This window comes from Sinohyriopsis cumingii, chromosome 7 (genome assembly GCF_028554795.1).
Source record: "Sinohyriopsis cumingii isolate HCF-2022 chromosome 7, ASM2855479v2, whole genome shotgun sequence".
NCBI classification, from domain to species: Eukaryota; Metazoa; Mollusca; class Bivalvia; order Unionida; family Unionidae; genus Sinohyriopsis; species Sinohyriopsis cumingii.
Window position 1 is genome coordinate 49818551 of NC_142967.1, and position 72089 is coordinate 49890639.

At 40.1% G+C, this 72089-nt stretch overlaps 1 protein-coding gene and 1 long non-coding RNA gene across 3 annotated transcripts; one reads left to right on the plus strand and one right to left on the minus strand.

The window, feature by feature from the left end:
- Positions 1-15821: 15821 nt before the first annotated feature.
- LOC149795193 (caspase-3-like) lies at positions 15822-28918 on the plus strand. 2 transcript variants are annotated; one of them, XM_089964930.1, is made up of 4 exons: positions 15822-16007; positions 19964-20130; positions 24712-24862; positions 25574-28918. In XM_089964930.1, exons 3-4 carry the CDS (start codon positions 24752-24754, stop codon positions 26408-26410), a joined length of 948 nt encoding a protein of 315 aa, XP_089821056.1. In that variant the 5' UTR covers positions 15822-16007; positions 19964-20130; positions 24712-24751; the 3' UTR covers positions 26411-28918. The 2 variants fall into 2 exon arrangements, with proteins under 2 accessions (XP_089821056.1, XP_089821055.1); XM_089964929.1 differs by lacking the exon at positions 19964-20130.
- Positions 24876-32295, minus strand: LOC149795194 (uncharacterized). Its single transcript, XR_016422275.1, has 2 exons — positions 32067-32295; positions 24876-25126 (listed from the first exon to the last, which is right to left on the minus strand). It is a non-coding gene; the product is annotated as an uncharacterized LOC149795194 (long non-coding RNA).
- Positions 32296-72089: the final 39794 nt, after the last annotated feature.

Genomic DNA, 72089 nt, shown 5'->3' on the forward strand with positions numbered 1-72089 from the left:
TTGAAACAAATTTTGGGTGATGTAAACGACACTGGCATTACGGTGATGCCCTTTGCGCGTAAACCACAGTTTAATTTCTTCTTCGTCTTCTCCTAACATGTCGTCGAAAATGACCAAATGGGTTAGACGGGAGTCAGAGACGATGCCGTCGTCTTCTTTAGGAATGCCTTCCACAAACACGATGGAATCGCCTTGACTTTCTCGCAAGAGGCTGTACGCCGATTGCCACTCTTTGTAACACCACACGATCCGTTGAGGGGGCCGATCGATCAAATGATGTTTATGTTCGATCAAACGTTTGACGAATTCGGTTTTGCCAGAACCGCTAGGTCCAGCAATGAGCATGTTAAAGGGATGGCGAAGATACAAAGCCTCCCAACTGGCACGATCTAAGTGTTCGTCGATGACTTTGACAGTAGAGGAAGAGCGAGCAGAGACAGCAGAGGTAGCCATGGTGTGAGAAATGTCACTTGTGACACGAAAAACAAACAAGACAAGAGTTTATATACTTTTTTCAGAACACGTTTATTGAATGTTTCAAATATGAACACGAAAGACAAAAATACATACAACCCAAATAGTGATGTACAGGAATATAAAACACAGCAAAGCGATCAAAGTGGAATATAAACAAGTGTCTGTACAACATGTTTTGGGTAACGAAGATGTCCTAGGGACAGTGTGTAATGTTCTTACAGTCTCTACATGAGGTATTGTCACACAAGTGTCCTCCCGGAATGACCTTTCAGGCCTGTCCATGACAGTTCTGTCCTGAAGCGAGTGGTTGTTCTCGGTGACGGGTTCTTCTGGCACCGTCACTAACACAGGTTGAAAAGTAACTTTTTTCCTTGAACAACTCTTGTGCATACTGGGCCACTTCTTGGGTCCAAACCTCAAAACCCCCCTTTTTCCAGTCACGAACATCTGTCCAATGAGGGTGTAAGTCACAAGCTACACACACATCGTCATACACGTCTTGGGTAGCTAAAAGTTGACGAATCTTTTTTTCCTGTTGAGGTCGAGAAGTATCCAGATGAAACCGCAAGGCTTTGAGCAAAAGGAGTTTTTCGTGACCATTTAAGGCCATGGAGGTGGTAAGTACTGATCGTAAAGAGTCCACAAAGAATCGGCTGGTAAACGAAATCCCAGAAAACAAGTCACTAAGACACACACCACTTGTCGTCCAAAATTGAATGGATACAGTTCTTGTAATAATTGATGGTAATGATCCACGGTTTGAATATGGTCATTGAGTTCCTTCCACGGAATCTGTTGGATGACATGTGACATAAGTCGTGGCATGGCAGCCTGTTTTTATAGTCTCTTTGTTTCGGAAACAATACACGTACTTTCTAGCCAGAGATCTTCGTTCTCCAGTAGGGAATCTAAATCTTGCATACTGTAACCGAAACTTCAGAGTTCGTTTAGAAGTTTCCTCTTCCTCTAAGTAGATTCCACGTAAAATATGTTGATAATCCTTTAACTTGTCTTCCTCAATGTATTGCTGTAGGTGAATCTCGAAGTAACCAAAATAATGAACATTTCGATCATTCACTAACTCAAAGTGTTGAACAAGGTCTGACCACTGAAACAATTTCTGACGAATCAGTTCTCTTATACCATTCAGGTACCAGTGGTTAAAGATCTGGTGACGTAACGGATGCAATTGTTCTTTACGTTTCACTTGTATTTTCACCAGCTCTCGGTAAATGCGTTCTCTCAACTCCACAGGCAAAGCACGAATGTTCTCTAGCAAAGTATCCATGAATAGGTCATACTAAATCCTCTTTGGTCTGACACAAGAAATGTACTCTTTGCACAAACATGGTTTTACTTCAGTGTCGAATTTAAATCGTTGAGTCACTAATCTACACATTACAATTCGTTCAGAAGTTTCCTCTTTCACCAAGTTGACATTGTGTTCAAGATGTTGGTAATTCGTTAACTCTTCCTCTGGAATTCGATGCAGTACGTTTACAATGATGTAACTACAATCGTCCATACCAAACCAATCCTTTTAAAACTAGAGGATCGTTGATCAATGTCTGTCCGATAGAACACTTTCAATTGAATCAGTCCTTGTATAGCCTTCAGGTACCAGTGGTTCAAACACCGGTGACGTAACGGATGCAATTGTTCTTTACGTTTCACTTGTATTTTGACCAGCTCTCGATAAATGCGTTCTCTCAACTCCACAGGCAAAGCACGAATGTTCTCTTGTAAAGTATCCATGAACAAATGATTATGGTAAGAAGTTACTTCAATGTCTCGGTCCCACTAAAGGTAAGTAATGACAATTCGGTGACCATCGAGCATGTTCTACGTAGGCCGAATCTTGCGGTTCCCAGTGGTGAAGTGACACACCGCAACTGAAACACTTGACTTTATCTCCTTCGCCCAAGTAGAAAAATCCGGCTCTGGCTAATTCTTCGGGGGTCGGTCCTCCCAGATACTTTGGCCATTTTCCTTTGAACGATTGAAGACGATTTTCAAAGTCGCAGTATTCCGACAAACGCACAGGGAACGAATATTCGTCTTTCACAGGTTCGTTTCGATGAGGGTTGGGTGACAGGAACAGGAGTTTGCTCAGGGCTGGATGACATCCGTAGGGAGGTAAACGTGAAGGTGGACATTCCCCTTTAAAACGAAACCCAGTAAAATGTCTAAGAGGACGAGCGGCATCGCTTTCGCATCCCTCAGGTTTGACACGCACAGCATCACTTTCCATGACAGGGGCAGTGAGAACAAAGTTCCCATGATGCTTTACGGCATCGCTCAGGTCACAACGTACAGCATCGGTCCCATCGCAAGGCTCACAATCGCACTCGTCTGCAAACTCCGTTACGCAATTACAATGGTAACCACATGGACAATCGCAGTTTCCTTCCGGACATTTTCCGTCGCAATGCCTGGGTCTTATCCATCCAATATTAGTCACACTAGAGGAAGATACAACTTTTTTACAATCCCCAAACTGAAACGATGTCTTTTTCAAAGTATTCATCTTGTTCGCTCGGTCTTGGTAGTCACAATGAACTATCGATCTTGACCATAGCCCCCTTTTTATACTAGTCGCAATGCAGTCTCCAGCTTGTACATCTTTCCTTTTTTATGTTTTTTATGTCTTGTTTCGGAAGGTACCGTCTCTAAGGTACCGTCAACATTGTACCGTAGTGTGATGGGTGGAAAGGCCATAGAAAGGTAAGGGCAGTGCGGAGACCATCGAGTATGTTCCAGAATAGCTGAATCTTTATAGATACATAGATCCATTCGTAACTTCAGTCCGCAAGCAAAACACTGTACCTCGTATCCCAATCCTGACTCAGGTCCCAAGTAGACAAATCCTGTTCTAGCTAAAACATGCGAAGAAGGTAATCCTTCCCTATCCGTAGGCCATTTCTGAAACGTGTCCAATCGACGGGCACAATCACAATAGTCAGGTAAGAAGACTGGAAAATGGTAGGGTTTGAACTTGGAGTTCTCATCGGGTTTCTCACTCGATTCTTGCTGTGGCGAAGTCATCTTTCTGGTGGGGTAACTATCTTACAACCAATGTTTTATACCAACGTGTCCATACGGTAAGGTGAAATGATTGGGAAGTCGAACTCGCTTCTGGTACACGATTTGATAGACTTTTTCCAAGGGCCGACTGACGATGTGGTGAGTGGGTAAACGTACAATCTTGTTCGGTTGGTAAGTGGTCACTTTAAAGTTTCCATCCTCTCCCGATTGCAAGGCTTCTTTCAATACCCCAAAGTTGACCACACGACTGGTACGATAATTCAGAGTCAGTCCTTTCACTTTGCACGTCGTGTGCACTTCTCCTTGTTTGTCACGGTATTGGTAGCCGTAATTTTTGGGACCGCCACTGACAAAACTTAGAATCTTGTCGTCGGGATGCTCGTCTGTCCAGGCTCCTAAACGGTCTCCTTCGATGTTAGGGTGATGTTGAATCGGGTGATGGATGTAAATGCAACTGTCCGTGTCAAAGTACAGGACGCGTTCCCCTAACAGTTCTAAAGCTTCGTACAATTTTAAGCGAGCATGGGCTGTCACGTAGGCCGCAATGATGACATTTCCAAAAGGGTCGTCTTGCACAAAGTCCAGATCTTCTTCGTAATTGACCAAGATCAAATTCTCTCGAACGACGTCCACGTGTTTCATGTATTTGGTTTTGTCGTGAATCATCTGGAAGTAGCGGGAAGGTTCTGTCAAATATTCCGTCTTGGGTAAACACGGTCGTTGTGCCATTTTACCCCACAAGCAATTTAACATCACTTTGGCAAACGATCGCCTGCCTTCGTTTTTCTCGATGTGGTCTAAAGTGATGCCTTCTTGTTCGTAGTATTTCTCTTTGAATTGTATTTGGTCTTCGGGAGTGTGACACCAGGAAGGATAGCCGCTGGCTTCTTGCTTCAGTTTCAAAAAGGCATCCACGTAGTCTGCGAAAATGCCTTTCTGACTGGGATCACCCTTGCAATACTGTTGTGTCTTGGGAAAGTGGCAAATTTCGTACACTTCTAACAGTTGGTATCCCATGTCCAAAGCTTTGAACAATTCTACGCTGACCCAGGTTCCCGTCAAGGCCCGTTCTTCCTGGCTGTGCTGACAAGGTTGATCTTGGTTGCACGTTTCGGCACAAGTACGGCACAAGGGAAACATCAATTTGCCTTGACAATGGTGAGGTAAGACGGGGTGGTAGAGGTTCGTGGGAGGCAAAACTTTACACTTGATCAAGCCTTCGTATTGTCGAATGTTTTTCAGGTCGATGTGTTCCGTGAACAATTGCGGGTGCCCTACAGGAAAGCGACAATATTTGCACACGTAGGGATACAGCGAACACACGTCCAAGTATTTGATTTCTTCTCCTCTCTCTTCGTCGGCTTGGTACAGCAAACAGGTGGCATTGGTCCTTCCTCCGTACAAACTATCCCTCGGGTTCAGCGGGTCCATGAACTGGTAACTTTCCACGAGGCGTTTAAACTCGGGATCGGTTTTCATACGGTGATCGTACTCGTGTTCCCACATTTCCACCACTTGGTATCCTTCCTGTTCTAACTTTAGGCGTCGCTGACAAGTGTCCTGGTACAAGTCTTCCATGGTTCGTTGTAAAAACTGATTTTTAGTGCCACGGTCAGGGTAGCAGACGGGACATCCGTGAAATAAGCAACCGTTAAACTCGTACACGATCTTGGGGTTTTCTAAGTCCCAGCCATCGACCGAATACGTTCCGATGGTCTTTTCGCCCCCTCCGTTGCGGGCATGCTGAATCCACTTGTCTTCCTTGTCGCACAAGTAATGTAACCAACGTAGGGCTTTGACCGAGTATTGACATTTGACAAAGTGGGTCGTTTGAGGGCTGATGACAGCCACGGTGTTTTCAGGCATGAATCGTTGTCGATACACTAGGGAACACGCTTTGGCAATGGTGCAAGCTTCTTTCAAAGGATCCACCCCTCCGTATTCCATGAACAGTTCTCGAAATTTTCCACAGCAACGCCGTAAAATGTCCACGTCGGAACGACAATACTTTAGCATTTCTTCCTGAAAGTCGAAAGGGTCCGAGGCGTGAGCCTGGTACCAAGCGTAGAAAGCTTCTCGTTGTTCGGTACGCATGTTGTCGGGGTCGTAATAGTGAGCCTCAGGCAAATGGGGTAGAACGGCATGTTGATTGGCTTCCGTATTGAAAAAGTGTGGAAAGTACCCTTTAGCCATTTCTGTCATTCCAAACGTTTTAGGCATTCGACTCAAAGGCATGGCCAAGTAACTCATCGAATCTTTAAACTGTACTTGTCCCACTTGCATGAAAATGATTTTGGCTCCGTTCAAAGTCACTTTAGGACGCTCGGTGCCTTGTTCCGTATAGTATCTGAGAAGAAACTGTCCATCGTATCCGGAAAAATTGTGAGCCATCACCGTGGCATGACGATGACAATCTCCGTAACGTTCGATGTCCTCTTGGCTCCATGTCTTGTCGATGGGGTCTAAGACCCATTGGGCAAAATCGGCTAACGTGTTCGGTCCCCGAAAGATTTTTTCACGTCCTCCAGGAATCTTGCTGCAGTGAGGGCAATGACTGAAGATAGGTTCTTGAATGCACTTCTCGCACGCTCGATGAGCCACGCAGAAATTAGGGATGTGAATGCCAGTCTCTTGCATGCATTCGAAATCGAAAAAGATGAAATTGCCTTTCTTCTTGTGACAGTCCTCTTTCTCTGGTGGGGGTTGGTATTTTTGCACGTAACATTGGTGTTCCAAGTCCACGATGTGGTGACAAATGTGACATTTTTTCTTTCCTCGACATACGTGTGCCTTGGCATTGTTGGTAAGTATGCCTTGTCCACACGTAGAGCACAATCTCAGGAGTTGACAAGCACATTTCTTCTGTGAACCTTGTGTTTTCAAATGTTGTTGGTAACAGGTAGGGCTGACAAACGTACGCAGACAAGTGGAACAAGGCACTGGTTCTTCGCTCAGACAGGGTGGAGAGGCCAAACATCCTGGGCATTTCCATCCACAATGCTTGTGTTGCTCTCGATTGTTATAACCATAATCACATTTCTCACAATAATAACCGTATCCCAGGAATCCAGTGATACTGGTAATCGTATCGAAATGGTCATCGTGATGATAAACATGAATGTATTTTCCGTGCTTAAAGTCTTGGCCTCGAAACAATAGAGGTCCGCGCATTTCTTGAGGGTGCACTTTCAAGGTGTATCGTGGAGCTAGGACATCTTGCAATTTTTGCATCTCAGGAATGCCGCAGGGTGTGTCTTTGGGCAGTCCGGCTTGTTGTAACAGGAGTTCTGCTTCGTTTCGTTGTTTGGCTCGGTCGGAACGTTGAATAGTGTCCCAGGTTCTTTTCCATTCTACCGTGTCGTTCTTGTTGGCATAGGTTCGTCCCACCACGATGGCACGGGCTAAACACATCTGGTCTTGAGGGTTGTTAATTCGGACGAGACTTGTTTTGGTGTTGCGAAGGTCGTCTACCAATAACATCTTTTTGCGTCCAGTCCCTTGAGGAGGAGAGACGTGGGTCATGTCCAGTGTGGCTTTTCCATCGGTGATGTCAAACTGGTCATTAGATTGTTGCACGTGTTGAATCTTGTCCATGACTTTGGAAGCAGTCAATTCTGCAGGGGTGCTAAACTCGATCCAAACAGGGGATTTCAAACCGTCGTGTTGTATGGAAAGTCTCAAGCGATCGTCTTCTTTGGGTTGACATTGTCGCTTGAGTGCAGTGAGCAAAGAATCCCACACCCCAGTGATGAACACTTCTGCTTTCTCTAACGGTACTTCAGCCTTGAAATCTTTAAACTTCACCGTGTATTTGTAAGCCGTAGTTCTAAATTTTCTAGAGAAGCGCTTTTCCGTCTCTCGAATGGAATAGTACTTTTCAGGGTTGACTAAGGGTGGTGAACTTGGTTTAGAGGGTTCGGATTCTGGTTCACTCATGTCCTCTTCAAAATCACTGGCATGAATTTGTGCCAAAATTTCAGCCCTGGTACGAGGCGATAGATCACGTTTCTGCCTCTTACTTTCTTCTTCTTTCTTCTCGAATGAATGGGATCGTTTCATCTTGAAAGCAAAAAGTCAAATGACTCAAGTTCAAACACCATAAACTACTTTATAGTCATAGCAGACCAGCGTATATAAAAGGGTGTGTGTCTTGTCCTTTCACTATTCATTTCACTCTCAAGCCGAGCACAACGATGGAAGAGACTAACCAGATGGAACGTTTCGTCAGAGCTTTGCGAGGGGTCATTAGAAAATTCTCTTCAGACCAGCCTACGGACTACTCTCCTTCCTTTAGAGATAAAAGTCAAGATACTTGCTATATCTGTCAGAAGAAAGGGCATTGGTCTTCAGAGTGTCCAGACCGTGAAAAAAGAACAAAAACAGGGGATAAAAAAGACAAAAGTCAAGATACCTGTTATTATTGTAAAGAAAAAGGACATTGGTCTCCAGATTGCCCCAAAAAGAAACAAGAGGAGTCAGAAGAAAAGAGGGATTCTTCAGAGGAAGAGAGGGATTCTTCTGAGGAAGAAAGAAGACAGGTGAAGAAAAAGAAACAAGAGAAAAAAAGAAGAAGGGAAGAAAGCGAGGAGAAAGAAGAAGAAGAGGAAAAGAGTGTGACGGTGAAGAAATTCAAAAAACAGAGAGACTAAACAAGGAGACAGAAGAAATCAATGAACTTTTTATTAAAGTGTTGTGTTGTGAATTGGATTGTAAAAAATGGAGAAAAGAATAAATGAATGATATAAGGTAAGAGTCTTTGAGTTTTGATTTTAAAATAAGAAGCTACACTCACGCACTCATACACAGACACGTACTATAAGGGTAAAATGGGTGGGGTTTTTTTTGAGTTATTGGCAAATTGAAATTGTATTTCTTTTCGAGAAATGTGGGTGGCCCTGAAAAGGGCCTTTTTTTCTTTATGGTGCAGGGGTGAGTTTAACCAATCAATTTTAACTGCCTTATGCCTTTGCCACGGCCAAGGCCTACTTCTGGACTGCGTAATGATGATAATGATTGGGTTGAAATCACTAAGGGTGGTACGGTAGGCTTAGTCACAGGGTTGACGTGTTTGGCTCGGGAAGGTCGTATTCTCTTCGGTCGTAATAAAGAAGTCTGATACATTTGTTTCAGACTTCTTAACTCCGCTAAAATGTCCAACAGTACCGTGACCGTTTGATTTTCACCCTCTTGTTTCTTTGCTGCTACTACTTCTTCTTGCTGTTGCTGCTGTTGTTTTTTTCTTACCTCTTCTTCTTGCTGCTGTTGCTGTAGGAGAAAAACTTGTTCGGCTTCCTTTTGTCGTTGTATAAATTTCTCCAATTCTTCTTTCTGTCTCTGTCTAAAATTCTCCACTTGCGGTAATGAAGAAGGTAACGAAGGTTCCGGAACAAATTCTTGCGAGGAGAGAAAATCCACAAAATCCCAATTCACCTCTTCTGAAAGTAAGTCCGAGTTCCCTTGGGCGGTCTCCCCTGCTGGTGCACCCCAATGGATCGTTTTCTGAGTTTCCGTCATGTTGAATCACTGTCGCATAGATTGACTGCACACAAGCGCTAGCGAATCTATATTGACTACGTGACGTCACAGACTGCTCTCTTCGGATTGGATGCGGGCTGACTGAATTCTGTAACGCGTGTTTGGATTGGTGAATGAACTCAATCCGTTTCAATCCTTTCTGTCCCTATAAATAAGCGCCGTTCAATGCATTGATTCACCTGTTCTCGTCGCTTCAAGATGTGGACTACAGTTGAGTCATCCACCCTTGTGTCTTCCATGATGTTTCGGACAGACTTGCTCATGTATGTCCGATCCAAGTGGACCGTTGTCCACAGGACAAACACCAGCCTGTGGATACGTAGGATCTACGTCGAAAGACAAGGATGCCTGAAAAGAGTGCTGATGTACGGACCAACAGTAAGACGCAGCCTAAGGACAAGAAGAAGACCAATGCGGTGCCATTTATGTTAATGAATACATTAACATAAAACCCAAAGGCCCTTTTCAGGGCCAGCCATATTTCTCGAAAAGAGACAGTCTTTGAATTGCCTACCCCTTTTTTTAAAAAATTTTAAAAAAAAAAAATCCCATGTTAAATTCCCCTTGTCCGTAGATTGTCCCACGATTTATTCCCATGTTAAATTCCCCTTGTCCGTAGATTGTCCCACGATTTATTCCCATGTTAAATTCCCCTTGTCCGTAGATTGTCCCACGATTTTTCGCCATGTTAAATTTCCCTTGTCCGTAGAGTGTCCCAGGGGTGTTTTGACTGGAATTTCCATTGTCCGTAGGGTATCCCACTTCACTACTAATGTTCAACCGACGGTTTGAAATAAAATATGACAGTAACGTTGCCAACTTATTTTAAAATGTATATTTAACACAATTTGTCCTGTCTATAAATCTGTTTTGAATACTGGTGAAAATCTTAGTTAATGAAAGTACTTCAACAGTATAATTTTTAAACCAGTCATTTTTACAAGAGATCTGCATGCAAAAAGTAGTTAATTATTTATTTACTTGCTTGGAAGCTTGTCAATACATACTTTCTAATGTGCACAAATCCGGATCCTTTTTACCAAACTGTTATAACTTAGAAGCTGATTTGATATTTAATAGATATAAAACTGGGGGGAGGGGAGAAGAAAAAACGGTCATCTACTGTGAAGTTCGTTAAAGATTCCAGTTAACGAAATCAATATATGTAAACTGATCTTTCTAATATTTTGGATTCGCAACTGTGGCAACCATTTATGAAACAATTAAACGAGAAAGGCAAGTTAGTCATCAGCGGTGACAACGAGAATGACTAGCATTTGATATTAATTGACCAAATATATCTTATAAAGGTTTAATGTATTTGATCAGGTAGCGAATAAATGAATGCTGACTTAGTGTTAACTTCCAGGGTAATTAGATGAAGAACACCATCTGGGGAGAATACATAAAATCGCAGACATAGTTTCATATTTCCGTTCCATTATGTTGTGTTTGTCACGGATTCAGGGGTAAGCGTCATCTAGATTGTTAAACTGGTAACTGGCGTTTTTAAATTTTTATATCAAATGGTGATTTCTAATTATATTTTGTACTTTTATATCGAAAGGTGTATTAATTTTTAGGATTATTTTTATTTAATTCGTAATTTTGTAAACATCTCTTACATTTTTATTGTATAACATAGAGAATTACATTATTTGTTAAGTTTTACAAAACGTGTTGGTTTCGCATCTTTCTATTACTTAGTTTTAATAGCAAATAGTCCTAACAATACTGTTCGAATTTTGGGGGCGGGGGTGGAAGGATAATACTAATTCCCATATGGCCTCTCAAATTCACACAGGGATTAGTGGGCTGTCAAATTCCCATAGAGAGCTATACAACGCTAACAGCTCAAGCTTCGTACGTAATTTTAAATTCCAAAAGGGGTATATAAACCTCTAATGTTAAATTCCCATATGTGGTTGTAAATTGCTAAAATAATTCCTGTACTTCGCCATATGACCCATCCGCAGGTTAAATTCCCATGACAGGTCATAGTATCCCATTTCCATGTCAAACTCACATAGATGGCTACAGTCACCCATATTAAATCCCCATGCATTCCCACTGTGGCCCATCCATCTTAAATTAATATAGGTCGCCATAATACTTTTTAATATGTCTTTCCCATACCGATCCATCCACGTTAAATTCCTGTTGGGCCCCATAAAATCTCTACCAGTTATAACATGGATTTTTAGATGGCTATAGAAATCACCAAAACTATTTTCTGTATAAACACCAAGAATTGATTTCCTGATTTAACATTAGCATCAGAGCCTTACGATTTAAAACTTAAGAAACCTTAGTAATGAATCTCGATGCGGTTGATTTTAAAGTAGTAGTTTAAAACTTTATAACACAGATATTTAAGCAATACAATTAGACAATCTGCTTAAAAGAAGACCATCAAGTTTTTTTAAAACTCAACAAACAATTAATTATTAATGTTATAAAATGAAAATTTAAGAACTTACAGTATTCGGGACATAATCTAAAATATTCCTGAATATGTTATATAGAAGTCCAAAATAATTAAATGTTCTGTATAAAGTTCAGATTGTTACTGGTCCGCCATGAATCGTGACGTCGTCAAAATGGCGTTGTCCATAACTCCTTTGAAACAATTCGCAGTAGTTCCAAAATAATATTATGAGTACATTTTGTTTTCTCTGAGAAAAACCCCGCTTTTCCTTCCAAATACTATCTAAATATAACATAAAATAGTTTGCAAATTATTGTTAAAACAAGAACACAAGAATTAAAATCAATAAACCTGCCCAGTCTACGCTATTTATATAGAGACGGGAAGCTAAAACACGCATTTATCACTATTATTTACGTGACAAATCACAAATTTCCAACCCACGTGATTTAATCCATCCAGTGGGAACAAACCAAATTCTTCTAACATGCCAGCTGACCGATTTCTCCAATGGAAAAAATGCATGAAATTCGTAAATGTATTTATTGATAAAGTTATTATTAGTAACTTTCAGCATATACGGAAGCATATATTTGTTGATCCAATGCAATTATACGTCCTTTAATATTTTAAAATAGAATATATGCACGTTCGAATTTCAAATAGAGATAAACACTGAAATGTACAGTCATGAATAAAAATTTAAAAAATTGGATAAAATCATGTACCAGGAGTTCCAGAAAATATAGATATACAAAACAAATAATAATAATAATAATAATAATAATAATAATGTTACAACTATCTCTCATTTTGGAATGTCGGCCCCTTTGAAACTCTGCACCTTAAAAGTCCTATCCACCTCCTGTTATATGTAGTTCGCAGTGACCTGTGTAAAGATCTCATGGATGAGACACAACGAAATGGTCTTATCAAAATGCAAATAAAAGCACGTATATATTGTTGTGGTTGATTTGATTGATTGATTGGATTGGCTGACACCCTCGAACGAAATCATATGCGAGTCGCATTTGGACGGTTTTTTACCAGAGAATTATCCTAGGCTCGAGGATATGTCAGATGGTATGACGGCACAAATTGCACAAGTCCAGGTGATGGACATTAATGTGAAAGAAACAATGTATTCAGAAATAGACAACAAGAATTGTGATTTCTGTTTAAGCTTTTAAAAAAGTGGAGTCTCTTGGCAATATGTCAGATTATTCTCATTGGATCATATTTTGTACATTTCATGATATTTTTTTAATTTGATGACCATCATTGAATATTTATGTGTTGAGACTGGATAATTCCCATACTGTCTAGTTCCAGTAGAGTTATCTCTCTTGAATACACTGGGTTGCCTGGTTCTGTCCTCGTCAAAATGAAAATCTACCATTAGTCTCTGTGACAGTGTGTGACATGCTTGCTGAAGTGAGATAGAAAGGTATATTTATTTCACAAACGTTAACATTGAGATCTATGAAAGAACAATTGGTACCGTAATACCAAATGGAAGCACGAGAATGCTGGAAGGGGTGAAGACACATTTGTACATATTAAGCTAGTCCGATAAATCAACCCCAAAAATCTGTGTTGATACTGATGGACGATAATGTGGGTATGTTGTCACCTGTTCATTAAAACGTGCAATTTTGCTGCATGAAAATTATTCCGGAACAAACCCGCCTACACTTTTGACACATACCGGTAATTGGTAGCAGCCATATCAAGCGCGAAATTCAAAATGGCCACAGGATAGATGGTTGTGCTATTCCAGGAGGATTTACAAGTCACTAAACAAATGATTTGCTCAGAAAATATAATCTACATGTCACCAAAAGAACCCTTCAGCCGACGGTAGCTGCACAGCCACGAGAGATATCGGTAAGTGTATAAAATATACATCGATGTGTGCTGCCAAATTTGAATGCATATAATTGCAGCTTTTAATGAGTACGTGATATCAGCCCCTCGCCCGAAAATCAATATCATCACGGGGGAAGGGATGATTTATCGGTCTATTAGTAAGCTAGCAATGAAACCAGAGTGATTGCTGGTTATTAGGAAACGTTTAGAGCCGAGTATATCATCAAAACTGCATTGTGTACTTGAATAAATGTTGTTGCTTTTTGTTCCACAATTGTGGCAAGGTAAGGAATAATTAAGTGTATAAAGTAAAATATGAAAATATTTAATTTATTAGGGCATCTATTTGGAGTGGTCATACAATAGTGCCCATACATTTCGAATTTAAAACTGTTTCATAGCAAACATAATCAGGTCCCTCATCTTGCTATATTCATGATAATATAATTACATTTTCAATAGCCTGTAAAAAAAAAAAAAGAAAACTAATAATATTTACTGCGGATATTTTTGGTTTTTAATACTTGTATGCTACCTGATATATTTGGATTCATTGTCTTTTTACTGTGATAACAATATTGGTTTATCTAAACTATGGTATGTATTCCGTAACTTATCGCTAGCCTGTTGCAGACCGTGTAAAATCATGTCCAGTCAAAGGACAGACAGACCATCAATCTCACAGTATCACATGGATTGTACATAAGGACCCAGAACACAATTAATTTTATTATATATTCTCCACATTTGTTTCTCAGTACTGAACTCTCCACTGTGTAACAATCAATATAAATCATATGTAAATATAAAATACCTTCAAAGATGGCTTCACTGTGAAGTTCTTGTCATAGATTCACCGGCATTTTTTTGAGAGGCTGGACTGTAAACAAACCAGCTTGCAAAGGAACACAGGTTTCACTTCCGGATCATCTCCAAGACCTTATTACTTACTCAACACTGCGGCTGAAAGACACAAGGACAACCACACCATAAGCTCATAGCCTAAAGAATAAATAATTGGCTTTAAATCTTTACAAAAATGCCTAAATCAAACTCTTGTATCACCACCAAAGGGAGACAGGAAAAAAATGCTCTAAGAATAGACTGGGACTACACTCGTGGGTACTGAACCGGAACTATAAATTGTGGTCTGATTCTATAAGTATTTCTTGGGGGAGGGGTAATAATTTCAAAATCTTACTTTCGTAGTACGGACACTCGAGTAAAAGTGAATCCTAAATTGAAAAAAGGAAGACAGTGTAACAGTTTTGTCCTAGAGGAAATGTAAGTGAAGAAGGAAAATAACAAACTAACCCCATTTTACTTCCGTCTGTTGTGTAAACACACACACACACACACACACACACACACACACAAATTTCAGAAAATATAACGACTATAAAGAAAATGAAACCCATATGAAAATTTTTAATTTATAACACTTTGCATTTACTGCATAAATATTCCTTATGGATACACACGCAAGAAATGGTTCAGTGTATGTTGACCTAATTTAGGCTGGCAGCTAGAATAGAGGTGGAAAATAAAGGCAAGGGATGTGAGATGAGAAAAGGAATACATATTAATTAGACAGGAATTCATTTTCCAGATTAAGTGACCGGATATCATTGACAGCTAGTGCATGCAGTACATGATGTCCGATTGTTCATGGCATTCGACTTGGAAACAAGAGTGAAGAGTGTTGAATATATATATATATATATATATATATATATATATATATATATATATATATATATATATATATATATATATATTCAAAAAGTGCCTCTGAATAGAAATTACCAACTTTCGAGATAACTGATCTTAGGCGTTCGAGGTAGAAAATCCATGTACGGTAGTTTCTCAATTCTCATAGATATACAACACAATATAAGGTCGTGTTTACATGGAATCAATTATCATTATATACTTTGTATTATCATGTAGATGTTTTTCCATGCCCCAGGTGTAACACAGATTTTTATACTAGATATCATCAAGAAAATGTTTGTCTGTGTTTACAAATACACTTTCCGTGACCAACGTGTAACGCAGGTGTTTATACTAGGTATGATCAAGACAATTAGTAGGAAAATAGTATTGTCTTTGTATTTATTTTTAAATGTACACTGTCTTGTTAGTGAATCAAAATGTTTAATTTGATTAAAATCAGATCACCACTGCCTTTCAGTTAGGAATGTAGAACTCTGACTTTTATCAGATTGCTAAAATGTTCCAAGATAAAATCTTAAACACATAGCATTTTGTACATAACCTTTTATATAACTTATATTTAGAATCACAAAACTAATATATGGACTAACAACATTACAGTTTTTTATTATCTTTGAACTATCGAGTACAGAGGGTTGGAAGGGAGAAAACTCCATCAAGCTTGATGGAAAGTTATGGCGCGTCAGTGACTAAACTATTTATAGCAAATGACGCTATAACTGTAACAAAGCCATTTACGTACTGGCAGAAGTAACAGACGCGCACAAACGACTGTTGACTATATATCTATATACATGTGAAAACCTTGGAACATGTTATTCAATGGAAACTAACTGGCCCTAACAAAGAGAAAAACAACTTTTACCCAGCCTGCCAACAAGATCATTTTCTTCGAGGATAGCTTTATTCTAGCGAGGTAAATATTTACACATGAGACACGGGGTTAGCATAGTTCAGATTGACATCGATTGACATGTATGGATGTTTTTTTAGTAGTGACTGTGACTTGAATGCATGACCAACTTTCTCTCTCTCTTCGTATCAGTGTGTGTGTGTGTGTGTGTGAGAGAGAGAGAGAGAGAGAGAGAGAGAGAGAGAAGTAAATCATTGCGTTCATATTAGGACTAACTCACATTGATTTGCGGTGAGATTAGACCAGCAAGTTTTTTGTTGTTTATATTACTGGTCAGAAAAAAAATAAAACGTAGTGGAAAGCTACTTGTTTCTCTGATGAGATGTTATGCGAAAGAAAGAAAAAAAAAACGAGTTTACATCCAGCAGGTGTTCCGCGATACACGAAATATCGTCCCATGTGACGACGAAGATTACAAAAAAAGCCGCCCCCCCCCCATGACATAACTTTCACTCTGACGCCGATTTCGATTACTCAGTTTGATTGATTTTGCAGGCTATAAGGAAAATAATGTTGTTAGTAACATAATCACACCATAGCCATCATGTATGAATTAAATCCTGATTGATATTTATAACATATTTCTCGATACAAACTTGGATCGGACGATGCAAGATTTCAACAGATTTCATACTATATATAAGGGGCCCCGAGTGGCCGAGTGGTCTAAAGCGCTCTTCGTTACGGATCACTGCCATCTCACCTATGTCTGCGGCGGTTCGAGTCTAAGATTCAGCCAATGTGGGCATGTGAGAAAGCTTGCCAGTAGCTTCTCGTGGGTCGGTGGTTCTTTCCGGGGTTTTCCGGGTTCTTCCTCCACCATTAATACTGGCCGCCATGTATAGCCCTATCGTGCTGAAAAATGGCGTTAAACCCCACAACAACAACAACAACAACAACATACTATATATACAGCAGGTATGTGTTCCATGTAGCGGACCAGATATGTGGAGGGGGATTACCGCCATACTTATATGTGTGCATTTCCTAATCTACCTTGATGCATTCTTGTAAATGACTGCTTGCAAGTGCTACTTTCATAATTCTATCAATGCATATTGTATTTTCATTGATGCAAATTGTATGTGGCAGTTTGCAAGTGCTGCTTTCCTTCTGCATTATTGTAAATGACTGCTTGCAAGTGCTATATTCATAATTCTTGTCATTAATTTTTAATTTTTCATTGATCCAAGCTATAAATGGTTGCTTGCAAGTTATTCGATCTCCTTTCCTTCTGCCTCATTGTATCTTGCGGTTTGCCAACTACTGAATTGATTCTGTAGTTAATCGTATGACAAACTCTATTTACAAGTTTTATATATTCCGGTTATAAACTGTAAAATTACATCATTCCAACTGCTGTTTTCATACAGATTTGGCCTTGCAACAATGTAAATACTAAGTTTTATCAGTATCGTCTTTGTTGTCCAACCCGTGTCGCCATTTGTTGTCATAATAGAGATTAGCATGGCATTATAACAACAGACGGCGCTCTAAATTTCTAAAGTTTTTCCATTACCAGAAAAAATTAATGCTCCCCACGGAGCTTTACGGCATTCTTTTTTGTGTCGATAACTCTTTCAGTCCCTTTTTTAAGGTGGTGCACGTTAGCAACAAAAGTTTTAATCGTCTCTAAAACCACGTACTTTCTCGAAGATCTAAGTGATTTATAGCACCTTACGATAACAAAAACGCATACACTACAGAAGGGTGGTCCATCTTTTTCAACCCCAGATTTGACGCACTTAAGTATTTACCTTCACCGTTTAAGAAATCTATTTTAGTGATATCTCTCATTACTTTGGAAACATTAGTTATTTTAGTAAGGATCAGAAATGACAATGATATATTCCCTCGTACTATTCTTAACGAGCTTTCATCAGACGAACCCTGGTTGTAAGGATTGTATTGTAGGTCACTCAGTTTAACGCATCTCACAGACGTCTATCTTTTCCTGCTGTACATTTGTATATAAGCTCCCTCGAAAATAACATATTTCAGAGCAACATCAATGGCACATAAAAAAGTTTATAGGTAAAATGACATTAAAAAAATTAAGCATTCCTTAAAGGTTTTCGTATACTTATCACGATCTTCATTTTGGAACATATTTTGCCGCAAAAACCAAAATAATCAAACTGTGGAAAATCATGTTTGTATCATTATAGAAATGTTTACTTGCGATTAGATTTAGTGTGCGATTGTTTTCCAATACTTAATTTGCATTGTTAATGTACAGAACCTCATCCTTTGAATGTATTTATATTTTTATAAAAAACAACAAAAAACAGCTTTAAAACTGGTTTGCATCCTTTAAAACTCTAAAAGTGGAAATAATCTGAGACTAAAGATGTTGCCGGAGATTTTACTTTTATTTATTGTAATTCTTACCATTATCAAACCAATTAAAATAATAATTTGGTTCAAGAATTTTATAAATATAAATATAGTACCCTTAGGTTCAGCTGCTCTTTGTCACATTAAAGATTTAAAAAAGCTTTAAAGAAATTTTGAAATATGAATGTAGTGATGCATGATTCTGACTTGTTAATTGTGCTGCACTTTGCAATATGAAAGTAGTTTAATGAATTATCTATGATCAAAGAGAGAGAGAGATAATGCATCAAAACTGCATATTTCGTTAAGTTATTGTAATTGTATACATGTATCCTGGGTCAATGAGTGTGTTTTAGGACAGTCTTCAACAAGTATCAACAAAAGAATAAACTCTATTGATCTATACAAGGTAGAATTTTACAGATCACTGTCTTTTTATTTGGTTTTATTCTATTTAATTGCCTACATGTATCCTGGGTAGTTGAGGGTGTTTTGGGACAGTCTTTTGTTGTTTTAGGGTAGTGATGGGGTCTTTGATTTGGTGATAAATACCAATATGGGGAAGAAACCCTCTTCTGATCTTACTCAATAATTATACAATGCAGGATTTTACTGATCACTGTCCTTTTTAAGGTTTGATTCAATATAATGATATACATGTATCCTGGGTAGGTGAGAGTGTTTTCGGACAGTCTTGAGCTAGCCCCATTACTTTCAGGGTGACAGATTTGCTAGGGTCAGGCGAGTAGTCGTATTGTAAGAAATTGATGTGTCACAGTGCCCTCTGTTGTCATAATGAAGCATTATTTTATGCTAACTTCCTTGATTCTAACTTGCAACATGCTTGGTGCTACATTATAGTCATGATTTTGGAAGGTGCAATTTGTGGAACTTGTGATATAGCAAGTTTATAAATAGAATGTTAAAACTTTTAATAACTGACATAGCATTTGCCATACGACAAACTACAGAATCAATTCAGTAGTCAAATTGCAAGATACAATGACGCAGAAGGAATGTAGATCTAGACACTTTTAAGCAGCCATTCACAGCTTGCATCAATTAAGAATAGAAAATTCATAACAAGAACTATGAATGTAGTACTTGCAAGCAGCAAGCAGCCATTGTCAATAATGCAGAAGGAAAGTAGCACTTGCAGACTGCCACGTACAATCTGCATCAATGAAGAATACAGTATACATTGATAGAATTATAAAAGTAGCACTTGCAAGCAGCCATTTACAATAATGCATCAAGAAAGATTAGAAAATACATGCATAGAATTATGGCGGTAATCCCCCTCCATGCGGATAAGCTATGTTTAAGACTACATTCTATGATGTCAATAAGCGGATAAAACCAAGTGCAGCCGTAGGTTACACATGCCTGTTATACAGAAACAAATATAATGAGGGGCAGATGAGCTGCTTATGTATAACAGATATATATATATATATATATATATATATATATATATATATATATATATATATATATGGCTCATCTCCCCCCACGTCCGTTTAGCATTAGTTATCCAATATTGCAACGATGTTTAGAGATAAGTTGTTTATATGTGTGTGTGTGTGATTTTGATTTTTAACGTAGCTTTAACAATTTTTCAGTCATATCGCTAAGATGTCTGCAGTGTGGCCGTTTATGGTGATGTCTAGGAATGGGGCATCATGTTGCAGATATATAGCATGATGTCCCACCCAGTCACATTATCCTGACACCAGGCCGACCAGTCCTAACACTAACCTCTTAATGTTGAGCGCCTAGTGAGCCAACTGTTAGTACCATTTTTTTTTTAAGTCTTTGGTATGACTCGGCCGAGGTTCGAACCCGCAACCTTTGCATCCGAGGGTGGCGCTTTAACCACTAGGCCACAGGAGCGGTCGTTTATATTTTAGTAAGGGTTGCCATATTTCATGACAGACTTTTGTATCATGTGCAAAAATTGGAAATCCATTCATTCAATGTGATTTCTTTCAAATTCTGTAAAATTTTATTGAGTAAATCTTAAAAGAAAAACCAAAAAGGTTATTTGAAAGGTTTTCTGATTTCAGTAACAGAGTAATAAGGTGATCTTGCATTTCATTAGCTGAGCTTGTTACCTCACAGGAGGTCATGTTTCTTATCTGATTTTGATCAAGCTTAAAATGTTGGTTCATGTCATCTAAGTCTTGAAGGAGTTTGAAAATGTGCAAACTCCACGCATATTAATGACGTGATCCAGCATCAGACTGATTGAGCTTGTCAGTACTTTAGCTACTCTGTTCCTGAGTTTTATTCTGAGTAAGATCTGAGCATGTAGATGGGCACTTTTGCATCTGATTGGCTGAGTTCTTGCCACTTTGGAGACTTCAATTTAACCAAACTTAAGGCTAATAGGTTAATGCTATCTACACGTTGATGGGTCTTATGAGCGATACAGGCGCATATTCATGCGATCGTACATCTTTCGCTGACGGTTTTTAAGCACTCTAGATATTGTATTTTTGATAGGATTTTTATCAAACTTCTTCAAACTTTGCACATGGCTAATTTTGTCAAAACATATTTCTGTTTAATATGATTATATGAACACTATGATAACTGTTATCTCACTTTGATCAAAAGTTGTTAAATATTATTGTACTATCAGTCTGTGGATGAGTTTGATTGTGAGCAAAATATATGCATATTTATTAGTTAATCTTGAATCTGATTGGATGAGCTTCTCACCACTCGAATTTCGGCTGGAATTTGCTCCAGAATGGTAAATAATCTCATATCATCATTGGTTTAGACAGGATGTATGCTAACTGAGATCTGCACATCTTAATCCGATGCTATTTTATTTCACTGGCTGAACATGTTGCCATTATAGGTCCAGATACAAGGTTTCTCATTGATTTTTGATAAAACTTGGTATATCGGTGTATATCATTAATATTTTGGACGGATTCGATTATGAGAAAGAATCTACACTTTATAAATGGTAATCATGCGTTCATCTTTAGAAATAATGTTTAAATCAGACTGTAGTAAAATAGGTCTAAACGGCATGATGTAAAGATTGGAAAATAGTTTACACATGGTTCTATTCTTTCAGTGTTACATAAACCTGCTTAGCGACATTGTCACCTGTTATGTAAGACTGGTGAGTAATATCAGGCCCACTTGTGCCTCTTGTTTAAAGGAAGTTTCTTAATGGTTTTTCTAACCTTAGTAACGGCGGTAATATTTGGTGGATGATCTGCATTATTTGCACAGATGTGGAAGCCCCTTTTGCAAGAATGTGTTCTGCCAAATTTAGTCACATTCTGTTCAGCGAGCTTCGAGAAAAATCCGCTTTAAGGTTTTTCTATTTTCAGTAGGGGCCATACTTAACGACGAATCGGTATCAGTTGTACAAAATATTGATAGCCCTTTTACGCAAGACTATTGTCAGATCTGAAACAGTTCTGTTGAGCAGTCATTTATACATGTATCATGAAACCATTAAAAGATAGCTACGATGTCGTAGCCTCAACTTGATTTGTTGTGGTTGAGGCAACGAACTGATCCCATATCATGTAATGGAGCAAAAAAATTCGTCACTAAAGTCAGAAAAACAAACAGTGTAGAAATCAGATACATAAGTATATTCATATTGTGAAAGAAATTTGGCTTATTTTGAATTTATTAAGCCCTTACGCGATAAAATAAATTGGCATGGTTACTCTAACCTTATCCTATCCGCCATGACAGATAACGCGAGACTCTCGCCGTGACCCCTTTTCTACGTAAGTCTTGCGAGACCATATTTTGGATTTTCTACGCTATATAATTATCAATTAAGTGCGAATAATCGCTTCCTGGTGCAATTTCAAAGTTACCGATAAACCGTATTTACTTTTAATGCGCAGAATTTCTGACCCAAACGGCGCCAAAATTTTACTACGATTTGTTTACATTTCCCAAAAAGGCGCCAATGTCCTTATATGGCACACAAACAAACGAGGCTGAGAACGGAAGTAATCATTATTTGAAATAATATGGCGGACGATCTAAACGAAAATATCGGCTAAAAAAGGTAAACGAGATTTTACAACTATTTCTACAATGATTTTCGATACTTCTGGTATTAAATAAGAGGACTACCCAATTTATTGGATTACATACAAGGAATATGTTTAAAGTTTTATTATTAGGCTAAAGGAGCGCCGGGTGTGAATCACACCCGGCTTGCTCCATTAACACGTATATGCTCATGTTAGTACCCTGTCCACGAGGTACGAGTAAGGGTACTAATATTAGTACTAATTAAAAGAATGTTATACTTTTAGACATGGTGGCCATTTTTTATGGCGGATCAGTGTCATTTGTACAAATATGAAAGCTATTTGATCATAATGCTACTGTGTACCAAACTTGGTTAAATAAACATCATTTTAGAAAAAGTTTAAATACTTTTTATTTGTAGCAACGGCGGCTATATTTCACATCTAATTGGCAGTTATTTTATAAACATTAATTCCCATTATGCCAATATGCTTTTTTCACGATAAGTTTTATCAGATTCTGTGGAGCAGTTGTCGAGATGAAGTCATTTAAAGTTGTTTTTTTTTTTTTTAAAAATCCTTTTCGTGGTTACGGCGGGTATATTTGATGGCGGATTATCATCATTTGTTACAAACTATAACGGCATTTATGCTTGTATGCCACATTTGTTCAAGTTCTTTCGAGTGCTTGATGGGAAGAAGCCGTTTAATTTTTCTTTCTTTTTTTGTTAATGGGTACGATATTTGATGATTGATTAGCATCGTTTGAGAAAATCTGAAAGTTCTTCATGCCTGCCTGCTTATTTTTTAAAAATTAAAATAGAAATCAGATTCAAAAATGTTGTCAAGCGGATTTTGAGACGTTATTGTTTAAAGATTTTCATTATTTTTTTTATTTTCTTTTTTTTTGTTACGGCGGCCATATTTACTGACCGGCATTAATTAAACACATTTAAGAGGCTTTGATACCATAATGCTCCCAGTCATGTATTGTGCAAATTGGTCAAGGTACTTTAGAGAATAAGATTCAAATATTAATTGTAAACTGACGACACACGACAAAAAGGACCATATCATGAATTCACTTGCCATCGCTGGCAGGTGTCCTGTAAACCAAATTTCATTACAAGCTTATTTGATAAATTTGGAGTAAGGAATATTTTTAATGCCAGAAAAATGGAATTATTAGGTTCTTATTTATTTATTGTTTTATTGAATCCCACAAAAGTACAAAGTTTGAGGTTGTGCTTATGTGCTCGCGCACTTGAGTGTGTGTAGTAGAAAAGTCGAGTGTCATTTCAGGTGACATAGTTTAGTTTAGATAGCAGTATAGATTTTATTTTCTGAGGGTCATACATTTTTGTATTTTGTACATATTTGCAGGAAGCAAGCAAACTAAAAATCATTTTCGACGGGTTGCGTTTTTTTAAATTATTGCCTCCTGTCTTGCTTTTGTACATAAAGGAGTATGCCCTATGTAGGCATGTGCTTGATTTATGGGAAGCGTTTTAACTTGCCATGCCGTAGCTTTCAGTTGCATTGACCTGAATAGATGTTATCTGCACCAATAAATCTATTTTTCATCAATGCTTTCTTTATATAGTTCTTCAGCTGCGCTAAGGACCAATCAAAAATGTTTTGTTAATACTGTTTTTATTTAGTGATTTAATGACACTAGCAATATATTTAAGGCTTGTACGAGAAATGTTATAGTATGTGCTGCAACTGAGTTATTCGTTGTAAGATTATATAGGGCAAGAACGAAAGATTTTTATTTCAACAACACAATCGTCTTATGGATGGTTTTCATCCATTTGGAATTGAATTTCAGGATTTCTTACTTTAAACTGTATATTCGTTCAACACATGAAAGGTTTCGATGACCAGAACGTTTTACTAAATTTATTTACTTTGAATCGACCGGTCGGCTGCCTCAGTGTGCCCCAGGGAGAGGCACTGATCTCTCATTTTTCGACATAATATAGTCAATAATTTGTTGAAAATTGCGTTAAAAGGAACAATAAGAAACAAATTATGCCCACTCTACTTGCCTTGTGCATGCCTTACCGTCGATTATGATATTTTATAAAAACAAGTTTATCATACATAAGGCTTTAGCCAGCACACGGAGTTAAGGTAACTAGACTGTTTTCGTCTTGTATGGTGTGAGTGTTTTTCCACATTGTATAACTTTAATACCCGTTGTTGAATGGGTGACGTTCTGTATGAAACACCAGTTAATCAGCAGTCGTAGGTTGGCGCCCACAAGGCTAAAATGTGTTTTTTCTCATGCCTCATTCGGAGATCAGCAATAACAACAATAACGTTGTATTTACATTTGTCAGATTCAAAATAGAAACCTGCGAAGAAAAAAGTTGAAGAAAAATGTCTGCTCTAGAGGATAAGCTGGTGGATCAAGGGGAGGCAACTGTTGATGATCCAGATGCTCTTGGAGCTCCAAGTAAGAGGGTCAGGCCAATAGTAAATGAAAGAAACGTAAGCGAAGCTCTTTATTTTATTTTATTTTATTTATTTTATTTTATTTTATTTCTAATTGCAAAGTTGTTGTTAATTGTTTCCAATATGGCTAGATAATTATGATCACCTGCATCCCAAGCACCGATAATGTAGATCAGCAGATCTGTTTGTGCCCCATCATAGCTGTGCTAGGTTTTATAGTGTTAACTTTGTCCGTTTTTCCTTCGAACGTCCGGTTAAATTTTGCATTGATGACTCTTTTTCGGCAGTTTCATTGGGCACCTGTATTCGATAAACAATAGCAATTTGCTATTAGTGGTAAAACATAAATCGAATGCCATGATAAAAGTATATAAAACTCGCCGCATTTTAATTATAGATTTAAAATAAGCAAACATTTGAATCAAAGTTACATATATTGATAAGTTGGGAAAGAAAGCTTTTATTTAAAATATTTTTGCAAGTAACAAATTTCTTTGCTAAAACTGATGCAGCATCATAGTTAATTGTACATTTTATGATTCTAGCTTTTGACTAATTCTTAATTGATTTGACTAATTTCCATCTTTTTTATTTTACACGCACTTTTAATTCATTTACTTAAAATCATATTTATCGCTCATGGAATATGAAAATAAACAAAACTACTGTTAAATTTATTCCAGTTTTGTGTTTGAAATATTCCGTGTTTACAGCTTATCATATATTACATTTTGTTTTAAAACCCAGCTTGGCTCTTCGATTGGTAAAGGAGGTCAGACACTTGAAGAAGCTCTCTCAGACAGATATAAAATGGATTATGCAAAGAGGGGAAAGGCTATTATAATCAACAACAAGAATTTTAGTTTTGCTATGGAGGCAAAAGGATACAAAACAAGACAAGGAACTGACGAGGATGCTTGTGGTATGCTGGAACGGCTACAGTATCTAGGGTTCGATGTAGACATGCACAAAAACAAGACTTGTGCACAGATGATGGATATTTTAGTGCAAGCCGCGCAGTTTGATCATAGCGATGCTGATTGCTTTATATGCGTTCTGCTAAGTCACGGTGAGGAAGGAGTTATCTTCGGTGTTGATGGACCTCTGGAAATAAAAAATATCTTTAATCTCTTTAAAGGACAAAACTGTCGAACTTTGGCTGGCAAACCGAAACTATTCTTCATCCAGGCATGCAGAGGAAGTAATCTCGACGAAGGTGTTTATGTTAATGTTGCAGACGGAAACAAAAGACCGTTGGAGGAGGAGGAATTCCGAATCCCAAGTGAGGCCGATTTCCTGGTCGCTTATTCAACTGTACCAGGGTACTATTCGTGGCGAAATAGCCAGAAGGGTTCATGGTTCATGCAGGCTTTACAGCTTATGTTGCTGAAACATGGCACTTCCATGGAGATCATGAAACTAATGACAAAAGTCAACAAAATAGTGGTTCAAGATTTTGAATCGAACACATTTCCCAGTCAACCCTCCATGCATCAGATGAAGCAAACGGCGTGCATTTGCTCCATGCTAACAAAGGATCTATATTTCACTCCTAAAGAGTGCCCTATGGAAATTGACACCTAAATGCATTCTTGACAAATGACTCCTTGTGTTCTCTACTTTTTATCTCAAGTTCTGTTTAGAAATTAAACGGTTTTTTTTTATCATGAAATTCGCATGGAGATTAAATGAAGAAAGTGTTTTTTAAAACTTAAATTTACGTTGCATGGGTGGAAATTGCAAGTATTTATTGCTGGAAATGTAGGTTACACCGACTTCTATTACGCTTTAAGCTTGTCGTGATAGCAGAGCCAGTGACACAACTAATGGTTGTATATCCATAATGTGAGTAACAAAAACATCGTTGTCTAATTAGTTTCCCGTTTCTTTTTCTTTTTGTTTGAAAATTCATATGTTTTGTTAAAATGTCTGTTTTTATATTTTCATTCTCCAAAATAATCTGATCTTTGTTTCTCTTTCCACTGAGTATTTGTGTGTGTGTGTGTATATATATATATATATATATATATATATATATATATATATATATATATATATATATATATATATGCAGTACGGTTATGCATTTATTATCTCGTATCTTCTGCCTCTATGACGTTTATACATGCTGTATTTCTACCAGCATTAATAATTAGAAGTGGAAAGAAGGGCAAGTGACAATGTGTGCTACACCTTTTCATCGTTAAAATACAGATCGAAAATCGAGCACGTTACATATTCAGAAGAAAATTGCAATTTTCATTCCATCTTAGGCGAAATCCAACCACTATATTTATGTCTTACCGCCACCATCATTGAAATTAGGAGTGTAACCTGTTGAAAATTGTATTCTCGTAATTTGCAGTAAACGTTAACACATTAACTCCAGGAGGTTTTTGTCGTTTTGGTCTGAAATTCGAGTAGGAAACACATTTTGAAAGCTATTTTCGAACACATCCTAAAACACCAAATTGCAGGTGATCTTCCAATAACATAATGCCTAGTTGTGTTAGAAACATCGTTTTTCAACGGCTATTTGGCTCGGGCTTGAGCAGAAGGGTAAAAGTTGGATTTGTTGCTTTTTTGTTGTTGTTTTTTGTGCTTAACTGACCCATTATTTTCGTATTGAGACCACTCTTCATTCCAAGTGCCCATCTTACCATCTTATTCTACTTTTTGCAAAGGTTCATCTGTCTGGTTTGCATATTATATCGATCTGCCTTAGATCTGAGACCAAAAGGTCTAAAATCCGGACACAAAATCGGATTCCGACCACGGGCGAATTTTGGGTATAAAAATCGGGTCCATAAAATGAGTTTTTGCCCTCTATATTTTGTAGTACAACTAGAAATTCCAGATTATTTGGTATCATTTGTAGAATTACATCTGTCTACCTTTCTATAATACGACCCACTTTAGTTTATCATACATGACCTTGATGCTGCAGAGCTCGGCAGTAGGCTACTACCTCCTGCCACATAAACTCGTCACCAGGGGTTAATGTGTTAATGATGAAATGCATATTATTCTACTTTTTTCGTGAAAATGCCACTTTTAAAAACTTTTATCTTCCTAAAAATTGGTAATGTCATATTTTTTTGTGGGAAGTGTCCTCGGCTATGGGTCATATGAAGCATGCTTTTTCTGTCAATCAAGCGAAAATATATTAGATCCTCGTTCTTTCACCTATTGTCAAACATGTATTGTGGTCAGCTCTATATAACAATCACCTGTACAGGGAAGCCACATGGTTTATACTCCATATACAGAAGCCACCTGTTAAGAGAGGCCAGATGGTTTATACTTCTTTTATAACAGTCACATATATAGAGATCAATATAATTTTTGCTTCTATACAACAGCCACTTGTACAAAGAGGCCGCCTGGTTTATACACCCTATATAACAGCCACCTGTACATGGAAACCACGTGGTTTATACTCCCTGTATAACAGCCACATGTATTAAGATGCCAGATGGTTTATTCTCCTTATGTGAAAGCCACATGTAAAAAGAGGCCACCTGGTTTATACGCCCTATATAACAGTCATCTGTTTAGAAAGACTCGATGGCTTATACTCCATTGTACATCAGTTTCCAAGATATGAGCATGAATATTTAAGTTACCTGTTCATCAAGGCCAATTTTTCTAATCCACAAGGGTAAGCATTTAAAGAAAGGTTTGACTTTATTTCTTTCTTGATTTATTTATATCTTTATTTATTCAACATTTTGCAACGTCTTTTTGAGTGTATTTGTTACCTATAGTGGTTTAGGTAATAATGGAAAGCTGCACTTTAATCCGGATTGAGATAAAAAGAAACAAATTATTTAAGTAACGGATGAAATAATTTAATCAAATTATAATCCTTGACCTTAATTTCCTAATGCTGTGTTCATGTGTTAAATAGCTAATACAATGGCTATGGTCTTCATGTGTCCAATGTCTGTCAGAATTATAACACATCAAGGTACTAATTTTTCTGACACCAACACTACGTCAATCATATTGATGATGTGATAAACTGATTACACTTGTAAATGAGTACTCAGCTGGCAAAATAAAATGCTCACTATAGTTGATTAATAATAATTTATGTTTACAATCTTTTGCTGGTCTATACAAATATGTAATGAAATTTAAAAATCGAAATTGAGCTCGTTCAATTACAATACCTTGGCGAGTCCTAAAAATAGTTTCATCTCAGAAATATGTGACTCTCCTCTTCCTTCTCCTCGTACTACTTGACCATGCCCACCCATCTCCCACCCCCATCCCCAGTTGCTCATCATGTGCCACTACCTATGAAAACTAAGTAATCTGGGCAATCTATGATGATATAAACTTTTATGGGTTGTTTACAGCATGAAACTATCTGGTTTTTTTTTTTTTTTTTTTTTGGTTCTTTTATTTTTTTATCTTGAAGTTACTTCCTTCGTGGGGCCCCGAGTGGTCTAAAACGTTCACCGTTACGGATCACTGCCATCTCACCTCTGTCTGCGTGGGTTTGAGTCTCAGGCTCAGCTAACGTGGGTACGTGAGAAAGCCTGCCAGTAGCTTCTCGTGGGTTGGTGGTTCTTCCCGGGTTTTCCAGAGTTCTTCCTCCACCAGTTATACTGGCCACCATGTATGGCCTATCTTGTGCTGAAAAATGGCGTTAAACCCAACAACAACAACTTCCTTCATAACAGTGGTTCCTTCTCAGTTACATCATATCAAGGGGGTAGGTTCATTAAGCACCCAAATAGGGTCTAGTTACATGACATTTTTATATGCAGTGTTCAACCTTGAGTGCGAGATTGTGGGTTTGCCGCTAATATTTTGTCCTACGTTCCCCAAATATTGTGCCCCACCACCATCACTACCTCCTCCCAGGCGCGTTTTCTTCATCAGGATAATACATCGACAAATAAGCCTTAAACCTTTATTTAGTGTATGTCTATCCATGTCTATTTTGGTGCTAGCAATTGCCAAAACATGAACATGACCACAAATGTCCATCTTAAAATAATGTATATGTCAGTGAAAATAAGGTTGGTGGTTTTCGGCCGAGTTGTGATTTTAAAGTTTTTGACAGTCGCTACTGTAACATGTTTTCTAAGTTAAAGTCACAGCATCGGCCAAAATAAATTTAATTATTTTGAGATTGAATTAATGCCAAAGGGTCTAGATTTATGCAGGTACAACATTTACGATTGATGCTTTATTACGTAATGTGATGATGGGTATTTACACCGAAATTACCGAACCGGGTCAGCTCCTTTAATACCGCGGCCCTGAGTGTCCGAGTGGTCTAAAGCGCTCTCCGTTACGGATCACTGCCATCTCACCTCATTCTGCGTGGGTTCGAGTCTCGGATTCGGCCAATGTGGGTATGTGAGAAAGCTTGCCAGTAGCTTCTCGTGGGTCGGTGGCTCTTATCGAGGTTTCCCCGTTTTCTTCCTCCACCATTAATACTGGCCGCCATGTATAGCCTATTGTGTGCTGAAAACTGGCGTTAAACCATACAACAACAACAACAACAAATCCGTCTATACCCTATGACTTTACACTTTTTCCACACGCGAGTGTAGCGAAAATTTATTCTCGAGTAAGATCCGAACGCGGGAATGCTCGTGCATGCATTGACCCGCACACGCGAATGACCGCTCAGTCAAGAAGCAAATAGATAAATATGCGATAGCGCCAAGCGCGATCAGCAGGTCGTTTGCGAGTTAAATCGCGCGAGACGTCAAAGCGGCCTTTCTAGTTGGAATCTTCACTTTTTAACCGTTTATTTGATTTTTACTGCTTGCATCGCTTGCCTGTGTTTGGTTCTACATCCACGCTAGCGATCCTGTTTCGAATCTACGCACGGATTCGTCTTAAGTTTACCGTTTCTGCCAATACGGTTTTGAACACTGTCGTGATAATTGTTTTATCTTTAAAGACGATCGAATACATTTGGTAATTGTGCTGGTGTTGCTTTTTGTTACCGCGAAAATTTCCGAGTTGACAAGTATTCTTGATTGCAGCCGTAATGAAATTATTTATCAGTTGCGCCGGCCTCACTTTGCTATAAGGGGGCAGGGGCCAGTTTTTATGTGCAAATTAAATGTGCAATCAGCGACCTAGTATTAAAAAAATTCAAATATATATGTGAGGTCGAAAAGATCCCTATTGTTGGATACCTATATTAAAACAAAGCATAAGAATATTATCCACTTGACCAAAGAAGTCAATGGCAGTTCGTAGCAGAAGAAATTGAGCAACCCAATCCCCAATTTCTACCTGAAATTTTCATGTCCGATGCTCATTTTTGACACCATGAGATACTCACAATGCAAACGCAATCCGTTTTACTAGATGACAGTTCTGCAAAACAGTGTGTACTAAACAGGCTGATGCGATTGAAAATAGTTGCCATCCAAGCCGTTTTGGAGATATTCTTCATGCCCCAAACCCACGTGTTTACCGCAATGGGAGGCTAGCTGTTCTTCCTAGCCGACAATTGGTATTTCACTATCAACATACTGCAGAGTAACTATGGAAGGTGTACATGCCTGATATCAGTTTTAAAAAAAACACAAGCCCGAAACACCTAGTTCACAATTATATCCATATCTTTAATTAATAAACAATAATAGCTGGAAAAGTCACATCATAGCCTTAAATAAATATATCTCCGACAAGAAATCTGACTGGTATACAAATGATGATTGTGGTAGTTGTATTTCTAACAACACCCAGACTACCTGTGGTCTCAAAGGCAATTCCGCAAATAGCATCCGCGACAACGACAAACACAGACACATGCGCGCGCGTGTACACACAAAGGCAATATGGGCAGCTGCAGACTGAACCGTGATCAATAATTGTACTCGATTCCGGCCAGAGGCGCCAGTGGGTTTCGCGAGATCGAAGCACTCCACAGTTGTAAAGTCACTGGCGAGAAGAAGTTAACTGACAAGCGACCTGCTAATAGCAATTCCCACTAAAGCATATTTTAATGTTGCTTTTCAACTGAGCGGCCATTAGCGCGTGGGGGTCAATGGTGGCGTACAGACCCGTGTTGGCACCCCCCCATAATACATTAGCGAGAGCAGAAAGAGTAATGTCATGGGGTACAGAGACAATGACTAGTCTGACTCTACATTCCCGTTTGTTTGTACCCCCCTACCGATTTCAAAAATGAGAACGTTTAATGTGATAAAAAGTTACAGAACTAAATCAATTGAATCACTGATTTATAATTTCTAACCTGACTGTGACCAGATTGGCACTAATGCTGGCATATTCTGCACCATTTCATGCTTAACGGACTTCCCATCCTAACACGGCGCCATATTGCGTACACTATAGGCTAGTTTATTTCCATCAGACAACATAATGACGTAGTTCATCCTGTTCGGCAACTGCTGAATAATTGCGTAAATTACATAACGTTAAGAGTTTGGAATTATATCCCTCTGCATATATGAACATAGAAATTAAACCGCTTGTTAAATCCACATGAAAAACACATTTGTAGTTGTCATTATTTTCCTTTGCTTGATTCGACATTGTAAATATCAGAAGCAGACGACTTATGTATGTACATTTGTAATCGTGACACATCCCTTTGCTGAAAATGGACTTGTCCAGAAACTGGAAATGGACCCGAGCATGTCCGTCTGTTACACTGAAAACTTCCGTTAAGCATGAAACGCGCATAAGATGACGGTGTTAAGGCCATTATACTCAGAGTCAGGTTAGAAACTATAAATCAATGAATGAATTGACTAAGTTCCTTGCACTTGTTATCACATTAAAGGTTTTTATTATTTAAATTGGTAGGGGGATACAAAGAAACGGGTTTGTATTATCAGACTATAGAAGCAGTAAGCCTGGTCTAAAACGCTTATCTGCTATTTCTTAATTAGAAAAGTGTGTGTGTGTGTGTGTGTGTGTGTGATTTGGATTTTTAGCGCAGCTTTTACAATTTATCAGTCATCGCTACGATGTCCGCAGCATGGCAGTTTATAGTGATGTCTAGGACTGGGGCATCATGCCGTAGGCATGTAGCATTATGTCCTACCAGTCACATTATCCTGACACCAGGCCGACCAGTCCTAACACTAACCTCTTAATGCTGAGGTTTAAGTCTTTGGTATGACTCGGTCGGTGTTCAAATCCACAACATATCACATCCGAGGCGGACGCTTTAACCACTAGGCCACTGGAGCAGTAAATTAGAATAAAAGGTAATTAAGAAACGATTGACATTTAATATAATAAATGCTAGTGAGTGAGCACCAAAGTTAATTGAGAGCTAGATCCTGGACTGAAAATTACATACTGCAGCTCTTTTTAGGTTAACCAGATTTTCGAACATGTTTATTGCAATAATGTAAGTGAGCGATGAAAATATGATAACACAGTGCAGACGACAAGCCACTAGTGCATTATGTACCACAATTTTCGTTTGTCCCATTGAATTTGTTTGCCCCCACCCACCCAACAAAAAGAAAATTGAAAAGTGTAAACTGCCCTTGGAAACCTAGTTGTAACACTATGTGTAAATTGGGCACACTGTGCTTAATAGTAAAGATTTCGTGCCGATCTGATCATAGTGATGGGCGCAGCGATCTGCATCAAATTGGTATACATATTTGCAAGATATAAAGGCGTGCTACATACATACATACATGCATACATACATACATACATACATCGAACAAACATTGTCAAACGAAAGAGTGAAAACATCAAGCTTTGAAAAATTTAACAAATAATTAATTTCCCTGGAAGAATGCTGTAAAAGTAAAAAGAAAAGGACTTGCGGTTTTAAGGAGTCAAATCAAAACATAATCAAAGAATAATCCACGAATTAAATTTTGGAAGTCCTAATACCGAAATGTTCTAACGATTCCAAGTTCGATTCCCGACGAAGAATCCAAGATGGAAGGCGATGACGTATACTGTATCCTTTTGTGGTGTTGGAATGTCTACAGTTCTGTGTTATTCACAAACAATAATCGGGTGTTTGAATTTCCCAGTAAAATATAAATAAATGTCTTTGTCCAATAATTCTGTATGAGCACACTTATATTTCCAGGAAAAAGAATCAATCCTTTTGAATTCAGATAATTCGAATAAACATTAATATGTAATTCCCGAAACTGGTCGCAAGCCAACGAACACATCAAGTGTTTTAAGTCCAGACTGAGAAAAATCTCTATAAACAATAACTATACAGTAACTCAGACGCAAAACCAATTCCCGGATGAGGGTCAACTTTCCAGAACCTTCGAGAAGTATTTACGTATAAAAGTACGTAGTCCCAGTATGACATTGACGAAAACCAATCATTTTACTTAAAGAATAAGATTAAAATAAAAAAATTGTTTACTTCTCTCTGAATTTCTAAATCAAGGTCGGGAACTGGGTCAGCTTTAGTTGTTCACATCTAAGAGCCATGGTCACACTTTTTTCTGAACAAAAGTGAGTTCCTAGTAAACAAAACTACATTTTGACGTGTAATGAAATTAAAAATAAAAAGATTTTAAATCTTACAAACAATTAAATGAAATAAAATATAAATGAAATCAAATATACATAACATCAATTATGTATCCATTCACACACGCACGCACACACACTCATATATATATATATATATATATATATATATATATATATATATATATATATATATATATATATATGCATGCATGTATACATACATACATACATATATGATTTAGCGGCACGTCAGCACAATTATGGCTATATTGTGACTAGTAAAAGCTTCTGAAGGAGAAGAAAAATTATTTTAAGAAATAATTTGTCTCTGGTTTTCATCAACGCATTATTGTACCCTCTACTCGTGTAAATGAATGATCATTCTTATAACTTTACATATTATATCGTGTCACAGTGACCAATATTTCGTTGTCCGATCACTTTAGTCTGAATGTATTTTCTACATGATAATCATTGTTTACAGTGGCATCTGAAGACTACTTCAAGGTTCATAGACGTAAACAATGAAATAGTTGATTACACTTCCTAAATCCCTTGATAAATTTTCATCATATTTGGGGAATGAATCATGAAAATGTTAAGACAGTTATTTCCTTGGCACGCGCTCTTTTGCTTTGAATTTGAGGTCAAGGTAACATGCAGATAATATGCACTGAAGGTTTAGGTTAAACATTTTCATATTTTTATGTTTTCTAAACCCTTGGATGACTTTTCGTCATACTTTGGCTGAATCTTTATGACATTAAGATAAATTATTCAACGACGCTAGATTCTTTTACCTTGGGGTCATAACAAGTTTGCGTTAGGGTTTAATTTTAAAACTCCATGTGCTTATATGATCTAAATCCTTTCATTCTCTTATAGTTTAGAAGAATCATTATGAAGTTAAAACAATTGGTATATTCGCGGATCCCCGTTTGACCTTGACAGTCATAGTAAGCTTACGTTAATTTGGTTCAAGGTATTTATCTGAACCGGTCATAGAACAGAAGATCTGATGGGATGGTCTGTTGTCCGTCGTCCGTCTGTCCATTAGCTTATCTTTGTTATATTGATTCTTTCTAAACTACTCCGATGATTGTATTGAAACACTGCACACACACACACACACACACACACACACACACACACACACATTCATCCCATGGACTAGTTAGTCCTAAATGAAAATGATGCTGGTCAGACATCTAATATGACCACCATAGGGTTCATCTTCAAAATCTTTATATCGCTACTTCTCATATTAATATTGAGTTCTCACTAAAGGACTTTTTATGTCTTGTTGGTTCTAATGAAAATGGTGTCAATCTAACGTCTAATATGACCACCACTGCAGTCTCAGAAATGTTGTCACTACTCCCCCTGAATCGATCATTTTGACATGGGTTTTTCTTACCAAAAGACTTCTAATTATGTGTATTATGTTATAAATGAAAATGACGCAAACTAATATAATGTGTGTGTGTGTTTGTGTGTGTGTGTGTGTGTGTGTGTGTGTGTGTGAATTTGAAAATCTAGTTATCACTGAAGAATATCAGAGATGGTTTCGGCACTCGACAATTAAAAGAAAGAAATGGTCTTATCTTGAACTCATTGAAGTTAGTAAAGCAATCTAGGTTACGCGTTTTACATCACTGCTTTATCGTGGGCTCAGCATGTAGGTCCAGGCCTTCTTGTTTACTTCATTAGACATGTGAAAACTTTAATTTTCATTTAATTATAGACTAAATGGCTTCTGTAGTTCAAAGAGCAAATCTGCCCCTACTCTCACTCCCCGGGCATGTATCCACCTGCGTTCTCAACGTAGTTCTTGCGAATGTTTCATTATGTTGTTTAGTTAGTTCAACATCTACTGGCCATCCTTTAAAAATTAACCTTACATTTTGAATGTTTTCACGCCTTTATTAAATAAAGGTGTTGTCCTCCAACCCCACATTCTGGTTCCTCCATTTGATAGACTGGATCACATGCTAACTTTTTTATTTGTGCAAAATACACTGGTCTTTATAATTAAAAAAAAAGACGTCCTCCTGTTATGCCGATTTGCTGGTTTTTAAGGACCAAAATAGTTCCAGAGATTTATTGCAACTTAATGAGGGTTATGTTGATATTTTCACCATAATGGAGGATGTTATTTTCATCGTAATGCAGTATGACTTTATTTTGCCGATGTAATAATATTTCCTTACTAGAAAGAAAATAACGACATGTACGTATCCGAAAATAAATAAGGCTTTGATTACAACTGACTAATTTGTACATGTGCATCATAGTCAAGTATCTGCACGATACAGGAGTTATACAAACAGAAACTAAATCCTTTCAGGTGGTGTATTTATGAATCAAATATCGAAGTGACTGATCCGCGTACTTGGCTAACGCTTGAATCATTGTGCTCATGGATTATGAAACCCAAGTACTTGGGATTTTTTTTTTCAACAGTTCTAAGTATTATCCTTCGAAGTCTGTGTCAATTGTCTGAGTTTGGTTTCTTCCGAAGTGCACATACGTTGATTTGTTCTTGTTAATAGACCATCCCCAATGTTTACGCCACGCGTGTATAGTATTTAACATCGATTAAAGGTGTCTTTCAAATCTGAGACTAAATTATCAGTGTACAGAAGCAGTGATATATAAGTGTCACCCATTATGATTCTGATATCAAAGTCGTTGATCTTGATCTCTTGCACAAGGTCATTGATAACATAGAAGATTGCCGGAGATAGTTCACAGTCTTGCTTTACACGAGTTTTACAGTCGAACTATTCTCTAGTTTTGTCCTTTATCCGAATGATATAAACTGAACTTGGGTATATTTAACATCAGTATGACTCAGCATATAATAATAATAATAATAATGAGGACTTTGTATAGCGCCTAATCTTTAGAAGCTCTAAGCGCTTTACAACATTAGACAACACCTATCAGATAGAAAACATAATAATATTATTACAAAAACAAACAACATGAAATTAAAAAAAAACATTAAAAAATAAAAAAACACGTTGAGTATATTTCAGGTAGGAAACATTATTAGGTCTTTAAGTTTGTTCTTGCAGTTGAAATGAGTTTTGAAAGCCCTCTTGAATGTGATCACTGTGTCTTTGTGTCTAAGTTCAGTGGGCAATTCATTCCACGTTGCTGGGCCCTGGTATGCAAAAGAACGCTGTCCATATGACTTTGTTTTCATAGTGGGAATAATGAGTATACGATTGTCAGAAGAGGAGCTTAAGTATCTTGCTGGTGTGTACACATGGGTGAGGTCAAATAGGTATGTTGGACTAGAGTCCGACAGTGAAATGTAACACAGAGAACACATTTTGTGTTTGATTCTGGATCGAATAAATAGCCAGTGTAGGGTACAGAGCAGCGGGGAGGTGTGCTCTGATCGTGGTACTCTAAGTATGATCCGAGCAGCTGTGTTTTGAACTTTCTGAAGTTTCTGGAGTAAATATTGAGATGAACCAGACAGAATTGAGTTACAATAGTCCAGTCTTGAGAGTACTAATGAACACACAAGTGTTTTAGTGGCATCAACTGAAAGATATTTGCGAATGGAGCTGATGCGTCTCAGCTCAAGATATGCAGCCTTGCATATGTTCATGATATGTTGGTGCAATGTGAGAGTACTGTCCAGAGTAACACCTAGGTTTTGTACTGATTGTGTGAATTTAATGTTGGCGTTGCTGACATTTATTGTTTGAGGTAAAGGATGTGAATGAGAAAGTCTTTGTGTTGTGATCAGAATGGCCTCAGTTTTATCATCATTCATCTGCAGCTTGTTACATGTCATCCATGATTTCACATCAGAAATGCACCTCTCTACACCTTGGATGGTAGCATCAACTTCAGTTGGGTGGTTAGATTTGTATATTTGGGTGTCATCAGCGTACAATTGGTGAGACACTGGATGATGATCTTTGACACTTGAGAGCGACTGAGTGTACAGACCCCTGTGGAACACCACAACATAGATCAACTGGGCTGGAGTGTATTCCATTTGCACATACAATTTGTGTCCTGTTGACCAAGTAGGACTTGAACCATAGTAAGGCTGTATCATGAATGCCAAATACATGCTGGAGACGGTGAAGTGATATATCATGGTCTATTGTGTCAAATGCTGCAGACAAATCAAAGAGGGTGAGGACTGTAATCTTTCCGCTATCCAACGCAGAGAGAATGCCAGTAACTACTTTTAAAAGAGTAGTTTCAGTACTGTGGCAAGGGCGATATGCAGATTGTACATTGCTAAAATGACTGTTTGAATTTAGATGAGATACAAGATGGGATAGAAAAACCTTTTCTAAGATTTTTTATATGAATGGGAGATTAAAAACTGGGCGGTAGTTCTTTAAATCGTTATGGTCTAGTGTTGGTTTCTTCAGCAGAGGCTTTACAATGGCAGTTTTGAAAAATGATGGGAATTCCCTAGATGAGAGAGAGGTATTAATAACATCAGTTAGTGAAGGCAATACTGGATCTAAGCACTCAAGTAGCAGTGATGTTGGAATTGGATCAAGTTCACATGACTTTGGTGCACTCTTCATTACGATTGTACGTTCGAAATCCATAGAGACAGCTTCAAATGCTGCTAATGGTTGCCGCTCAGATTCTGTATCCCAACTGTATGGTGACGACGAGTCAGTTGAAATTGTGGTGTCAAGCTTATCTCTAATGGTTTGTACTTTGTCACGGAAGAAATTTGCAAACATGTCCGGAAGGTCGACTGGAGAGAAGGTAGTTGGAAGTGGTTTTGATTTGTTCCTTGACATTAGCTTGTTAGTAATCTTGAAGAGCTCTTTGCAGCTGGAACTTTCCATGATCTTAGTAGTATAGTGGGTTGATTTCGCTGCATGGACTAGATTATCGAGTGTTCTGCGGTAGGAGGTAAGCAAGTTGTTAGGTTAGCTTTGATGTCGTGCATTAGTTTGGTTCTATTTATCAGACGGAGGTTTCTCTTAGTAGCAGATAAAGGTGGAGGGTTAGGGACTGATACGTCAAGATGGCATATAATGCAGAGGTGATCTGATGCAAGGTCATGGGATACCAGGGAGGACCGTAGAATGTTATAATCAAGTCTATGAAGAATCCAGTGTAAAATGTGGCCATGTTTATGAGTGGGTTGGTTAACTGACTGTTTGAGGTTGAAAACATTAATGGAATCTATGAGTCTTGATGTATTTGAGTTTCCGGGACAGTCAAAGTGAAAGTTGAAATCTCCAAGAATAATCAGGTTGCCACCTATCGAATTTCCATAGTCCAGGAGATTTGGAAACTGCTCCAAAAAGAGAGAGTCAGCCAGCTTGTTTTTTTTTTCTACTAGGAGGAGGGCGGTATAGGCAGAAAAAATGGACTGACCTTTGCTCCAGTGTGAGTGTGGTTTGGACTAGTTCAAACGATGTGTGGTCGAAATTGAATTTGCATTACATTATGTGAGCACATGCAATAATTCATTTCTCACAGACATTAGTATTATTTTTTCTATGCTTTAGATACCAAGAGGTCCCTTTCCGTGTTAAGGAAACCCCATGTTAGATCTTTGATCGATTTTGAAAGGAAAACTTGTACCCAAGGCGGAGAGAGAGAGAGAGAGATCAACACGTAGTAAATGAAACTCTTGAGTAAATGTCTGGAAATTAAAGAAAACAGAAAATTAACCTTTTATATAGTTTTTATGCAATGTGAATATGTGGTCTCGTTTTATCCGGGTAGATGTTGTAATCATTTATCATATAGTTCCACTTTTGACAGTCGATAATTGTTAGTCAATCATTTATGTGCTAGAATTCACAACAGACCGTTTTTGTTGATATATTCTATTTATAGCGCTTCTGACACACTGTGTAACTCTAGTGACCTAATTGATTCGCGTGCTCGCGCATGTATATACTGTATACTTGCCATTTAGTCTGTACGGGCATGTACTGATGACTAGTTGATAAGAGTATATAGAGGTATCGGTCATGGTGTCGATAAGTGTGTTTCTCTTGTGGTATTTCTTCGGACGCGCTGGATGTCAGAGCTTGTTTGTATTATTGGCAGATACTTTTGATTGGCTTGCCGATATGTTTTGTTTACATGCGTCACTAATGGGCATTGCAGACTAGATTTTCTTTCATTGTTGAGCGTACAGAACCGGCATAGCTTCGCAAGTACCCTTATCACCAAGGTGCAATTCGTGAGCATTAAACTTCATTTCAGGTGTTTTACCGTTGGCTAGAGGAGTACACGTGTGTGTGTGTGTGTGTGTGTGTGTGTGATTTAGATTTTTAAAGTAACTTTTAAGAATTCTTCAGTCATATATATTGCTACGATGTCTGCAGTGTGGCAGTTTATACTGAATGTCTAGCACTGGGGCATCATGCGCAGACATGTAGATAATGTCCCACCCAGTCACATTATCCTGACACAGGCCGACCAGTCATAACACTTAATTCTAAATGCTTAGCATCAAGCGAGGCAGCTATCAGTACCATTTTTTGTGTATGTGGTATGATTCCTCAGCCGGGATTTGAATCCGCGTTGTTATGAGGAAAGCATTCACATTTTACTAGTATCTTATAACACATGGGTATAAGGGTTATGTCGTATGGTTCTAATATTAACACGCTGCCTTGGTAATAACCACGGGATAATGACTTGACATTTGTTTTCTAAGTACCGTATGATAGAGCTGCATTTCTCACCAAAATCAAACACAGCTAATACATTCTCTACATCGTTATTACCACTATGAATTACGATGATAGAATTTCGTGCCAGATCCATACTGGAACATTCGTCTTTTAAAGGTTCATTGGTGGCTCCTGACTCCGGGATCATGAAATAAACTTCGATACCTTCTTATCCGAGTCGGAATGCAATCTTCAGTTTCTGAATATTTTCTCAGCTGAGATTCTGTGCTTAAATTCGCGTAGGAAACTGTCCAGGCGAAATCTCTCTTAGGACTGACTCGGAGACAGAATTCTCGACCTTACAAGGTTATATGTAATTTATTTTTAACAATTACGGTAATCTTTCTAAGCTTTTAAGACCGAATATAAATATATTCTGTCAATATAACTAACTGTCAGCGAACCAAGAGGATGATGTATGATGTTGGATGAATTTAATTTAAGAGATTAGAAAAAGACAACTGGAGCTGTTACAATGAAATAATTCTTACAGACGAAATAGTATGAGGGCTGTTTTCTTTTAGAAAGATGCTTGGATGTATTACTACCACGGAGGCGAGTATCGGGAGTAGTGAAGTGGGGCACCCTAGCGTCAATGGGAATTAGCATTACAGAGACCCCTGGAACAATCTAGCGTCGATGGAAAATTAACATGGAGAAAAATCGTGGGTCAATCTAGCGTTAAGGGGAATTTAACATGGGAATAAATCGTGGGACAATCTAGCGTCAAGGGGAATTTAACATGGGAATAAATCGTGGGACTGTCTAGCGTCAAGGGGAATTGAATATGGAGAAAAATCGTGGGACTGTCTAGCGTCAAGCGAAATTGAATATGGGATTTTTTTTTTTTTTTAAAAATAAAATTTTTTTTTAAAAAAGGGGTAGGCAATTGAAAGTCATTCTCTTTTCGAGAAATGTGGGTGGCCCTGAAAAGGGCCTTTGGGTTTTTTCTTCTTCTTCTAACTCCTTAACTTCTTCCACCATCCTCTTATTTTTTCCATTATTCCTTTCTTCTTCTTCTTTTCTGTTTCCGGTATCCAGTCTGGGTGACCCATGGCTCGGAACTTCTGTTGGATTTTTATCCAGTTAGCGTTCAGTTTCTCTAGTTCTTCCTTTTTCTTTCTATTTTCTTCTTCTTTTCTATCTTTTGCCCACCTGTCCTTTATTTTCTCCACTTCTTCATCTATCACCTTTCTCATCTTTTCTTCCCCTTTTTTCAATCTTTCAACAGTCCTTTTGACAAAGGGCCACTCTGACCTTTTTTCTATCTCTTCCATAAACCTTCTTACTTCTTCTACCTTCTCCAGGGCCTCTTTTAATGTTCCCACTCTGACATAAGGGGGATTTATTAGCCCTCTCAGTCTCTTCACTTCTTCTTCAATTAATCCTTCTATCATCTCCCTGGCTAATTTTAGTTCGTTCACGTAGTGCACACTGGTTCTTAACCTCCAATCTCTTTCAATCCTTTCAACTCCATATTCACCATCCACCATCCAAAAATAAACATGCCTTAAATCATTGAACAGTTGGGACACTTCCATCTTCTTTTTTTATTCTTTGTAGAATGGTTTGAACGACGAATACTGTGGGTTCTTATAGTGAAAGCGCGGACGTGATGGAAAACATCCCCCTAAGACATAAAATTGATCTTACCTAGATCATGACCAAACAACGCGCGGACGTGAAGGAAAACATCCCCCTACTTTCTCATGTCATATAATATACTATCCACATACGTGAACCAGCAATAAACAAACCCCAAATCTACTTTTTACACACCAAAATCATTAAAACAAAATCCATAATCTACTATCCACACAATCTTTCATTAGCCTTTTCAAAACCCAAACTATACTCTTCACATACGCTAAGAAACAATTAACAAGCCCATAATCTACTATTCACACTAACTTACGTAAGCTGTTACAAACACAAACACAAACACATACCCTCACACTAAAAAAGAGTCAGTGTTTATATTCACACTACTCTACCTACACACATTGGCAAATTGATGGTTATTTCTTTTCTAGAGTATTGGGGTAGCCCTGAAAAGAGCTGGGTTTTTTTTGAACTTCATGGACACCTGGTTAATGATGGCACCTTCCAGGCCTGGCGCCACATACACATCTTGTTCTCCAGTTGCTTTTTACTTTTTTTGGGGAGAGAGCAGAGGGAGGATAAATAGCTTCAGAATCCCAATTTTCTGTCTCTGGGATTCTGAAATTTCTTCTTCTCTCCTTGTCCTCCTCTTCTTTCTTTCTTCTCTCCTCTTCCTCTTCTTTGTATCTTCTCTCCGCCTCTTCTTTGTATCTTCTCTCCTCCTCTTCTTTGTTTCTTCTCTCCTCCTCCTCTCTCATCCTTCCCTCTTCCACAATGGCTTCCGCGGCCAGTTCGTTCAACAGGCGCCTGGCATATTCCAGATGCACATGAAGTTCCAACAGTTTCGCTAGTCTGGTGTTCATTTTGGTGTTGATCAATCAACAAGGGTAGCTGGACTGCCGAACGAGTTTCAATTTATACTAAAAGTGCGGACGTGAAGGAAAACATCCCCCCTAAAAACAAAACAATTGATCTTACCTAGATCATGACCAAAAAAAAAAACAACGCGCGGACCTAAAAGAAACACTCACTTTTTGTATACTACCCATCACTATTCTAAAAAATTTTTTCATTAATCACTTCAATATACTATCCACATACGTAAAGCAATCCAGTCAAACCCCAAAATCTACTCTCCCCACACCTCAAACACCAAAAAAAACAACATCATCTTAATCTACTATCCACACCAAGGTACGTGAGCACTTACAAACACACAATCCTATACACAAACACATACCCTCACACTATAAAAAAGAGTTAGTGTTTATATTCACACTACTCTACCTACACACATTGGCAAATTGATGGTTATTTCTTTTCTAGAGTATTGGGGGAGCCCTGAAAAGGGCTGGTTTTTTTTGTTTGCTATGGCAATCTTTTTTAGTTTCTAAGAATGCGACGTCCTCTGAGGATAGACTTTCTGACGATAGGTCTGCTTCTTCGGAAAGAGAAGAAGAACTCTTTGGTGTCGATACGGCAATCGACAAAGCCTCTGTCAGGTTCAGGTTCCTGTTGCTGCTGCTGCTGTTGTTGTTGTTGTTGTTGCTGTTGCTGCTATCTCTGAAGTCTGTACTTCTCTGTCCATTCTTCTTTCTCCCTGTTCACTTCTTCTCTGAAGAGCTCTTCTATCAGGTCTTCAGTGACTTTTAGCATTCTCACATTCTCTATCTCTTCTGGCTTCGGTATCAGACTGTGTCTGACCCTATGCAAATTCACGTAGGCTTCGTTTAGCTTAGCTAGTTTGGAGCACATCTTCGTAGGAGGATGAGTCGACAATGGATGGTTAGACTGGAAACTACCCCGGTTCTTAAAGTCAAAGCGCGGACGTGAAGGAAAACATCCCTACACGGTTTTCGAGCCGCAACGTTCAATGAGTGACATGAGAGGGATAGTAAGAAATTAAAGAGCATCAATCAAACATTCTTATAGTCAAACAAAAGACAAAGGCATTTTTTTCAAAACACAACATTTTTTTATTCAAAAATCACTTAACACTAACCAACAACAACTCTAACATTTTTTAACAATAATCCAACATTATAACATCAAACATTTTTTCTTCAAATGACAAACATTTTTTTCAATTTACAGTCTACTTTAAACAGGGCTGACAACGTTGTGAATGAAATTGTGATTTCCACTGTTGGAAGTCATTAGGCCATTGATGGACACTACGTTTCCTAGCTTGAGACAAAAGATAAGCATAATGGTCACAAAACCATCGATCTACTTTCACATCGTTTCTAGAAGAAGAACGAGGATCAAAATGAGTCACTAAATGTTCTAAGGAATAGCCCAGGCTGCGATGATGCAGAAAATACACACAGTACTGTCCACACACCAAGGAATCTGTGCCTTGTAATTTCACATTATTGAATCGGGTGGTCTGAGCATTTCTTCTCATAAAGTCAATGATATCGTCTTCCAAAGGAGGCAATCCGTACGAATCGAAATATTCCACACATCTTTCTTGAAGAAAGTAAACGGCTACCCAGTGGGTTCCTGGGAGATGACTGTCGTCCGTGTTGATCACGTAAGCTAGATGGTCTTGAGGTTTGCGATGAGGGAGTTCATCTTTAGCACAGACGACAGGATTCCAAGAAGCCGTGTACGAACTGTGGTTCAAAAGGTAATAAAGTTCCCAGGTATCCATGTTTTGTGTGGTTTTTTCTTCTTCTTCTTCACAGGTAATAATAAGTCGTCAATTCGATCCTGATTTTTTGCTTGAAAATGTTTGACAAATAACCGTTTCTTCGTTTCGTCTCCTCACTCTGTTTCAGGAGAGCTTCGATACGATCGATCTCTTGAGTGGTTAATGGTGGACAAGAATGTTCACGCAAGTCTTTATACCACTGATGCAACACGTCTTCGTCCGAGATGAGACTCCAAGCTTCGTCCAGATACTCGTCCAATTTTTCTTCTTGACTCAACATCAGGCATTTATCGTGTTGAATTTGACTGGGATGATCGTTTTGACATCCATAACACTCTTTTTTGATCAATTCCGTCATTTTTCGACCAAGTGTTTGGCAAAACAGCAGACTAAATGGGCTTCTTGTTCTGGCCATCTTGACTTCATCATGATATCTTCTTCGTCTTTGTCTTGGGATTCTTCTTCCACAGTTTCCTCACATTCCATCTTTAAAGTTCCTCCACTAGGCAAAGAGGGATAACAGTCTTCCATGGCTTCTAATAATCTAGAATGACTTCTCTCAAACTGTTGATTTCTATGGTATTGTCAAATTCTGCATACAGGATGACGTTCACTGTGTTCCCTGCATCCAGTGCACTCGCAATCTGAATTTCCACACGAATTTGGCCGGATTTTATAGGGTGGAAATGTCCCTCGTCGCTGCCTTGGTCTGGAGTGAAATCGAAAGCCCACAAAGCATAGCCTCCTGCATAATCCTCGTACGTAATACCGTGACTGTTGTTGGTTCCTAACTGTCCGGTGGCTTCGTACAGGGACAAGTACGATCTCAAGTAATTCTTCGCGGCACCAAAGTTAGGCTCAAAAGGTCGGGTACACAAGGTCTTGCCGTCGCGACTGACTTCGATCTTGGACACATTGTAATGTTGAAACTCAAAAGGATTTTCGTTGTAGGCTCCGTTGAAGGCTGAATTCTTGACGATACCAAGGATTAAACGCTTGGGTAACTGTCCTTGAAAAAGATGATCTTCGATCATGGATCGCTGTCCAGCAGGAATGGTGAACGTTTCACTTCTACTCTTCGTATCGGATACTTGGCAGTCGTTCTGCTCAACGTCTGACTGACGTCATTTCCCACTTTAGGTAACACTTCCACACGACGCACGTAGAGTCTGGCTTCTTGAATGATGGTTTTGTAAGTGGCATCAGCAGCAGCCATCAAATGGAAAGCGGCACTGCCGCGATTCAGTCTCAAGCGGATATCCACCCCGTTCAGCAAATACTTTTCTTGCAACCACATGTCCAAATGCAAGCGATCCATCAGTTCTAAACTACGACTTCCAGCAATTTTTGTTCGTCGTTCTACAAATCCAGTTGTATTTTGAGCATCCCCAGCAACTGTAATGCTGTTGAACTTAGTCGCTTTGTCAGGTTTCCATACCACGCAGGCATCCAGATGAGTGTTCTTGGCTTCTTTTCCGTACGTCAAGAGATTTTCCAGGTAGGCACGGTAAGGATAAGTATCCATGCTGCTGCTGACAAGTTTGTGCAGGGCATTTATAGGTGTTTCTCGGCGGCCCAAAAGGTCTTTGCCCGTTTGTAACAAGACATTTTTGCCTGCCCTCATGAAGGCTTCTTTAGGGTTTTGTTTGTCGATGATGACATTTTGGAGAAATTCTTTGCCTTGCGTCAATGCCGCATCTTTCAAGGCGTGCAATCCGCGTGTCACCATCGGTTTCAACACCGGAGCCACCGAACGAAAGGCCGATTTTAACATATCTCCTAAACCGTGTCCTCGCTGTCGAGCAACCCCTCGGTACACTGGATACATGACTTACGAGTCGTGAGAGAACCGTTTTGGAAAATGGAGTTTCACCGTGACTTTTCCTTTCGTGAATGGAATATTTTGTCCCAGATCTACTTTTATAGCAATGTTGACCGTGTCCAAATACGACTTGCTGACGGGCAAATAGTGAGGATGTACAAATTCGCGGTGAACGTGGTAAGTGTTTCCACCTTCCTCGTCATTGGTCGTGGTACTATCCACTTTGAAAGGAATGACACGCAGTAACGGTACGGAGGTGTGTCCCACCACGTTGTACTCCACCACATCGGAGTACACAAACATCAAATTCAGTCCTTGGTTGAGTTCTACCGGGGAACGAAAATACTGGGCAAAAGACTCGTTGTCATAAATGACTGGTAATTCGTTTTTTTCTTTTTCTACTTTCTTCCTCAGCTCCATGTTCCCGCCCAACATGTCAAACAATTCAGGACAAAATACAATGGACACGATTTTACTCGGCTCAGATTTCATCAAGAAGCGACGAGCTGCTTTGTGGTACTCCATGGTGACATTTTTTTGGGCACTTTCCAAAGATTTCAGAAACACGACATTAAACCTAGAGACTATGGTGCTGACCAAATGTTGACCACTAAAATAATAGCCTGGGGGAATCAACAAGTTGTAGGTCCACGTTTGAGTTTTGTCATTATAGGTTTTGTTGTCATATTTGACATGGGCATTCAAGTACTTTTGCACTTGCTCGTCATGAACTTCCACCTTAAAAAAAATTTTGATTGTTAATGACATTGAAGACTTGGGTCGGGTGAATGATTTCCACTAAAGCCACTTCCCAATGGGCTTCGTGATCTAATGGGATGGCCTGAGGTAATTTGGCCGTGTAACAGCACAACGTGTTCTTGAGAAACACCTCCATGGAACTGTCACTGGGTAAGGTTAAGTAAAATTGGTTTTGGTGACTCATAATTCCAGAGTTCTGTGGCTGTCCGAGGGGTTACTGGACGTCAGAGGCGTGTCTTCGCCTAAAATGGGGTTGTTGTTGTGGTTGTTGTTGTTGTTGGAGTGGTGACTGGCACTGGCACTGGACACAAGGTTCCCGTGGTTCCCGTTGGAAGAGAATTTCAGGAAGGGATTGGGAAGCAGGTAACCGATGTAACTGCTCAATAAAATGGTCCACAATTGTTTGTCTCCTTGTTGCAAACTCAAATTGGCGATGCCTGCCCCGATGACACAATACACCACGAAGATTTGGCAGAAAAAGACGATTTGCGTTTTAGGCACACGTTCTCCACACCACACCCACAAGGGTTGTTTTTGTAAATCTTGCACAGAAGAACTGGGTGAAGGAGGAGTGGTCGACGTAGCTGCGTCTGTGTGAAAAGGCATGATGGTCACTTCTTTTTATAGTCGATGACTTGCGAAGCGTCGATCCAAGAATCAAAACTGGGTGGATGTCCTTTCCAACGTACTTTGACTTCTTTGACACGTCGTTTGCCCACTTTACGGGTTCTGCGTTCGAGAATGCTTTCGATGTCGTACACGTCGTCTTCTTTTTTGGTCACACGTTGTAACTCGGGCAAATAAAACGTTCCTTTGAGCACTTCTCCGTTCATGTCTTCCAATTTATAGACGGTAGGATGACGGCCATGCACTCGTCCAGTGACGCGAAACAATTCGGTCGTCCAGTTAGGTAAGTAACCTTTGTCGAAAGTGCGTTTGGTTTTGCCAATGCGCACCCAATCTCCTACGGCCAACTCTCCACTTTTCTTGGGGACAGCCCTCGTCGGGGACGTACCAAACAGGCGCTCAAACACGAGCATTTCGTTGTCGGGAGTCACGTCTTGCGGGGCACGTCCGATGCTTCGATGGTAAGATTGGTTGTACGCTTGCACCAGGTGCGGTAAGATGTCGATGTACTTCAGAGTGTGATGATGCGTAAAATATTTCCACATGCGTTCTTTCAAAGTGCGTTGAAAACGTTCCACGATGCTGGCTTTGGTTTCGGGATTCTCGGTGGTAAAAAAATGAATGTCACGTTTCTTTAATTCTTTTTGGAAAGCTTGGTTCAGAAATTCGGTGCCTTTGTCCGTTTGCCATCGAAGAGGGTGACGACCGCTTTGTTTCAACACCTGTTGCAGGGCTCGCACTAACTCGCTGCTCGATTTGGAAGTCAAGGGAACGACCCAGGCAAATTTGGAAAAGACGTCGATGACACAAAACAAATATTTGTAGCCACGATTGTAACTGGCCAAATGAGAGACATCGGCTAAATCGGCTTGCCATTGATGATCGATGCCTTCCACTCGGGTGAGACTTCTGGCAAACTTGCGTCGAATGGGTTCGTGTAAAGTGTAGGTAGCTTGTTCTTGTAACCATCGTTGCACTTGAGGTAAACGGAGACTTTTCAGTCGAGTTTTGGCAGCACGATACAATTTTTGAACTCCGGCGTAACCTGCAGGATGGGAGGGATTGTAGTAAATGCTGGCTAAGACTTTTTCCATTTTTATTTTTTTGTGTTTGTTGGTGTGTTAATAAGTCACCCACTCTTCGGTGATGATACTTTGGGTGGGTCGAAAGGGTGGTTTAGAAACGGATTTACGTGTCCGATGGGCTACGGGAGTAGAAGTCGAAGGTAGTGGTGGTGGAGGTGGCAATGGAATGGCTTTGGTTTTCTTTTCTTTTTTCACTTCTGGTTTGCCTTCTTTCTTTTTCACTTCTGTCGAAGGAGGAGTGGACATCATCTTTTTAACCCAAGCTTTCATTTCTTCTCCTTGGGGTGTGGGGGACTGGGTCAACAAGGATGCCGCAATCTTACTCGAAATGGGAGCTGCTGACGGTGTTTGAAACACTTCTCGCATCTCTTCTTCCTCAGGCCTTCGTGGGGTAGCATCTCTGGTGACCCCTGGGGATGGTAGTAGTGGTGGTGGTGGTGGTGGTGGTAATGATGATGGTGCTGGACTTTTCATCAAGGTCTTAAAATCTTTCAGAGTGGGTAGAGCTGTTTCGTCTAAAGGTTCCTGGTGAAAGAGTTGCAGTCGTTGCAAGAGTTGACCGTACTTTTGCGATTTTTCTGTTTCGGACAAATCTTGGCGATCCATCAAGGACTGCAATTCGTGTTGTAACTGGGACATCTCGCTCAAATTGGGATTGGGAGGTAAATGCGGGGTGCGTTGTTCTTGCCACCGATGGTATTCCATCCATCGTTTGTAAGGCACTAAAGCTAGTTTTCGTCCTTCCATGGGGTTGTCAGGGGTCGATTCTGAGATCTTGGGACTTCCGAGGGCCTTTTTATCTTGCTCCCACCAGTCCTCCCAACATGGTTCCCAAGACTCCTTTCAGTATGGGGCCTAACAATAGGGGTAAAATACCTCCACGTTGGACCAACATCTTCTTCTTTTGACGAATGGGAATTTTCTTTTGAACCATTTGGCGAAGAACGTGACGATGTTTCCTTAAGCATTGTTTCTGGTGTTTGGACAAAGGGATTGTGCCTTTCAAGACGTTCAAACAACATTCGCACAGGGTACTGATGACCTCTTTGGAGGCCGATTGAATGAGTTTTTTTCGTAGAGGTGGAGAAGCTTTGGACAGGACAGATAACATGTCCCCATGTTTGACTAAACGTGGTGGTAGTCCTTTTCTTTTCTTTCCTTGGGGTTTTCTGGAGGGTGACATCTTTGAGTCTTCAGGAGCACCAAACAAAACACTGATACCCCCGACTTGGTCACAGGTCTTTTTTATACTGGAACGCGTCGCCACTGATTGTCTTTACGTCGTATCAGTTTGAGGACAGGCATGACACGTCGTGCAGGGGTACGCAACGGACTAAATCGAGCCAGTTCTTGCTTGGACAAATCCAGTAAACTTTGTAACATGCCCGATCTTTCTTGGACTTTGATTTTGGGAGAAGGTACTTTGTGAGCAACAGCCACTGCCACTAAATTGGAGGGTCCTGCCACTGGGGAAGTTCTTTTCGGGGTCATTAACGGAGAAGTTCTTGGTGTGATCAACGTCTCCAAGTACTCTTCAGTTCTTGGTGTCATTAATGGAGAAGTGGATGAACGTGAGGCTGCCGGAGACACAGTCACTGCCGTGGCAGGTCGTGGTTTGCGAGTGTAAAGTTGCGTCCTGGCCGAAGTGCCTCTCTTGCGACTAGTTTTCTTTTGTGGACTTTTCTTTTTCTGGGGGCTTCTTTTCTTTTTCCGGGGTGGTGTCTGGTAAGAGGAGGGTCCCGCCACTGGAGAAGTTCTCCTTGGGGACCTGGTCTTTTTCTTTTTCTTCTTGGGGCTTCGTTGGACTTTTTTCTTGGGTATAACTTTGGGAGCATTAGGATCCCATCTTAAGAGAGAGCGAATGATGACCCCTCCTAGAGTACCACTCCCTCCAGGTTTCAAAATGATTTGTTTTTTGGTTTGAGTGTCGATGCGGGGATCGGCCAGTTGGACCAAAGCGACTTTGTTTCGATCGAAAAAGCGTTTGGTTTGATGAGGAATATGAATGATTCCGTGGAGTATTTGACGTGCCGTCACCGTGAACCATCGTAAGACTTCTTTGAGACTAGCTTCTAAGACACGAGCTCGTATTTGTGGATTTTTTTCTCGACTGATGCCATACAAGGCACGAATCAATTTGACGGGAAGATGCGACTGAAGGGACGTCATGTTCACACTGTGTGAGACAGACGAAAAGGGTCTGAGGTTTTTATAGATTTTTTTGTGGAGTGAAATTAAATCAGCAGCAGAGGGGGCGAATCGGACATTTTGTCCAATCGTTATTTTGCTTAATTAATACTTTCTGCACTCAACGATCTAGTGTCGTCAGCGCCTGGTAAAAAAAACGACGACGACGCTGGGGATCGTCCAATCGTCATTTGGTTTAATTAACACCTTCTGCGCGCCGATCCCCAGCGTCGTCAGCGTCCGGTAAGCACATCGACGACCGCGTCGATGTCATCGCCCCCTCTGCTGCTAAGTGGTTATTTACAATGAAAATTATTTACAACTAACCGAATATTTGGTCAAGTCCGATACGATATCGTGTCCGAGGATCATGTAAATTTATCGTTACAAATCCATGTGGGGTCGACTGAGCATGACTAAAAAAGTTTCGAAAACCATTAAAGTCCATGTCACCGCCACACCATGTCTGCCAAATATTTCGTAGCGTGTGTGTATCAACGCCGTTGAATACAGCAAGAATATTACAGTTGTCTCTAATTACTTTTGGAATCTGAGTGTATCGTTGAGTGACATATATCACGTCAGTGTTTTTATGCCTGCCTCTGGAAAATATCCTAGCTGGGTTTTTTTGATTGTCTAACATAACATCATCGTACACGACTAGATTGTTAACGTCGCCATCAATATCATCAATACCCGGTGCATCATTGATATCTGTAATAAACTCGATGACATTTTTTTTAGCGATCGCTGATGCATTCTCGTTGAAATCTTTCAACACCTCGTAGCATCGTTGATCATCTACGCTAGGAGCAACCAAATACAACTTATCCCACTTCATCCATCTCATTATTAAATTGAGTAACAATTGTGTCTTGCCGGATCCAGATGGTCCGATGATAATCATCCGGATTGAGTTTGGTAACGCTGCAACATGCTTAACTGGTTCTCTTGTTTTAGTCGCCGAAAATCAATTATATTCATATCTCTATACATAAATTATGGATCTATATTGTGTGAAGTGTAGAGTGCGTACTGGCACAAATGATATGACAACCGCTACAACAAGAAATAATAGATCGGCGCTTACTGGTAAGTGTGTACAATGCGGTACAAAGAAATTTAGATTTATTTCTGCTAGACCCGGGGATGTTTTAAAAAAAAGCGAGGAGGTGACATCGCAGCCAAATTGGCAAAACTCCCCGGAACACCGTGGGCAAAGTATCCAGGAGAAAAACACCTCCCAGGATATAACTACTGTGGCCCCGGAACACGATTAGATATTAGACTCGATGATCAAAATCAGCCCAAACCCGGTGAGTATCCAATAAACGCTATCGATAAGGCGTGTCATACTCATGATGTTGCTTATAAAAGTAGCGATCTGCAACAGCGTCATATCGCGGATGTAAAATTAATTCACGCATTAAATGCTATTCCTGATAAATCCGTCAAAGAAAAATTGGCCTCATGGTTGGTAAAATCGGCTATGAAAGGTAAATTAATGATTGGAAGCGGAGCTTCTGGCGCTGGTAATTGAAAACGATAGCGTTTATAATAACAACATGGAATCCATCTATTATTCTCCGAGAGGATACTGGAAGGGGAAGGCCGCAATTGGTAAGCTTGCAAGCGCTGCAAAGGTAACAAAGACCACTGCGGCTAATTGGTTATCCAAACAGGCTATATGGCAAATCTATCTACCACCGCCTAAACAAATCAACTTTTCGCGCTTTGATGTCAGCGTACCTAATGAAGTTCATCAGGCTGATATACTATTTTTGCCGCATGACAACGGTTACAAATACGCGCTAACCGTAGTTGATGTTGCGAGTCGATACAAACAAGCGGAGCCGTTAAAAACAAAGTCGGCAACTGAAGTAGCCGCTGCGTTTGAAAGAATTTATCGAAGAGGCCCTCTGCGCTGGCCAAATCTATTACAAGTTGATCCCGGTAGTGAATTTCGCGGCGCTGTTTTATCAACGCTGAAACATCATAGCGTCGCGATACGACGAGGTCATACTGCGCTACATCGTGATCAGGCAATTGTTGAACGATTCAATCGGACTGTTGCTGAACGGTTATTTGGATATCAATACGCGAAGGAATTCATCCAAGAAAAACGATCTCGTGAATGGGTTAAAAGGTTGCCAGGTGTAATTGCAGCGTTAAATAACGAGATTACCCGAGCAATCAACATGAAGCCCAGCGACGCGATTAAATACGAGTATATACCCGGAAAATCAAAAATAAATAGCGTTTCCAAGCCGATTCTTGGCGATGTCACTGTTAGATATCTATATGAACCAGGAGAGCTTGAAGGCGGTAAAAAAAAGAGCTACTGATCCTATTTGGAGTGTTACCACACATAACATATCAACGATAACACGATCAACTGGTAGACCACCGATCTATAGACTGGATTCAACTGCTCCTCAGCGCGGATTTACACGCGAGCAACTACAAGTGATACCTAACGATACTCAATTGCCCCCACGTGGTCTTAACTAGCGCCGTTGCGTCTATTGCACTCAAGACAGGTCAACCTCACATTGTTTTTGACATGACCGAGACTGTTATCGATCCTATCCACGGTAAATTGGCGAGTGTCTTTATCCGAATAACGCCAACTCATTATACAATTGCAACTCGCGCAGTGATTATTCTGTTGTTGTCGTAGCGAGATTATTAATTCGGCATCAATATCAAAACGCCGCTGTTTTTTTTTATCCTGTTGGCGGTAACACGAGAGTTTTCTATCAATGACGCTTGCATCGATGGTGACTTTGTCGCCGGCTTCGTCACTGGCTTCGTCAATAACAATTCTTCGAGGCTGATTTATCCTTCGTACTCTGGACACTGCAAGATAGACTAGATTCGACCATTCGATGCGATTATCAACTATCCAAACAATTGTGTCCGTGATGGTTAGTCCCTGCGAGGAATGTATTGTTGTTGCGTATCCTAGCGTCCACGGGGATTTATCAGCACGTAGCGCGTCCTCGACGACACCGATATCAACGAGCACGATATCATTCAGCACGAGAATTTGTTTTTTTGTCCCCGACGCTGTCGGGGCCGGGATTTCAACTTCAATGTTCTGCCGCCGTGTGTCCGCGGGTCTATAACATAACGGCACTGGACGCGTTGGAAACTTTTCCTTATGCAACGTAAACAACTTCCGCTGAAGTGTGTCTCTGACTATCTTTCTACTCGCTACAATCAAATCGTTTGGTCTCCATGTTTCCCAGAATTCATTCAACGGTGTTTCCGGAATCACCTCGCGAATTATTTCACACTGAACTCTATCCGGCTGTAATCTGATTAGTTTTTTAACCTCACGCAGTTGTTCATCAAGTGCTCGGTAATCAGTATCGGTTTCTTCATAATAGTCCACAAAACCCCTTAACCAATCATGTGGACCCTCGCCGACAAATGGTGGTGGTTGGCCATGGTCGCCACACATGATCACCGCTGTATTCGCGCGCAGCAACCACTCAAGAAACATTTGTAAAGTATCTAACGAAACAGTACATATCTCATCCCAGATGATAATGTCGGGAATAAATTTTTCACCCATTCGATCAGGAGTCCACTCACCGCCGCTGTATCGAAAAAAGCTGTGATAAGTAACGGCGTCAACATTTCGTTGTTTTATCTCTCGCGCTAGTCTATGGGTCGGTGTAAGCACGATTATACTTGCCCGCGTTCGAAATAATTCAATTGCCCGAGTCGTCTTTCCTGACCCGCCACAGCCGCTTAAATAAACCGTCTTGTGTCTACAAATTGGATCAGAACACGATGGTGCATTAGACCATTCTGACAATTTATCACCGCGTAAGTAGTTGTTCTCAACGGTGACATCTGCTGACGGGGAATAATCGCGTCGTATTTCATTTTTAATTCTCCATGTACCCCAACTCTCGTCCGGACTAGTAAACTCGGCTACGTTTCCCTTATACTTTACGTCAATATAAAATGAATCAACGGCTACTCTAACCGCGGTATCGGGGAATCTATTTATCATCGAGAATAAATTGATAGCGGCATAACCCAGCATAGACGCCCTCAAATGTGGATACGCCGGGCTGTCTCCATCGCTGTAGGTAACAACTGTACCCAACCTCGTTCCATTGGACAAGAAAGCTGTTTTGCAGTTCACGTATCTATTTTTTGCCACTGCGTCCTTGATTACGAAATCATATTCTACGTCATCTATAATCAGCCGTGAGCAATATCGTTTGTAGTCGCAGTTTTTTCCACCTTGTGTGAACTTACCAATTATTCTTCTACCGAGATCTTTTGCCTCGCGGTTTCGTTGGTTAAATATCCTCCTGGACCATTCGATGATATATTCCTCGTCGGCATCAATGTTTTTTCTGGACTTGTCAATTATGCTATCTAGACGCTCCGGTTCTGGTAACCAGACTTCAGTCTGCGCCCGGTATGATATAATCGCGTCACTGACAATCAACGAAATTAGCATTTTACAATCAATCATATACCGTAGCAGCGCTATTGGCAACCACTTCTTTTCAGCTATGTGTCTACCGATCCAAATATAGCAACAGCGATGGAGTCCTGCCGCGAACTCAAATGATACTATGCGAGCGAATCCGGTTAAATCAAAATCAGGCAGTGGTCCATTAATAGCAACACGAGTCATTTCATGACTGGGGTGTCCAAATCGTCTAAAGTACTCAGCGGCGGATCCATACCCGAGAAAACTCGCTGGATAACAGGCAACCATATCAACGGAAATCATAGCGTCGCGGCTGTATTCAGTGTTCCATAGTCCACCGTGATAGTATTCCAAACAACTGGATTGTACATCCGGCAGAAATTCCTTGCGCGTTGGTCTCCACGCATTTTTCCTTGCTGCAACATGAGCTACAACCGATGGAATCGTAAAACAATTTGTTAGCAGTTGTTCATCATGCTCCTCAAATTCCATGGCGGTTTTTTTCATCCTGTTGTGAAATGCTTCAGTGCGATATAATTCGCCATTTGGTCTTACAAACTGATCAAAGGTATCCGCATCGTTTTCAGCGCTGCGAAGTAACCACACTGATACAGGGTCGTTTTTACACAAGTAGGCAATAGCATCAAATAGTTTCCTCTCCGCGAGAAAACCATCCCTGGAGAATTGTTCTCCCAGGAATTCTTCGGGTATATACTTTACTGTTCTATCCCGTGGAAATATTGTGATCGCGGGCGTCCATGCGTGTTCGTTATGATCAATAATTTTGATTGGGGCTCCCTTCGATTTATACTTCGATTCGTATAATACTTCACCGGTTATCGTTGTAACGGTTATTGGAAATCTTAACGACGTTTCTAATCTCGCTATGTCGCTGATGGTCGCTCCACGCTCTTTTACGGTTAGTTCCCACTGGTTGATTTTGCTACGTCGTAAATCAGTCAATTTGTTTCCTCGACATGCATTTGTAAAATGCTCTATTATTCGTTCTGCTACACAATTTATCCCCGTTGACTGTTTCATCGGTTTCAGTTTTCCGATATCAGGTTTCTTATTTAACGGGTATATTCCATAAACAACTGCTGTTTCAGGATACGCTCGTTCATAGTATGGTCTGTCAATTCCGGTTAACAAACCCGGCTTGGAGTCGCGGCTGACAGTGACTGTTTTCTTGTCGCTGAAAACTGGTTCAAATTTATCACGTATGATCCAATCGCCTGATTCCACCCGGACAATGAATTTTACTCTGAAGAAATACTTTTTACCGTCAAGTTGTGATATTATCGTTGCTGCGCGGTTATCGTTCATGGTAGCATCAACAACGCCATCAATTCGAAATGTTGACCAACTATGAGATGCACCATCACGCTTGAATTCATTAATACAATCGCGTATTTTATTCAACAGGGTTTTATCGTTTATTAACGCTTTTGGTGTGTCCTTGAGGACTCTATCGAGATTGAACTTAATATTTTTCCAGGGCTTAATTACTGCTAATCTCTCAAACTCATCCATATAATTAAAACAAGTATTTAAATAAAAGAATATAGTATAATGAATAAATGCAAATGGTTGATGATTGGGTCGACAACCCCGTGCAATAAATCATGCAGAGGTGAATTCTGCGGGTATCATTTACAAAGCGTTCGTAATGGTTCTCTTGGCCCCTTCCCGTGCTTGGTTTGCCACGTTGGTGTAAGAGGAAAATCGCAGTTGTGTATTAATTGTGGCGGAAAGCGATACAGAGAGTTAAAGCGTTATTACGATAAACGAATAAAAAACGCCGTCATCGACCCCACCGCCGACTCCGTCCTTGACTTAGTCAAGGACAAAATCATCAAAACTCCTCAAGACTACATTGAAAGGTTTATAATTAAACCAAATAATGAATTAGACAAGTAGTATTATTATACAAATGGACCAAGAGTTCAGACCTCACCCTGTGTTTGTTAATTACGAGACATCTCGCGACGGCATTGTTAGAAACCGCAGACTGAAGAAGCCGGTTGGATGGAAAAATAATCAGGGGTATTTGATGTTTGGTGTCGGAAAAAAGAAGTATTTTGTTCATAGGGCGGTATTTGAAGCATTTAACGGATTAATCGAGAATGGGCTTGTTATTGATCATATTAATAATAATAAGACTGATAATTCTCTTACAAACTTGCAAGCTATCTCGCAAAGTCAAAATACCAAAAAAGGGGAAACTGGTAAATACTCAAAGAAAGCAAAACCCGTAAAGTCATTTGATACAACAACTCACGAGGAAAAAATATTTCAGTCGATGAATGAGGCAGGAAAATATTTTGACATTTGTATCGCCTCAATACGAAGAGTAGCAGAACGAGTATATCAAACAGCGATCTCAAAAAAGACGGGTCACAGAATTCGATTTTCATATATAACATCAAAGGGAGATAACTCGTTTTGTGATAGCGTCTCATGACAAGAGTTATGTCCCTTGAAGTCCAATTAATGTTGCGATTAATTAATCATTTTACGATGAAAACTAATGAAATACACGCTGTTATCTAACAGCTGTATTCTTTTTTTTAGTGTTTTATTTGAGTATTTGGTTTCATTTAAATGCCGTGAAACACCATTAATAAGTATTTAAGGATTTAACGATTCAAGGGAATTCAAATTAACACACACCTTGTGACTGACGCCGCTGTATTAGTCACTTTATATATAAGATGACTCGTTATAAGCCTGGGGCTTTCGAAAGCCAATTCAACTAATCAAAACTAACCCATGCTCTTGACCCGGGCGTGTGGTTGTCTTTTGTTCACAATCATGCAACCGGGTTAATTTAATTGGGTTGCTTTTGATTGGTTGAATTGGCCGTAGAGTTCCGCCCCGCCGTTTTATGTTTGTGCTGTCTTGTGCCGTCCCCATCATCCATCAATCATTTCATTGTAAATATATTCATCCTTAATTAAGTACATGTAGTGATGTCCTCAAGCATATCTTCTGGGCGGTCTACGATGACGTTTGTCACCCTAGGCCTCCCTCCCGGAGATGTATGTTTGGGGTTCCAAGATGTGAATGTTCTTAATTAAGTATATATGTATGCCTGTAATCTGCCACAACACTCGAGTGGAGATTTACGGCATTGTACTGTCCATGTATGCCTGTAATCTGCCACAACACTCGAGTGGAGATTTACGGCATTGTAATGTCCATGTATGCCTGTAATCTGCCACAACACTCGAGTGGAGATTTACGGCATTGTACTGTCCATACAAAAAACGGGGTCAAAAATGACCCCAATAATTTTAACTTAAATTTTATTAAAATTTTTGATATTAGAAATAAGATGTTTATAAGAATATGGATTCCCAAGACAGCAATAATATATTAACTGAGATTTCAAAATTAAAAAATCAAGGAATTGAATTATCTGATGGTCTCGACAGTGAAAAAATATTATCCGATTATGAGATTATTAACGAACAGTCGAAACGGGGGCGTTTTACCCTGGCCCGCGAGTATTTTTTTATAAAACGATTACAACATACGATTAATGAGAACCTGTACCACAATGACGCAAATGCATTCATTGGACTATTCACTGCCGTTGAAATAATACGAAAAAAACTCGGACGTGTTTATGAACGACGCCGGGAGATTTCTAGCAAGATCAAAAATATTAGAAGGATTATAGACGGAGCCTCCGGCGGGAAATTAGAAATTGCGGAGCAATTGCAATAATGGTAGGCGAATCACTTACTACTCGGCTAGCCAGAGAGCGGCTAGCGGCGCTTAAAAAGTTTATACCGTTACGAGACAGGGTCCGAGAACAACTTCAAACGCGGCAGCAACTACAAACCGATTTTGCTGTTGGAAGCGAACAACTCTTTGCCCCGGTAACTAAAGCGACCAAAGATGTTACAGCGGCAACAGAACGGGCAATATACGGAGATATTCCTAAGGAGGGCGAACGGAAAGAGGCGCCTCTTCTTCCTGTACTTGAAAAGATAGCAGCAGAGACAGAACAAACACAGCAACGGATAAAACAACTTTCCAGTGATATAAAAACCCAACGAGAGTATGAACGATTAGCTGATATTGATGATTCTGAACAGGGTGATGTTGGTGAACTTCAAAAAATTTCCACTCAAAGAGGGGTTTCCTTTATGGATAAACTCACTGAAAAGGCTATAGCACAAATAAAACGACCTCAATTACTGAAATCCGACGAGTATAGGGTTTTTGGTAATTTTGCCGCTCAAAGCTATCATTCAAGAAAAAACTTTTTAAAAGACGAGTATAAAAACAGTAATATAAAACGAGATGACTGGGTTAATTGGTTGTATAAAACGAATAAAGAGATTGATCGCTTGGATACAAAAGAATTGGGATATAAAGAATTTAGAAGGGGAATTGATGATTATGATATACAACAACAAGAAATACTACAACAGCAAAAAGAAGAAGTCCGAGAAAAACATCAAAAAAAAGCTGGTTCTAAAAAAACAAGCGGAAAGGGATATCCAAGTGGTAGTGGTCTAGTTGAAAACGCTAGTGTTACCTGTCCTGGTAGTGTTCTCAGTGATATATCACGGCTAGAGGTACTAATTGGAGGAAAACGAGCCGGAAATAACTCTACGGAAATAATCAATGAGGCCGCTGATATTTGCAAGCGGTTATTTGCAGGCGGTATCATGGACATTAATGCATATCGAACGCTCATAGACGAACTCGTGGATGATTAAAAAAATTATAAAATTATAAAATTATCGTTTTTGTTAATTTTTGACTGTTTTGGGCCATTTTTTGACTGTTTTTAGCCATTTTTTGACTGTTTTTGGCCATTTTTTGACTGTTTTTGGCCATTTTTTGAGGGCAAAAACCCAAGGAAATCATTTAGAGAAAATCGATGTTTTTCTGAAAAATCGAGAAAAAAACGACTATAGGCAACAAAAAACGACCAAAAATGACTAAAAATCAAGAAAAAACCAGAAAAAAACCGGATTTTTATCGAGGGCAAAAACCCAAGGAAATTTTGATAAAATTTATTCCGGTTTTTGATTCGGTGGGGGGAAGGGGGTCAATCACTGGTGATCACAATCACTGGTGATCAATCACTGGTGATCAATCACTAATTGGAAAACTGGTGTTTTTAATAAGGATGATCATACACTACAACCATGATAAACCAGTACTCGTCTACGTGGTAAACTCGCGATTGCCTGTTTACCGCGCGTACTATGGAGACGGTCTCGGTAGCACCATTGCGGGGTTATTTACAAGAATGGCTCCAAAAGTAGCGCCGTTAGCCAAACAATTAGGAATGAAGGCTATTGATGTTATTCGTGATAAGGGAATTAGTGCTATTGGAGATGTTGCCGGAAGGGCGTTTTCTGCCGCGCGAGACAAACTAATGTCGTTGGTGAAATCCAGGAGAAAAAAACAGAAACCACCGGTAATGCCATCAACGACAGTGATGCCTGCAAATGTCAGTAAAGTAATAAATAACGCCGTGGAAGAAAAATTAGAGTCGTTGGCGACTTCGCCATCCGCCGATGCGGCAACCAACGCGCTCATGAACGCGATAGCGGGGAGTGGTTTAAATTCAAAGAATTTACGACGAAAAAATCGCAATTGAAAACATCAACATGATAAATAATAAAATGTTTGCGCGAACCGCTGATCCCGCGTTTGATATGGATGCCCCAGTGCGCAGGGATGATTCTGTCCGTGATTATCAATATTATTCTTATTATGCAGCGCAACCCGACCTACGATCGCGAATTGAACTTCAAGTCCAAGATACCAGTAAATACTTTCTGCCGTGTGAAGCGTTTATCGAAATCGAGGGAGAACTCGTGACAAATGCCGCCGATAATGCACCATACGCAGATGACCATCGTGTTCGAGTTGGCTTCGTCAACAACGGTATCATGGCGTTATTTGAGAGCGCCAGATATCTTATTGACGGGCGAGAAATTGAATCAATAGAACGCGAGGTTGATGTTGCAACGACGATAATTGGGTTGGCGAGATACTCGGATGATTATACAAGATCGGCGGGTCCATCTATGATGTTTGCGAAGGACACCACCAATAACGCTGACCATATTCAGTACATCAACGTGCTGGTGGAAAGAGATACCGCAGCTGCTGATCAAGCTGAAGCAGCCAATCCAGACCGCAGAGCAAGACCAGGCGCTAATTTCAATATTATAAAAAGCACCAACAATGATTACAATCTAGGATTCGCAGCACGAGTAGGAATGTTGCAAGGACCACGCCGACAGTTTTTATGCGCGATTCCACTCCATCACATATTTGGATTCTGCAGAAATGTCAGAAAAGTTGTCTATGGGGCTAAGCATACAATCGCGCTGACGCGAAGGGGCGATGATAACAATGCAATATGGCATGCTGCTGGCGTCGCTGCCGGTAAAGTCATTTTAACTAAAATGGCATTGTGGATGCCGGTGCTGACTCCATCAGTTACCACGGAAGCACGATTGTTAGCATTTATGGAACAGGGAGGGAAATCGCTGTTGAGTTGGCTAGCGGTAACAACTGATGCTAAAGAGGATAACGTCGCCGATACGTTTACATGGCACTTGGCATCAAAACAGGGTGTTTCAGCCCCGCGTCATATATTCATAGCGCTGCAGAATAGGGAACGATTGGGCAGTCAAGAACGCAGCCATATGATATTTGATCAATTAGGAGTCAGGGATGTTTCGCTGAGAATAAACGGACAACAGGAACCATCCGAGGATATACAACTTAATTACGGCGACAACCATATCGCACGTGTGTACCATCGATTGCTGTCGTATATGGGTCGTGATCAAAACGTCGACACTGGTTTGCAAATATCACAACTTGATTTTAAAAACCTGTATCCGATTTATTATTTTTCGCTGGAACATCTTGATTTAACGAGACAATCCGTCGTTGATATACACTTCCGAGCTCATATAGCCCCGGGTGGTGTTAATTATAGAGCGGTTGCTGTCATTCTCAGCGATAAATCAATGCTGCTAGAAGGTGTTGGTGGACGAATGAGAATCGTTGATGCGCCAGTGGAAAACATGTAATTGAAAACACAAACGCGTTTACAATAAAATGTCGTATAGTGTCGTCAGTGTAGAGTTGACTGATGGTCAAGTCAAGAAATTACGATCAAAGTCGGCTAAACAATGCGGGACCACAATAACGCTGAAGCCGTCGCAGATGGCGGGTGGTAATCATAAGATATCGTTGACGGCGCGTCAAATAAAACATTTCAATGATGCGATGAAGAATAAAAAGGGTGTTCAAATAGATTTTTCAGCCGCAGCAATTAAAAACATGGAAAAGACCGGTGGGATATTTCCGCTGTTATCCGCGATTCCAGCGTTGATTGCCGCGGCGGCCCCAGCAGTGGCTAAGGCGGCGGCGTTAGGGGCCGTTGGTACCGCGGCGGGGATGGCATTAAAGAAGGCAACCGGGAAAGGCTACAAAAAAAAACGACCCGTGGCCGGAAAGGGTCTAAGACTACCGGGGACCCCGTATTCATGGTATTCGGGAAAGGGTCTAAGACTACCGGGAACCGTTTATTAACTCAAGAGTCAATGACTCCTGAGTCAATGACTCCTGAGTCAATGACTCCTGAGTCTATGATTCCAATGTCTAATTTTGATTTAATAGACGCCGCAAACGCGTTAGCGATAAAAAACTTCAGAGGTGTTTTTATGAGGGATCAATTACCGGCGGCACCAAGGAATATTGAAACCGGCATAATTAACCTCGATGGGTCCTCCGGAGCGGGAACTCATTATGTTGCGTACGCGATTGATCCGCGTGCGATCGTCTATTTTGATTCATACGGGTTAGCCCCGCCGAAAGAGTTCATGCGGTATATCCGGGCGTGTTCAACCCGGGCGTGTTCAGCCCGGGTTTTTTATTCCACTCTGCCAACACAGCAATTAAGTGACCCACCGATATGTGGCCGTGAGGTATTGAACGTACTCGCGGCGATTTCATCATCGCGGAAACCACCTCATGTGGTTGTAAACGAATACACTAGTGGGGTCGTAGAAGCTCAACGGATTTTAGAGAATAACATTTACAATAACGATGATTGATATCTGGGGACGACCGGTTTCGGCGCTGAAAGAATCCACGGAAACGGCCGCCGCCGACATAAAAAAACTAATTGAGGATGAAATCGCTGATATGTTGAATTTAACAAGTGTTGACCCGGGCGAAATAGTTGTATTTCAAGACCGCCAGGGTAAATTGAAATCCAGTAATGTGTCGCTGGATGACGTTTTAATACGACAGCGTGATGCCGCCGAGGACGCTATCGCGTTGTATACCGGCGACGGACGACTTAAATCAGGTGAATCCATCTTGACGATAAATGGAAAAATAAGTACACTTGGCAACAATTATATATCCGTGTCGGATTCGTTAAAAAATACTATTTCGGAGTTTACAACGCTGTCGGGTCAATTTCACACGTTGCGAAAAAATTTTAACAGGGCTGATAACGCCATTAATAAATTCTTTGGTAAAAAAAATACCAAACCGGAAGAAATTACAATAACTATAAATGATATCACTGCGTATGGACAGGAAATAGTAACGCTCAAAACCGAGGTTGAAGCGAACAAAAAAAGTATAGACTCGCATGAACGGGGAATAGAAATAATCAAAATTAATGTTGAAGCGATTAAAGACGGACTACCGAGAGTAGAAGAGCAATTCAAAAAAATAAAAATCCGTCATGAGAACATCATCAACACAGTATACACAATTCAGCATGGATCATTCGATTGGACTCCTACACAGAATACAGTAGATATCACCGCAACTGTTAAGGGCATTTATCGATTGACATTGATTTCGGCGATGCAGTTTAGTATATCATCGTCGAGTTCATCCGGGTTTAACAATACAGTGTCAACAATCATTGACAAGGACACAATTGAACGGTTTGTGATTAAGGCCGTTGATAGAAATCTAGCCCGGGCAAACATTACATGGTATGCGGAATTTGTAGTGGATCTAAGTAATTAAAAACACTAACTCTTTTAAAATAAAAATGACCACCAAGGAAATTGAATCAGAGGTATCACCGACGTCACATCAATATCGATTCGATACCGCAAAAGAATTCTCCGCGAATTTGAAAACGCTTTCCGAACAATACCGCGCAAAAATAAAAAAATACCGCAGAAAAATAACCGCCATCGACGCGGTCGTGTACTCGATGTCGGGTATAGTGGCCGGTACCGGCGTCGTTTTATCCACGGTGACCACGATAGCCCCGATCGCTGTTCCAATCGCCGTCTCCGCGATGACAACAATTGCTGGAGTCGCCAACGCAATCACTAGGAAGATATCATCGTGTTTTCAGAAAAAACTCAACAAGTATACAGTAAAACATCAAATAGTATCCGACGCTTACTCGAAATTATCCGGGTTGATCTCGTTGTCAATTGATAATTTGTTCGTATCCGATGTTGAATTCTCCACGATGGTCCAGTTGTATAGCTCCGCGATGTCAAAAATCGAGGATTTTCAACTGGAAGCCGGAACCACCTGGTTGTTGAAATTAGACACTAAAGACAACGAATAATAATAATGTCGCTGAACCCCGAAGGGTCTCAATTACTTCAGCGGATCGCGGAGAACACCACTCCGGTACAAACAAATATGATATCAATAACGTCAACGAAACCCGAATTCAGTGTGAACTTCCCATCGCCGGTTCCAGTAAAGGAAATAGCGCTGGCAAAATTGCGAGTATATCACAGTTGGCCTAATATCCGAGCGAACGCATTTAACGGACAACAACCTAATAACTCGCTGGTTTTTGCATGGACAAATAAACCCGATGGGACCCCAGACTGGAATGAGGTTACAATACCAACTGGGTCATACCAAATAGAACAAATCAATAAAGAATTTCAACGCAGGATAAAATCGATCACAGGAAAAGAATCAAAAATCGCTATTACGGTTCATGAACCGACATTATCGTCGACGATTGAAATAAGCACACCGGGGTATATGGTTGATATTTATAACAGTTCAATAAGAACCATACTAGGATGGCCTAAGAATCCACCTCATGAAATCCCCGCGGACTTGCACACAAATGCGCAATCGTATCATGAAATTAATCCCAGTTATCGAGATGATTTATCTATTATGAAAAACACGTTATTACCCAGTTGGTTTATATTTCAAGACAGGAATACCATACAATGGTATTTTCCGTATAAGGAAACTCCTGAATCATCCGCCGTGGTCACAGTTAGTTTAAATGATATTAATAGGTATTTTGCCGAGATTAATCGTATTTACCAATCACAACTAGAACAGCTACGGGAGACAAAAACACAAAAACACGTTGAGGTGTTAAATCAACTTATATCAGACATGGAATATATCAATGAACGAATCGTCGGGACAATATTCGCTAACGGCGATGATAATAAACAAAAATTCCTAACCGAGTATAATATCACAGAAGCCGATTTACCCTATTTCAAGTTTCCAGGATACAACGCGCCAGAACTAAGAAAGTCTCTTAATGATTTTCTCGGTCCATCAACTTATATCCTCAAACACGATAACGGAGATGGTGGTAGGCATATTGCTCCATACAACGTAAATATCGCATCGGTGATAGCAATCAATCTAGTGTGTGATGTTATCGAAGGGAGTTACCAGGTGGATACCAAGCAATCAAATCAAGCTCAACAGGGATATATCCTTTATTCATTTTCACCAACAGCCCCTCCGGGATTTTTAATCGTTGAGAATCCGATTAATCCGGTCTATATGCGATGCCATGATCGGTTTTTAACGAGAATTAATTTTAGACTTACCGATCAGTCAAATAACCTAATTGATCTACAAGAGGAGGAGTTAGTGATCACTCTGTTTGTAAGATCATTGTAAATAACCACTTAGCAGCAGAGGGGGCGATGACATCGACGCGGTCGTCGATGTGCTTACCGGACGCTGACGACGCTGGGGATCGGCGCGCAGAAGGTGTTAATTAAACCAAATGACGATTGGACGATCCCCAGCGTCGTCGTCGTTTTTTTTTTACCAGGTGCTGACGACACTAGATCGTTGAGTGCAGAAAGTATTAATTAAGCAAAATAACGATTGGACAAAATGTCCGATTCGCCCCCTCTGCTGCTAAATCGAGGACGGAGACGTGTACAGGACAGGCCCTCCGTCCTGGCACCAGTGGTGAAACAAGTGGGTACGAAATCGCAAATCCTCGGGGGTTGTCGGTTTCAAATCGACGAGTAAATAGGCGTGTGGCATTTGAGTGGCATCGTCGTACGCCTGAGTCAGCCTAGGCGTTCCTAACTGTTTGGCTAAGACTTGCACTTGCGATTTATCTCGAGGGCTTTTAAACAAGACCACGTAATGCGCATTGAGACTGATGGTGCGATGGGCTTTACTTTGTTGAAACTAATTTTGGGTGATGTAAACGACACTGGCATTACGGTGATGCCCTTTGCGCGTGAACCACAGTTTAATTTCTTCTTCGTCTTCTCCTAACATGTCGTCGAAAATGACCAAATGGGTTAGACGGGAGTCAGAGACGATGCCGTCGTCTTCTTTAGGAATACCTTCCACAAACACGATGGAATCGCCTTGACTTTCTCGCAAGAGGCTGTACGCTGATTGCCACTCTTTGTAACACCACACGATCCGCTGAGGTGGCCGATCGATCAAATGATGTTTATGTTCGATCAAACGTTTGACGAATTCGGTTTTGCCTGAACCGCTAGGTCCAGCAATGAGCATGTTAAAGGGATGGCGAAGATACAAAGCCTCCCAACTGGCACGATCTAAGTGTTCGTCGATGACTTTGACAGTAGAGGAAGAGGGAGCAGAGACAGCAGAGGTAGCCATAGTGTTAGGAATGTCACTTGTGACACGAAAACAAACAAGACGAGAGTTTATATACTTTTTTCAGAACACGTTTATTGAATGTTTCAAACATGAATACGAAAGACAAAAATACATAAAAGCCAAAGGCTTAAGTACAAGAATAAAAGGCACATGATAACCATTAACGTGGAATAAAACCAAGTGCCTGTACAGCAACATGTTTTGGGTAATGTTCTAACCAGTTCTATAGTAGGGGGTAAGGTCACACAAGTGTCCTCCCGAAAGGGTCTTTCAGGCCTGTCCACGACAGTCTTGTCCTGGGTGACGGGTTCTTCTGGCACCGTCACTAACACGGGTTGAAAAGTAACTTTTTTCCTTGAACAACTCTCGTGCATACTGGGCCACTTCTTGGGTCCAAGCCTCAAAATCCCATTCTTTCCAGGCACGGACATCTGTCCAGTGGGGGTGTAAATCACAAGCTACACACACATCGTCATACACGTCTTGGGTAGCTAAAAGTTGACGAATCTTTTTTTCCCGTAGTGGTCGAGAAGTATCCAGATGAAAACGCAAGGCTTTGAGCAAAAGGAGTTTTCCATGACCATTTAAGGCCATGGGGGTGTGGTAAGTACTGATTGTAAAGAGTTCACAAAGAATCGGCTGGTAAACGAAATCCCAGAAAACAAGTCACTAAGACACACACCACTTGTCGACCCAAATTGAATGGATACAGTTCTTGTAATAATCGATGGTAATGATCCACGGTTTGAATATGGTCATTGAGTTCCTTCCACGGAATCTGTTGGATTACATGTGATAAAAACCTCGGCATGACAGCCTGTCTTTATATTCTCTTTTTTTCGGATGCAATACACGTACTTTCTAGCCAGACATCTTCGTTCTCCAGTAGGAAATTTAAATGCTCCAAACTGTAACCTAAACTTCAAACTTCGTTTAGGAGTTTCCTCTTCCGTTAAGTAGATTCCACGTAAAATATGTTTGTAATCCTTTAACTTGTCTTCCTCAATGCGTTGCACTAGGTGAATCTCGAAGTAACCAAAATTATGAACATGTCGATCATTGGCGACCTCAAAGTTTTGAACAATGTCTGACCACTGAAACAATTTCTGACGAATCAGTTCTTTTATACCATTCAGGTACCAGTGGTTAAAGATCTGGTGACGTAACGGATGCAATTGTTCTTTACGTTTGACTTGTATTTTCACCAGCTCTCGGTAAATCCTTTCTCTCAACTCCTCAGGCAAGCCCAAAATGTTCTCTTGTAAAGTATCCATAAGTATATACACCGTTTTTGGAATCCTTGGGTGGTGGCCAATAGCCTCGTTTACCTTTGTGCCTGATGTAATATCCACTCATAATCAGTCTTCTTATACTTTGAAACAGAGCATAATTTAAAAACGGTTCAATAACTTTGAGTTTGCGTTTCACTTGTATTTTGATCAGTTCTCGGTAAATGCGTTCTCTTAACTCCACAGGCAAGGCACGAATGTTCTCTAGCAAAGTATCCATGAATAGGTCATTGTCGAATCTAAATCGTTTCATCACTAATCTACACATTAAAATTCGTTCAGAAGTTTCCTATTTCACTAAGTTGACATTGCGTAAAAGATGTTGGTAATTCGTTAACTCTTCCTCTGGAATTGGATCCAGTACGTTTACAATGTAGTAAATAGAATCATCCATACCAAACCAATTCTTTTTATAACCAGGAGGTCGTTGATCAATGTCTGTCCAATGGAACAGTTTCAACTCAATCAGTCCTTGTATAGCATTCAGGTACCAGTGGTTCAAACACCGGTGACGTAACGGATGCAATTGTTCTTTACGTTTCACTTGTATTTTCACCAGCTCTCCGTAAATGCGTTCTCTCAACTCCACAGGCAAAGCACGAATGTTCTCGTGTAAAGTATCCATGAACAGATTATGGTAAGTTACTTCAATGTCTCGGTCCCACTAAGGGTAAGTAATGACAATTCGGTGACCATCGAGCATGTTCTACGTAGGCCGAATCTTGCGGTTCCCAGTGGTGAAGTGACACACCGCAACTGAAGCACTTGACTTTATCTCCTTCGCCCAAGTAGAAAAATCCGGCTCTGGCTAATTCTTCGCGGGTCGGGCCTCCCAGATACTTAGGCCATTTTCCTTTGAACGATTGAAGACGATTTTCAAAGTCACAGTATTCCGACAAACGCACAGGAAACGAATATTCGTCTTTCACAGGTTCGTTTCGATGAGGGTTGGGTGACATGAACAGGAGTTTGCTCAGGGCTGGATGACATCCGTAGGGGGATAGACGTGAAGGTGAACATTCCCCTTTAAAACGAAACCCAGTAAAATGTCCAAGAGGACAAGCGGCATCACTTTCGCATCCCTCAGGTTTGACACGCACAGCATCACTTTCCATGATAGGGGTAGTGACACTAAAGTTCCCACGATGCTTTACGGCATCGCTAAGGTCACAACGTACAGCATCGTACCCATCGCAAGGCTCACAATCGCATTCCACTTCAGAAGCCTCACACTTGAATTGTGCCTTTCTAAACAACTTGTTTTGTGTTTCTCTGAAAGTATTCATCTTGTTCGCTCGGTCTTCGTAGTCCCAATGAACTATCGATCTTGCCTAGGGTTCCTTTTTATATACAGACCAATACCGACGTCTCCATACGGTAAGGTGAAATGATTGGGAAGTCGAACTCGCTTCTGGTACACGATTTGATAGACTTTTTCCAAGGGTCGACTGACGATGTGGTGAGTGGGTAAACGTACAATCTTGTTCGGTTGATAGGTGGTCACATTAAAGTTTCCATCCTCTCCCGATTGCAATGCTTCTTTCAATACCCCAAAGTTGACCACTCGACTGGTACGATAATTCAGAGTCAGTCCTTTCACTTTGCACGTTGTGTGCACCTCTCCTTGTTTGTCCCGGTATTCGTAGCCGTAATTTTTGGGACCGCCACTGACGAAACTTAGAATCTTGTCGTCGGGATGCTCGTCTGTCCAGGCTCCTAAACGGTCTCCTTCGATGTCAGGGTGCTGTTGACTCGGGTGATCGATGTAAATGCAACTGTCTGTGTCAAAGTACAGGACGCGTTCCCCTAACAGTTCTAAAGCTTCGTACAATTTTAAGCGAGCATGAGCTGTCACGTAAGCCGCAATGATGACATTTCCAAAAGGGTCGTCTTGTACAAAGTCCAGATCTTCTTCGTAATTGACCAAGATCAAATCCTCGCGAACGACGTCCACGTGTTTCATGTATTTTGTTTTGTCGTGAATCATCTGGAAGTAGCGGGAAGGTTCTGTCAAATATTCCGTCTTGGGTAAACACGGTCGTTGTGCCATTTTACCCCACAAGCAATTTAACATCACTTTGGCAAACGATCGCTTGCCTTCGTTTTTCTCGATGTGGTCTAAAGAGATGCCTTCTTGTTCATTGTATTTGGTCTTCGGAAGTGTGACACCAGGAAGGATAGCCACTGGCTTCTTGTTTCAGTTTCAAAAAGGCATCCACGTAGTCGGCGAAAATACCTTTCTGACTGGGATCACCCTTGTGGTATTGTTGTGTCTTGGGAAAGTGGCAAATTTCGTACACTTTTAACAGTTGGTATCCCATGTCCAGAGCTTTGAACAATTCTACGCTGACCCAGGTTCCCGTCAAGGCACGTACTTCCTGGGTGTGATGGCAAGGCTGGTCTTGGTTGCACGTTTCGGCACAAGTACGGCACAAAGGAAACATCAGTTTGCCTTGGCAATGGTGAGGTAACACGGGATGGTATAGGTTCGTGGGCGGCAAAACTTTACACTTGATCAAGCCTTCGTATTGTCGAATGTTTTTCAGGTCTATGTGTTCCGTCAGCAATTGTGGGTGCCCTACAGGAAAGCGACAATATTTGCACACGTAGGGATACAGCGAACACACGTCCAAGTATTTGATTTCTTCTCCTTTCTCTTCGTCGGCTTGGTACAGCA

Coding starts and splice junctions, on each gene's coding strand:
- LOC149795193 (XM_089964930.1), top strand. CDS start 24,752: ATGTCTGCTCTAGAGGATAAGCTGGTGGATCAAGGGGAGGCAACTGTT. Junction 24,863..25,573: donor CAATAGTAAATGAAAGAAAC/GTAAGCGAAGCT, acceptor TTTAAAACCCAG/CTTGGCTCTTCGATTGGTAA.